General features: G+C 41.2%; 1 protein-coding gene across 1 annotated transcript; it reads right to left on the bottom strand.

Moving 5' to 3' along the window:
• Positions 1-23,888: 23,888 nt before the first annotated feature.
• AQP9 (aquaporin 9) lies at positions 23,889-68,154 on the bottom strand. Its single transcript, XM_058541687.1, has 6 exons — positions 67,714-68,154; positions 42,260-42,386; positions 37,797-37,934; positions 36,310-36,428; positions 30,627-30,844; positions 23,889-25,835 (listed from the first exon to the last, which is right to left on the bottom strand). Exons 1-6 carry the CDS (start codon positions 67,822-67,824, stop codon positions 25,661-25,663), a joined length of 888 nt encoding a protein of 295 aa, XP_058397670.1. The 5' UTR covers positions 67,825-68,154; the 3' UTR covers positions 23,889-25,660.
• Positions 68,155-72,089: the final 3,935 nt, after the last annotated feature.

The raw sequence follows: 72,089 nt of genomic DNA, 5'->3' as shown, positions 1-72,089 counted from the left end.
TCCCAGAAGGAGGGAGAGGTGCTTGGCTAATAAACAATAAATATTTATTGAGCACCTACTATATGCCAGACCACACGTTTAAAAGCAGGAGCCAGAACCAGAATTGTTCTAAGAACATAAGCTCTTTGGGAATTTTCAGAAGTCTTACAGGAAGATTCAGATTTCCACAGAGCATGGAATGGGGCTTCAAGCCAATCTTATCCAGATCACAAAGGGTTGAGAGATCTTAGCTGACATCTGGGTTACATTGTGTTTTAAATAAAACAAAAATAACTTATTATCTCTGATGGCAAGTAACTCTAAAGATAGAGACTTTTTGCCCCAGAAGTTTTCACTATTGGCATCAGTGTTCTTAATAGGCAAGTAAATTGATAAGGAACTGAAAAGCAATATGATATAGTGCCATGTAGTAGATTTATTGTCAGAAGAGTTGGTGTCTAGTTTTGATTCTATTCATAACTGGATGACTCTGGGTGTCTCAGGTTGGGTCCCCAGGAGGCAGATCCTGAGATGGAGATCAATGTGTAGGAGATTTACTAGGGCATGCCCTTAGGATCACCACTTGGGAAGCAGGAAGCAGAACTGGGGAGAGGGAGAAGCTGGGCTGGGGCTCAACAAAGGCTCAGCCTCCCCCGGGGGAACTCTTGAGCTGGAGTGACCCTTCAGAGTTGTCCTGAGTAAGGCAAGGGGACTGGACTTTATAGCCTCCACACGAGCCTGTCTTTGGATGCAGGCTCGTCTAAGAGAGGAGTGGAATCTTTGTTAAGGCAGCTTTTTCCAGCCCAAGACAATTCCAGTAGGGAGTGCCAGCAGCAGGCTTTCCACTGGTGGCATTCCTAGCAGCTGGGATTAGTTCTTTAGTTCTGAAGGGGAATCTGGGCACCACAGCCCAGCATCTGCTACATGGGGTAAGTCATTTCACCCCTCTGCGCCTCAGTTTCCACAACTATAAAGTGGAGAAGTTGGCTCACTTGATCTCTAAGTCTATTTTCAACTTTCAAATCTTCCATCATACTGTCAGGTACTTATTGCTTCTTGTTTCCTGAAGTCTCATTTCGTAAATATGCCTTTGAAAATACCTGGTGATACATAGAAAAGAATGAGGAAGATCTTTATGAATGGATTTGGAGTAATTTTTAGGATATAGTGTTAAGTGAAAGAAGCAAGGTACAAAAATGTATATAGTAGGATGTCCTTTGCCCAGAAAGAAGGATAAATGTGTGTGTGTTGCATAAAGAAACACAGGAAGGATAAACCTGAAATTAGTGAAACCAACAAGGTGGAGGGGTGGGGCTGGGGTGGAGGGAATGGATTTAGGAGCATGTGAATGATCTTATATACTTGGAAAATTAAATTAAAGGGGATATAAAGAAGGAAATTCTAAATTAGAATACAATAAAAAGACAAAGAAATCTAGCTGTATATCATATTGATAAAATAACTACACAGAGAAAAGAATTGATTCAAGTAAATTTTGATATTGGGACTCTGGCTGACCATCACTTAGTGGGATATATTCTAAGAACAAAAAGAATTCAATGGCATCTAAAGCTTGAATATGTTTATTGGTTATTATTAATGTTAGTATTATAATTTTGAAACTATATATAAATATTGTCGGAAAAAGCAAATAAGTAGATATAGTAATATTATTAGGAATCAAGACTTTATTATAAGAGAAAACAAATGAAAATAGAAAATAAAATAAGTTTTAAAAAACCATTTATATTAGATTTGAATATATGAATTCTTGAATATATATGTATTCCCTAGCTTTGTCCACTTGAAAAGACTTACAAGTAATGACACTTGGTTGCCATAGCCCACTTACTGCCCAGATTTTGATGAATATCATTCTCCATTAAAAAGAGGGATTCCTTGGAGAATGGCTGAATCCCGATCTGGGGAGGCAAATATGAAGCAAATCAGAAATACTTTATATTGCTAGACAGCAGGGAGGAACTCAAAAACCACTGTGTTCTTATAAAAAGGACAGAGGATCCATCTTAAAGGGGCTTCCTCTAGCCAAATTTGGGACCATTTGGACATCAAAAAGAATAAAGTAACTGATTATAATACATTAAATATAAAGGAAATTCATGAGACCATAGTAATATGAAGCAGGAGAAGGAAAGAGTGGGAGAGAGAGACAGAGACCACAGAGAGCGAGAGAGAGGGGATGGAGAGAAGAAGAGTCAGAGAGACAGAGAGGGAGAAGAAAAAGAGTAAAAGGAAAGCTCATCTTTACAGCAGAATGCTAGCTAATAAATGTAGAAGGAAGGATAAAAAGAGGCAATCTCTGTAAGCTCAAAATAATGATGGATTCAGGTAAGGATCTTTGACGGATGCTGAAACAGTTGGGTGACAGGTTTATTCATATGACATCAGAGTATTACCCCACAGATTGCTAATGACAAAGGAGAAAATGTACCTTCACTCTGGAGAGATCTGGCTATCACCACCTGAACCAAGGGATCAAACTTAACATCTCGAATCCTGGGACAGCTTGACATTATGTGGCTCCTGGTACAGCACAACATGAAGGACACAAAATTGTCTATGAAGTGTTCTTACCAGAGATGTTTAACCTGAATCTGATCAAGTCACCAGACCTCTTTCAGTGTATGGGAAATGTAGGGATAGAGGAACACCCTAAATTTCACCATGAGGAAACAGTCAGCTTTATCCAGAATGTGTGCAACACCCTACAAAATAACTGGACTCTCAAAAAGTCAATTTAAATAAATTTAAAAAAAGAGAGAGAGAGGAGCATGTTCAACATCTCAAAATGTTAAAGGCTAAATGGCTAAAAAAACAACAAGCAAGTGCAAGAATTTGGTACAATTGTAGAAATATGAATACAAACTGGATATTGGATTATATGGAATTATTGTCATCTTTTTAGATGTGTTTATGATATTGTGGTTAGATAGAAGAACGTCCTTATAATGGTGAAGTGTTTAGTGATGAAATGTCATGAATGTCTGCAACTTAATTTAAGTGATTTAACAAACTGGTAATAATAGATATATTTTTCCTCTGTATTTCATCTGTAGATGGATAGATAGAGAGAAACAGAGGCAGAAGAATAAAGCAAATGTGGCAAAATGTTGACAGTTGGTGAATCTGGGTGAAGGGTATATGGATGTTAGTTCAATTCTTTTATCTTTTCTATAGACGTGAATTTTTCAAAATAAAAAGTTGGGGGAAAATGCCTGACTATATGACGTAAGACCTGGTAGAGTCCTTGGATTGTTATCTTCTAAATCTTTCATTTTGTAAATTGTAAAATTACAACCCAAAGAGGTTAACGAGCTTGCCCAAGGCCACAGCGTCAGCAAACAAGAGAGCTTGGCTTCTGGTGCTATTTCCACTACTCTCTGCTGTGTCTCATGAAAATTAACCTCACTTTTTTGGCATGTAAAATTCTTTTTAATTTCTTCTAGTACCGCACTGGCTTTTCCAAATCAAAATGACTGGGGGAGGGCAGGGCACACAGGAGGCCTTGACATTGGTCTCCATGGTTTCTCCTGCTCATTAGACGGGAGCATCTGGATGACAGGACACCTGGGCACTCTCATAGCCCCTCTCACTCAATCCCCATCACAACTATCAGGGCTTCACTGTCTTCTTGTTTCATTAACTAGGTGCCCCTCCCACTGATCTGGCCACCACACGTTTCTTAATATTCTTGGGCTGATCTTTAAAAAGCTTCTTTGCGTTATTGAAACAAATCATAACATAACCAAGTCAACATAATCGTATCTTGGTCATGCTAATTGGAAACCTCAGTTTTAAACAAAAGGCTATACTCAGGGCAGTAACTTCCCCCTATCTCCAAGGGAGTAGACTGAAATACACCAACCTCTAAATAAAACCACCAGGCTGAATTTGCCCAGTAAATTAGACCACCAGGCTGTTTGCAAAGTAGTGAAACAATGAAAAATAAACATGTTTCCCAATCAGCCCTTCTTCACCCAAAGGAAGGGCAATAGAGGTGGAGATGCTCTATGGGAATCAAGCATAAACCACGAAGTGTAAGCCTGCCTAGGTAGAGAATGGAACAACTCAAGGATCTTGAAGAAGTTTGGATTGAAGTATTCTGTTAGTTAACCTTCTCTCTTTTTTTCATTTTCATTTAATATTGCATTTTCTCTGTCCTATTCTGATGTGCCTACAGTTTATTTTTCTTTGTTGACTGGAACAAAATGATTTTTATTTTTAATGTGTGTTGGAAGTTTGGTATAAAAAATTCTAGATGCTCAACCTCCCTCCCCCCACCTAGTTGTTGCTTACAATAAACCTCTTTTCAATGAATATCTAATGAAGGTAGCTGTTAAATAAAAATGAATGTTATATATAAAATTGTGAAATGTTATTTTATACCTTGTAAGGAAAAAATATATCAGCGTGGAATGTGTAATTTATAGTCAAGCTGGAAGACTGTGGCAACTTAAATGGCATCAGGCATGGAGTGGGCAGAAAATCTAAAGTCATCAAGGAAAGTTGGCGGATATTTTAGAGATTGCAAAATAATCCTGGGGGGTTCAATGTGTTTGTTAGAAACAACAATCCTGTGGGTTTACATTATTGGCACATTCCCTCCAAATGAGAGACATAATTTCTTCTCCTGAATTTGTTGGGTTGAGTTTCTCAATTCTAGTATGTTGTGTGTCTGCATATGGAGCTCTAAAATTAGGTTTAAAGGCAGGCGTAACAAGCTGGCCTGGATTTTATTTGGTCTGTATAGTATTTTTAAAAATCAGGAATTTGCACATAAAAACCCAAATTTCCAACTTCTCTTGACATATTAGAAGATCTGGCTATGCTGGGCTTGAATTTCCTCCTGTGCAAGGTTGATTGTCTCCCAAGGCCATGAACTCTGGTTTGCCACAATCCTTAGAAGTCCCTGTTGTCGTATATCCAGACAGCTCTATTTAAATGGCTGGCTCCTGGAAGCATCTGAGTTTGAGATCTACATTATCCAGTTTCAAATCATTTAGATAAAAATCATTTCTTTTGACAAAAATAGGTATTTATATCTATTAAGACACCTCATGCATTCAAGGCATAAAAATGCCTTACAAGGCATTTTACATTACATTATTTTGTTTACTCCTCCCAACAACCCTTTGAGATAAGTGTAATTATTGTAACCACTTCAAAGATATGAGTCTGAATCTTGGAGAGGCTGTGTAACTCCCCATGGTCACACAGTTAGTAAGGAGCAGAGTCTGGATTCAAACCCAAAGACTATGTTGTCAGATTAACTGAGGAAAAGAGAATGGTGGGGTTGCAGTTACCTACAGCTCATTTCCTTGAAGGCCAAGAAAGCAACATGGTAGCATAAAAAGGACCATGGGTCAAAGACCCAAGAATTAGTATTGAGAAGACAGGCTTGTTTTTCTGAGAGCTTTATTAGTTGGTAACCTTGGGAAATCCCCTTTTTTTTGCTTGGTCTCAGTTTCACAATCTATAAAATGAGGGTGAGGTGGGGTGAATGGAGATACTCTAAAGGCCCATGACCTTCTGTCTTGCTCTGTGTTTGGTACCTAATGTGATACAGGATTTGTTCCTTTTCTTTGGCTCCCTCTGCTGGGCATGGAGCAAGAGAACACATTTGCTGCCCACGCCATTTCAGATTTCATTCAATTATTTACTAAGGGCTTGTGCTGTACAAGGTCATGGTGGGCTCCTGGTTACCTGGGGAGGACTAGACTAGACTAGACTAGAATTGATTGTGAGTCATTTTCTGATCGCCACTGTTGTATACATGGAGATCATAGACTCAGAAAACATTATAACATAATAATCATGGAAATAATGAGAGCTAATATTTATTAAGCACAGACAACAGGCCAGGCGTTATCTTAAGTACTTTTTCTACTCTCATTTCCATTTTATCCTTAAAGTAATCCTATCAAAGTTGCTGTTTATTATCCTCACTTTACACTGGGAGGGAGGTTAGAAGCCAATCCCCTCCTTCTCCAGACGAAGAAATTGAGGCCCAGGGGCATTAAGTGATTTGCCCGAAGTCACACAGCAGCTGACTGTTGGCAGAGCTAAGACTAGAAGCTAGTCCAGAAATCTTTTTATTCCTTCATCCAGCTTCTCCAATTTAAAATCTGGCTGAGGAGACAGGACTAATAATTAACAGGAGGAGACATGTAATGAGAAGCTTAGATTTCGAGAGTTGAAAGGGGCCTTGGAGGCTTTAGTAAGACTTCCTGCTTAGACAGAAACTTCTCCACATAGCCCAGACAATTGAGTGCTTAGCAGTGGAGTTGAAATTTAGTTCTAATCCTAATTTTTTTCCCTGGAGCTATATGGGATATATCTAAGCCCTCTTCTGTACACAGTCCTCTGAGAATTTGAAAACAACTCTTGTGAACCTATAAAACATCATGTCCACACTAAAATCCTCGAATTTATTTGTCTTTCACGTTATACAAGAATTTTAGAATTAGATTCATTATAAACCTTGCTGTCCTCCTCTGATGGACTCCAAAGATGGCCTCCAATGAACGACACCTCCTGGTATTCATGTTCTTGTGTAGTCCCTTCCATCCTGAGTTTTGGTTGGTCTTTGACCTACATAGAATGGGCAGAAGTGACTGCCAGTTTTGGTCCTAAGCCTTAAGAAAGCCTGACAACTTGTATCTTTGTGCTCTTGGAAGCTAGCCACCATGTAAGAAGGTTAGCTACCCTACTGGAGAGGAAAGTCCCCGAGGGATGAGGTGTCACATGGAGAAGAACTGAGGTATCAGCTCTATGAGTGAAGAAGCCATCTTGGATGATCCTGCCTAGGGGGCCTTCAGAGTACTCCAGCCCTACCTGCCAACTGACTACAACTACAAGAGAGATTCCAAGTAAAACCAACAAAAGAACCACACAGCTGAGCCGAATCGACGCACAGAATCATGAGAGATAAGAATAAATTTTTTTTAAGCTGCTAAGTTTGAGTGGTTTGTGATACAGCAATAGATAATTCGAAACAACCCACTCAAAAAATATTCCCAGAAACAAAATTGGTATGTCTAATGCTGAGGATGAAAGGAATAATGTCTCTGTTTATCCTGACACTATTAACACTGTCCTGGATTTAATTTACACTTAGCAATTATACCATCTGCTTGAATGCGTAGCCAACTACCAATCCCTGGCATTTGTAATGGCTGGCTGTTTGGCTATGTCTCTCCATGGTCTTCCTAAATGGTGTTATAGACCTAAATAAAGGATTTTATATGTCTTTTTCTTGATAACTTTCATCTTGTCTGTTGTGACATGATTCCAGTTTGATGAGATTTTCAGAAAAAATTTTATTTATTTTTTTTGTGAGGAGGACCAGCCCTGAGCTAACATCCAATGTCAATCCTCCCCTTTTTTGCTGAGGACGACTGGCCATGGGCTAACATCTGTGCCCATCTTGCTCTACTTTATATGGGACGCCGCCACAGCATGGCTTAACAAGCGGTGTGTCAGTGCGTGCCCAGGATCCAAACCAGCAAACTCTGGGCCGCCGCAGCGGAGAGTGCGCACCTAACCGCTTGTGCCACCGGGCCGGCCCCTAGAAAAAATTTTAATTATGTCATCTAATATAATAATTATCCCTTGCGTCCTCTGCAATTTCACAAACATACCATACATTTTTTTTTATTTTAATTTTTTCTTTGCTGGGAAAGATTTGCCCTGAGCTAACGTTTGTTGCCGATCTTCCTCTCTCTCTTTTTTTTTCCTCCCCAAAGCCCCAGTACATGGCTGTATATTCTAGTTGTAAGTCCTTCCAGTTCTTCTACGTGAGGAGCCACCACAGCATGGCTACTGACATACGAGTGGTGTGGTTCCGTGCCCAGGAACTGAACCTGGGCTGCTGAAGTGGCGCACAACAAACTTTAATCACTAGGCCATCAGGGCTGGCTCCATACATTTTTTTTTTTAAATCATTGATCAAATGGTTCAATAGAACTGGGCAAATTAAGAGTCCCTTGGCAGGGCATGAAAGACCTCCTGATGAGTAGGTTTGTTCCACTGATTGAGCAACACTTTTAGGAAATGATCACTCCAGCTACAAGTCTGTTTAATCTGCTGTCCACCAAGCTGCTTTTCTTCCTTTGATTCACAATGACATTGCCGAGAATTTGTTTTGCTGAAGTCAAGGGATATTTGGTATTTATTGGTAAAATTTTCCAGTAAAGTGGTTTAAATTTAGTCTAACATGACTGGCTGTTAATCAACTCATGTAGGCTCCTAATGAACACCACTTGATTTCCTACACAATCATGAACAATTTGTTTTAGAATTTGAAGAGCACAAGCTTGGTTGTCAAACACACCTGGGTTGAAATCCTGTCTATTTTTGTTGTGAACTAAGGCAAGTTACTCAACTTCTCTGAGCCTCAGTTTCCTCACCTGTAAAATGAGGATAATAATACTTTCTTCTTGGTTTAGATGTGACGGTTAACATGAAATAATGTATGGGAAGCACTTAGCACCATGCCTGCCATGTAATAACTCTATATACATTGGGTTTCATTATTGTTACTGTATTATTATTGTAATGATAAGTTGTTACTCAATCTGTAGTTTCTAAAATTGACCTCTTTTTTTTTTTCACTTTTCTGAAAATTTGAATAACACATGCCTATCCCTGGTCTTATGGCACTGTGTTGAAGAATATAGCAAAAATAAAAATAGTACTGCTTTCTATCTGCCATCTGTTAACATTAACCATCTGCCCAAAGCTATGGGCCCATCTATTTTTTTGTTCTTTCTGCTCAAAACATTGATTAAAATGTGTCCCCCAACCCCATGCCCAACTCGTACCTTTTGTGGCCCTAGCATGTTTCTCATGGCTCAACTCGTTTGGTGCTCCAACCATCATCAGTCAGACCCCATTGGGGCCACTCTTCTGTTCCTGCCATATTTTGCATTGGTCTGTCATCACCAGGAGTGGGTTGGGCCAGACCTAGAGGTCATTAGCTTTGCTAGGATGGGGTAGAAAGCCAGTCAACATTAAAAAGTCATGGGATCTAGGGTGAGGGAGCAGGACTTGGAGAACAGGAGAGCATCCTAGTCATGGGGGAACTAGGGCACCAGGAAAGGAAATGAAATAGAACTATAGTAGCAAGGATCTGGGTACGAAGTCATAGAACCAGGCACAAGTTGGACATAGTGAGATACCAAAAGTACCAAATCCAGGGTCCCTTATATCCTCCCTCTGAAACTGGTGGTACCAGATCTTGGGTCTGAGTTGAATCTGTAAGCAGTATTAGGTGGCCCCAGTGGTAAGGGTTACGGTGGTGCCCCAGCAGAGAGCCAAGTGAGGTACTGAGATGTCGTCCAAGAGAATTTCCAAGATTCTTGACACTTGCTCCTCCCATCCATTTCCTCCAGCAGGTCCTGAATTAAATTCTGGAGAGCTTTTCTCTTGCTGATTTCCAAGTCTTTTGAGAGATGACCTTATTGTAAGGCCAGTCAGAAATCTATCAGCTGCCTTTCTCTCAGCAGGACGACAATATTTGACTGCAGCTGAGTGGGATCCAGGTCACCGGTGACTCTCTGAGTATTCAAAATGTCAATATAAAGGCTAGAACAGATCTGATAAGAACGGAGAGAGGCAGTGATGGGTTACACTTTACAGGGCAGTCATTTTTAATCCACTTTAATGACCCAAGGGAATGAAACTGGTTATAATTCTCTGGCTGTCTGTAGCATCAAGGTGCCCTTAAATGTCACTCAACAGTCATCTAAGACTTTTGCCATTTTTTACTCTTTTAAAAGTAAAAAATGTCAAAGTAAATTTCTTTGAAAGAGGCGGAGAAATAAACCCCACCACCATCCCGTCTTCTGGAGACAAGCTGTTAAACTTTTGGAGTGCGTCTAAGCTAGCTTCCTCCTGCTCTCCTCTTCTTCCCTCTTTCCCTCCCCCACCACTGCTTCCTTCTTGTCCTCCTCCTTCTCTTTCTTTCTTTGTACCTCAAGGCCAGAGAGTTGAGTTATTTATACTTCTCCGTCATGGCACACATCAATATTGGCATGTCCTTGGCTTGGCTTCTATTTTATTTTATTATTTTCCTCCTTCATCCTGAGTCTTTACTTTCAGTCCCCCCTCCTAGCACTGGTAGCTATTCTAAGAGGCTATCTTCTTGCATTTGCATGCATCATTGAAGATTATATTGTATTTATGTATTTTCAATTTACGTAAATGGTACTTGCTATTGGTCTTGTTCTGTTTCTTTTTATTTTTTTAACTCAACGCTGTTTCTATGATCTATTTATAGTGTGGGATGTCCATCTGGCTCATTGCTGTTAACTGCTGCATAGTGTGTGTATCCAACACACTTTATTTATGTATTTCCCTAGTGATGGGCTTTTAGGTTGTTTCTAACATCCTGCTGTCAAAAACAACACAATAAACATCCCCATGCATATGTCCCAATGGGTTTGATTATCAGACTCTAAAGACAGGAGTGAGATTGCTGAGTCACAGCGATAGACATATTTAGGATCACTAAGTGCTTCCAGATTTTTCTTCAAATGGTCATAACATTTTTTTTAATTGAGAAGTGATTCACATACCATAAAATTCACTCTTTTAAGGTGCATAATTCAATGGTTTTTAGATTATTAACAGAGTTGTGCATCTAATTCCAGAACATTTTCAGTACCTCCAAAAGAAACCTGGTAACTATTAACAGTCACTCTTCATCTCCTCTCCTCCCATCCCCTGTCATCTATGGGCTGAAAATCTGCTTTCTGTCTCTACAGATTTGCCTATTCTGGACATTTCGTATAAATGGAATCACACTATATGTGGCCTTCTGTGTCTGGTTTCTCTCACTTGGCAAACTGTTTTCAAAGTTCGTCCATGTTGTAGCATGTATCAGTACTTCATTCCTTTTTATTGCTGAATAATATTCCATTCCATGGAGATGCCATATTTTATTTATCCATCCATCAGATGATGGACATTTGGGCTGCTTTTTGGCTATTATGAATAATGCTGCCATGAACATTCATGTACAAGTTTTTGTGTGGACATACATTTTCAATTCTTTTGAGTATAGACCTAGAAATGGAACTGGAAGGTCATATGGTAACTTGGCTTAATTGCTGAGGACGTTTTCCAAAGAAGCTGCACCATTTTATATTCCCACCAGCAATACACGAAGGATCCAATTTCTGTACATCCTTACCAACACTTGTTATTTTCCATCTTTTTTCTTATAGCCATCCAAGTAGTTGGGAAGTAGTATCTATTGTGTTTTTGTTTTTTTGTCTTTTGGTTTTTTTTTGGTGAGGAAGATTGGCCCTGAGCTAACATCTGTCACCAATCTTCCTCTTTTTGCCTGAGGAAGATTGTCACTGAGCCAACATCTATGCCAATCTTCCTCCACTTTGTATGTGGGATGCTGCCACAGCATGGCCCGATGAGCGGTGTGCAGGTCCATGCCTGGGATCCAAACCTACAAACCCTGGGCTGCCAAAGCAGAGTGCATGAACCTAACTACTATACCACTGGGCTGACCTCTCATTTTGGTTTTGTTTGTTTGTTCGTTCGTTTGCTCAGAAAGATTCTCCCTGAGCTAAGATCTGTTGCCAATCTTCGTCTCTCTCTCTCTTTTTTTCCACCCCAAAGCCCCAGTACATAGTGGTATATTCTAGTTGTAGGTCCTTCTAGTTCTTCTATGTGAGCCACCGCCACAGCATGGCTACTGACAGACAAGTGGTGTGGTTCCGTGCCTGGGAACCAAACCTGGGCCGCTAAACAGAGTGTGCCAAACTTAACCACTAGGCCATCAGGGCTGGCTCTCATTGTGGTTTTGATTTGCATCTCCTAATGACTAATTACTTTGAGTACCTTTCTATGTGTTTACTGGCCATTTATATATTTTCATTGTAAGAATGTCTATTTAAATCCTTTGCCCATTTTTTTTGTGTGTGTGTGAGGAAGATTAGCCCTGAGCTAACATCTGCTGTCAATCCTCCTCTTTTTGCCAAGGAAGATTGGCCCTGGGCTAACATCCGTGCCCATCTTCCTCTACTTTTATATTTGGGATGCCTGCCCAGCATGGCTTGATAAGTGGTGCATAAGTCCGTGCCCAGGATCCGAAACTGTGAACCCCGGGCCGCCAAAGCAGAGAGTGCAAACTCAACCACTATGCCACCAGGCTGGCCCCCTTTGCCCATTTTTAAATTGGGTTATTTGTCCTTTTATTGTTGGGTTGTAATAGTTCTTTTATATTATAGATAAAAGTTCTTTATCAGATATATGATTGCAAATATTTTCACCCATTTTGTAGATTGTCTTTTCACTTTCTTGATCATGTCCTTTGAAGCACAAAAGTTAATTTTGATGAAGTCCAGTTTATCTATTTTTTCTTTTATAGATTATGCTTTTGGTGTAAACTATTGTCTAATCCAAGGTCATAAAGATTTATGCCTATGTTTTCGTTTAAAAGTTCTATAGTTTTAGCTCTTACATTTAGAATTTCTGATCCATTACGAACTAATTTTTGAATGTGTTGTAAGGTATGGATTCAAATTCATTCTTTTGCATGTGGATATCCAGTTGTTCCAGCACCATTTTGAAAAGACCCTTCTTTTCCCATTGAATTGTCTTGGCACTCTTGTTGAAAATCAATTGACCATAAATGTGAAGGTTTATTTCCGGACTCTCAATTCTATCCCATTGCCATATATCTATCCTTATCCACACTGTCTCGATTACTGCCGCTTTATACTAAGTTGTAAAATCAGGAAGTGCAAGTCCTCCAACTTTGTTCTTTTTCAAGATTTTTTGGGAGTGTTTGGGAGTGTTACCATCTGTATTAGTTTTCTGTGGCTTCTAACAAATTAGCACCAATCTAGTGGCTTAAAACTACAAAATTTTATTATCTTAGAGTTCTATAGGTGAGAAATCCCACACGGATTCACCAAAATCAAAGTGTTTGGTTGTGTTCCTCCCTGGATTCTCCAGGGGAAAAATCTATTTTCTTGTCTTTTCCAGCTTCTAGAGGCCACACTCATTCCTTGGCTCCTCCATCTTCAAAGCCAACGATGACAGGCCAAATCTTCTCATGCTGCTCTCTTGCACATTCTCTCTGCTGTAATGACACCTCCCACAATAATGTTTTGTAGGTTTCAGTGTATAAGGCTTGCACTTCTTTTGTTGAATGTATTAGTAAATTTTATTCTTTTTGATGCCATTGTAAATGGAATTGTTTTTGTAATTTCATTTTCAGATGGTTATTGATAGTGTGTAGAAATAAAAGTGATTTTTGTTTTTTGATCTTCTATTCTGCAAACTTGTTGAACACATTTATTACAGTCAATAGTATTTTTTTGTGAACTCCTTAAGATTTTCTACATATAAGATCATGTCACCTGGAAACAGAGGTAGCTTTACTTCTTCTTTTCCAATCTGGATGTCTCTTACTTCTTTTTCTTGCCTAATTGCCCTGGCTATGACCTCCAGTAGAACAGTCGATAGAAGTACCTGAGGGGACATTCTTGTCTTGTTCCTGATTTCAGTCTTTCACCATTGCGTATGATGTTGCTGTGCATTTTTTTGTAGACACCCTGTATCAGCTTAAAGATGTTTCTTTCTATTACTAATTTGCTGAGTGTTTTTATCATAAAAGTGTTTTGGATTTTTGTCAAATGATTTTTCTACTTCTATTAAGACGATCATGTGATTTTTTTCCTTTATTCTATTATGGTTTATTACATTGATTGTCTTTCATATATTGAACTAATCTCACCTTTCTGGGATAAATCCCAGTTGGTCATGGTATACAATTCTTTTTATATTTTGCTTGATTCAGTTTGCTAGTATTTTGTTGAGGATTTATGCATTTATATTCATAAGGGATTTTGGTCTGTAGCTTTCTTTTCTTGTAATATCTTTGTCTGATTTTGGTATCAGGGTAATACTGGCCTCATAGCATGAGTTGAGAAATATTCTCCTCTTTTTTATTTTTTAGAAGAGTTTGTGAAGAATCTGTATTAATCTTCTTCAAATGTGAGGTGGAATTCACCAGTGAAGCCATGTAGTCCTGGGTTTTCTTTGTGGGAAGTCTTTTGATTACCAATTCAATCTCCTTACTTGTTACAGATCTGTTCAGATTTTCTACTTCTTCTTGAGTCAGTTTCAATAGTTTATATGTTTCTAGGAATTTGTCTGTTTCTTCCAGGTTATGTAATCTGTTGGTATATAGTTTTCATAGTATTCCCTTATAATTATTTTTATTTTTGTATGTTCAGTAGTTATGGTCCCTCTCTCATTCCTGATATTAGTAATTTGAATCTTCTCACTTTTTTTAGTGGTCAGTGTAGCTAAAGATGTCAATTTTGTTGATCTTTTCAAAGAACCAACTTTTCATTTTGTTAACTTTATTGTTTTTCTATTCCCTATTTAATTAATTTTTACTCTAATCATTGTCTCTTTCCTTCTTCCTTGTTATTTCCATTAATTTATAATAATAGTTTATTATAATCATATATAAAGTTAAACTATATATGTATATATAACTATATATAAAGTTAGTTATTATAATAATAGTTACTTTTGATAAATACCCACTTAATTTCAATATTATATAAAAACTTAGCTCCTATACAGCTTTATTCCCTCCCCTCTCCTTTGTGCTATTATTGTCATACAAATTACATCTTTATACATCATAAGCCCATCAACAAAGCTTTGTAATTATTGCTTTATACAGTTATTTTTAAAAACAGACCATGGAAAAAAAATTTACCAACAAAAATGCACATATACTGCCTTCTATATTTACCTATGTAGCTACCTTTTCCAGTCTCTTTATTTCTTTATGTGGATTTGGTTACTGTCTAATGTCTTTTTGTTTCACCCTGAGAGATTTCCTTTAGCATTTCAAGTAGGACAGGTGTGCTAGTGACAAGCTCTCAGTTTTTGTTTATCAGGGAAAGTTTTGATTTCTCCTTCATTTTAAAGGATAGTTTTGCTGGATATAGAATTCTTGGTCGACAGCATTTTTCTTTTATTACTTTGAAGATGCTATCCCACTGCCTTCTGGCCTCTATGGATTCTAATGAGAAATCAGCTGTTAATATTTTTAAATATCTCTTGTATAATTTATACATAGTGAACTGCACAGATTTTAAATTTTATTCATTTATTTTCCCCCAAAGCCCCAGTAGATTGTTGTATGTCATAGCTGCACATCCTTCTAGTTGCTGTATGTGGGACGCGGCCTCAGCATGGCCGGAGATGTGGTGCGTCGGTGTGTGCCCAGGATCCAAACCTGGGCCGCCAGCAGCAGAGCGTGTGCACTTAACCGCTAAGCCATGGGGCCAGCCCTGCACAGATTTTTAAGTGTAAGGTTTGATGAGTTTTGACATATGTACACATCCATGTAATCTCTAATCCAATCACGATATACAAAACTTTCATTTCCCAGAAAGTTTCCTCTAGCTCTTTTATAATCAATACCCCTACCAAACTCTAAAGCAACCACTGCTGTGATTTCTTGTTCCTGTACTTGAACTCTGTAAAAATGAAATCATATATTATGTCCTCTTTTATTTCTGATTTCTTTTGCTCTGCATGCTTTTAGGATTTATCCATGTTGTGGCATGTACTAATAGCATATTATTTTTTATTGCTGAGTAATGTTTCACTGTAAGGATATATCACAAATTGTTTATCCATTTTCTTGTTGATGGACATTTGGGTTCTTTCCAGGTTAGGGCTATGATGAATGAAGATGGTATGAACACTCTTGTATAAGGAATTTTATGGACATATTTTTTGTTTTACTGGGTAAATAACCGAGAGTGGAATTTCAGGGTCATAGGATAATAGACATATGTTTAACTTTATAAGAAATACAAAGGGCCGGCCTGGTGGTGTAGCAGTTAAGTGCACGTGCTCTGCTTTGGCGGCCTGGGGTTCGCAGGTTCGGATCCCAGGTGCGCACCAATGTACCACTTGTCAAGCCATGCTGTGGCAGCATCCCATATAAAGTAGAGGAAGGTGGGCACGGATGTTAGCCCAGGGCCAATTTTCCTCAGAAAAAAAGAGGAGGATTGGCATTAGACATTAGCTCAGGGCTAATCTTCCTCACCAGAAAAAAAAAAAAAGGAAATACTTTTAAAAAGTAGTATCATTTTACACTTCTACCAGTTACGTGTGAGAGTTTCAGGTGCCATTATTTTCTGTTGTCAATCTGTTTTGGAGTTAGCCATTCTGGAGCCTGTAATGTGGTATATCATTGTGCTTTTAATTTGAACTTTCCTGATATGCTTATTGGCCATTCACATATATTCTTTACTGAAGTGTCTATTTAAGTCCTTAACTTATTTAGAAAATTGTTTTGCCTTTCTTATTGAGTTGAAGAATTACTTTATGTACTCTGGGTACAAATCTTTTGTTAGCAACAGTATTATAATATTTTTCCCAGTCTGTGGCTTGCCTATTCATTTTCTTAACGTCTTTTAATGGGTAGGAGTTTTAAATTTTGTGGAAATCCAATTGATCTATTTTTTATGGTTTTATGTTCTTATATAAGAAATCTTTGCCAACCCCAAAGTTATAAATATATTCTCCCATATTTTTCTCTAGAAGATTTATAGTTTTAATGCTTAAGCTTATGATCCATCATGATTAATTTTTGTATATTGTGTTACTATTAAGTAGGAGTCAAGGTTTCCTTTTCTTTTAGTTGTTCAATACCATTTGATGAAAACAGTTTCCTTTCTCCATAGAATTACATGGGCTTCCTTGTTGAAAATCAATTTACTGCATAAGTGTGGGTTAAAAGTCTGAATTCTCAGGGCCAGCCTCATGGTATAGTGGTTAATTTTGGCATGTTCCGCTTCAGTGGCCCGGGTTCACGGGTGCGCATCCTGGGCGTGCGTGGATCTACACACTCGTCAGCCACACTGTGGCAGCGACCAACATATAAAGCAGAGGAAGATTGGCACAGATGTTAGCTCAGGGCTAATCTTCCTCAGCAAAAATAGTCTGAATTCTCTATTCTGTTTCATTAATCTATTTGTTCCTCCTTATGCTAGTAGCACACTGTCCTGATTACCATGGCTTTATAGAAAGTCTTGAAATTAGATAGTATAAGTCCTCCAACTTTGTTCCTCTTTTTCAAGTTTGTTTTGGCTCTTCTAGTTCCTTTGTATTTGCATATACATTTTAGAATCAGCTTGCCAATTTCTATAAAAATGCATGCTGAAATTTTGATTGGAATTGCATTAAATCTGCGTTATTTGCATTTAATTGCATTAAATCATTTATTTTTGATAGATATTCAGATTAATATGGTAGCTCCATTAGGCAACTAAGTAATTTGGTTTATCTTTTATCAAAGCTAGACTCTGTCATTCACGAACTAAGCATGGCCCTGTGCAAGTTCTTTGTGCCTGAGTAAATAAAGAGAACTATCAAAGCTACGTCAGTCACATGAATTGGATTATTTAAGCGGCAGCAAGTTTACACACCTGGATATTTTTCTTCATTAAATTCTTTTATGTTAGCAAAGCAGGATATACAGCAGAATTTGTAAATAATAATAGAATTAGCTGACATGAAGAGGAAAGGAAACCCCCAAGCACTGTGTTAAACATTTCACACGCATTTTCTTAATATTTTCAACAACCCATAAAGAGCAAGTGCTAGTAGCATTCCCATTTTATGGATGCAGAGACTGAGGTTCACAGGGTCACATAGCTATTCAGCAGTAGATGAATTCAATCTGGCTGTCTCTGGAGCCTGATCTCTTGAGCACGAGCCACACAGCCTCCAACCTGTGACCACACAGCTTCCCTTCATGGTCTTGTCCCGAAGGTCAATGGTTCAGCAACAAAACATCTGTTCCCTGCCCTTGGCCCCAGGCTAAGAATAGGCCCTGATGGGCATTGCATGGTCCTACCTTCCCCTTGATCCATGGAGGTCTTTTGGCTATAACTATATCATCTATTAGATTAGAATCTTATTGTCAGAATATCACCAGACGAGATCAGCCAGCTGAAGGCCATCACAACCCCCTTTCGGTAGAGATGATTTCCTTTATGCAAAGGTGGAAAAGTATTGTGCCACTTTTTTATTAGCTTTTATTTCCAAAGGTTTGAAGTCTTTGGATAAAAAGTATAAATAAATAAATAGAAAGTATCAAAGAAACACTGCTACTACAGGTGATAGTAGCTTAGGAATTTTTAGGTTTTCACTTACCTTCCTCAGCCACAGTGTCTCGCACAGGGCTGCGTGGATGTTAAATATTCGGATTTCTTTTCACAGTGCATTTTAGCTTTTAAAGTGTAAGCATTTTGTGGAGTGTGCGTTTTTTGATGTAACAATAATTACTAAAGATCTTTTCCACAATTTCAAGAAAACCCGAGACTTCCTCCTTGCCTAAACATAATTTCACTCCTGGCAGATGGCTACTTTTAGTAAAAGAAGGCAAATGCAATTTCCTCTTGGTATAAAAATGAAAATATTTTTCAAAAATCTTACAGAAGACCCTGATGCAAAGATACCAAACGGAGATAAACGAGTGCTAGAAAACCCCAGTGTTCTTGGGAGCGATTAGATAGCAGAGGAAATTACCTGGTTCCCACCTTCACAGATTCTATGGTTGTTTACCAGACTTAAAGGACAGTCTCACTGGAAATGTGAACTGCGACTGTATATTTGATACAAATAAGAAATTATTGATAATTATTTTTATGTGTGATGATGGTATTTTGGTTTTTTAAAAGAATCCTTATCTTTTAGTTGCACATATTAAATATTCCTGAATACAATGATATCATGTCTGGGATTTGCTTCAAAAAATAATCTCCGAGGGGGCTGGCCCCATAGCATAGTGGTTAAGTTTGCCATGCCCTGCTTTGGACGCCCAGGTTCACGGGTTCAGACCCCAGGCACAGACCTACACCACTCGTCAGCCATGCTGTGGTGGTGACCCACATACAAAATCGAGGAAGACTGGCACAGATGTTAGCTCAGGGCTAATCTTCCTCAAGCAAAAAAAAAAAAAAAAAAGAGGAAGATTGGCAACAGATATCAGCTCAGGGAGAATCTTCCTCAGCAGAAAAAAAAAAAATCTCTGAGGGAGTAAAGAGAAGCAAAGAGGGGGTACAGATGAAATAGTATTGGCCATGTGTTGACAACTGCTGAAGGCAGGTGGAGAGTACATTGTACTATTGTACTCACATTATACTATTTTCGCTACTACTGTATATTTTACAAATCTTCCACAATAAAAAAAAAAACAAAAAAAACAAAGGCAATCCTACTGACCTCTGTTAAACATTGAAAAATAAAACTGAATCCTTAGGTACTTGAAGGATGGTTTCTAGAAGATACATGTAACCAAGAATTATTAAATTATGGAGAGTGAGAGAAGAGCTTGTAAGCAAATTCTGATGTCCTTACTCCACATTTTCAAACGACAGCGTATTATAATGACATTAATAATAATAACAACAGCAGCTGCTGCAGCAGCAACAGTTCATACTTATTGAACACAAACTATAAGCCTGCAACTGTTTAAGAGCTTTACATTGTTTGTCTCACTGTTATTACCCCCACTTGATAGATGAGGAAACTGAGGCTAGTAAGTGAAGTCTTGAGGAGCCAGGATTTGAACCCAGAGAGTCTGACTCTACAATCCATTCTTTCATTCGTTCAGCAAATATTTATTGAGCGACTACCATGTTCCAGGCACTGGAGTAGCAGTGGTGAATAAAAGAATGAAAAGTCCTGCCAGCGTGGGGCTTCTATTCCAGTGTGAGGAGACAGACAAAACCCAACGTGCTTAGTAAGTAATATGTGTATTTTAGAGACAGTGGAAGTACTGTAGAAAAAATAAAGCAGGGAAGAGGAGAGGGAGTGACAGGATTGTCAGAAAGACTTGACTAATATGGTGACATTTGAGCAGAGACCTGAAGGACGTGGGGTAGGGAATTTCAGGCAAGAGAAGCATCATATGCAAAGGCCCTGTGGCAGGAGCTTGCTTGGTGGGTTCAAGGATCAGGACAGAGGCCCCTGTGCCTGGAGCTGAGGACAGACAGGGAGAACAGTAGAGGCGTGGCCAGAGAGCACAGAGTATGTGATGCTTTGATGGCCATTTGCACTTTTAGTCTGACTGGGATGGGAGCCACTGCACTGGGGGGTTGAGCAGAAGAGGGACCTTTCCTAAGGTCACTCAGGCTACTGTGTTGATAACAGGCTGCAAGAGGTTCAGCAGAAAAGTAAGGAGCCCAGTTAGGAGGCTCTTCTAAGACCCAGGAGAGATCCTAGTGGCTTAGCTCAGGGCTGTGGGTGGGAAGAGGGCAGATCTGGAATATATTTTGAAGATGGAGCTGACAGAATTTTAATGAATAGCCTTGCTCTTAACCGTGGTGCCACTCTCAAAACATTTATTCACATTTATAATTGCTTCATTTAAAAATGAAGACTTTCTGTCAAATAAAACAAAGAACATTTTACGTGCAGGAGACCGTGAGCCTGAGGGAGGGCGTCAGTCTGGGAGGAGGCTCCGCGGTGGGAAGCGCGTGGGTGACCAATTTTTCCCCACGTTTACACGGGCTCCCTGCATCCCAGAAAACCCCTGAGTCCCGAGCGAACTGGGATGGTTGGTCACCCTACTCAGACACGTGATTTGCATTCCACCTCTGCCATCTTCGCCCTGGAACTTGGTGCAAATCATTTAGGCCTCTGAGCCTCAGTTTCCTCACCTCTAAAGGGGGACGATAATCTACTTGCTCAGCTAGTCTGAGAGTCTTACGAGATAGTGGGTGTGAACGTGCTTTGTAAACTATGAGCAAAAATTATGTGTTAATAATATATATACTACAGGGCCTCTGGAGCGTGTGATGCCCAGGCCCCAGGACCTCCCCGCTTCCTTCTCAGGAGGTCAGGAAGCCCCTTTCCTGCTGGGCGCTTGAGAAGGAGGGAGAAGGGCCAAGACGTGGACGATCCCCATGGCCCCAGGCCTGGCCTCTGGAGTATCCCTCACCACCTCCAGGACTCCCACGCTCTCCTCTGTCTCTACCCCTACTGCGGGGCTCAGCCTGCCTTTGGCCTCACTTGCTGAGGCCCCGCAGGCCGGGAGTTGAGGGCCCCGCGGGGGAAGAGGCTGCAGCGTGACCCGGCTCTGGGGCACCAGCGGGCGCGCCAGAGCACGGAAGCGGAAGGCAGCACCCCCTTAGTCATTTAGCACAGAGCCCACGGTGTTTTTAGTAGCCCACGAAAATGTTTTAATGTCTTCTAACACCGTATAAAAAACATATACTCTAGCTTGCCACTGGTGCAGTCATGAAACATAATTTATACATTTCTGTGAAGGAAGCGGCCCACAAAGGTAAAAGTGCTTCAAGTCCACGGAAGACTTAATGTAGCCCTGGAGAGAGAGAGAGAGTCAAAGCATGCTGGGGCAGCATCTCCATCCACACACAGTTCCATGGCTTCTCTCAGCCAATTAGTTCATTTATTTATGTTCCATTTATATGGAGACCTCCTTTTCCTTGGTCTAGAGACAGCGCCTTTTGAATAAGAGCTACTCCCTTTCCAGCCACAAGAAAAAGGTTGAGGGTGGTGGATCAGTCCATCTATCTACCCACCTTATCTATCTACCTCTCTACACATCTACCTACCTATCATGTGTCAGCTATCTACCTGTTTCTTTTTACAGAGACTTAGAGAGTCAACACAGGAAGCCTGACCAGGACTACCATTGCTTCTCTCCACACGCTGTGGTTAGTAAACATGTTATCTCAGAGAACTTAAATTCCCAGCTTGAGAATTGATATACAACATCTGTTTGGTGGCTTGGGTAATCCTGTTTAACCTGTCTAATTCATTTATTAAGAAGTCTCTGGAAAATTACCTGAGATTGAACTAACATGGCCTTTGGAAGTTTCTATGCTCGAAACTTTTATAAAAATGTTCATCAACAACTTGTCCCAAATCCTTTATCAGTGGTCTTCAAATTGTGTTCTGAAGGTCCTTCCAACACACACACACACACACACACACACACACACACGCACATACGAGTTTCTCTTCAGAGACCCCTCAGCAGCTGCACGGGGGGCGGTATAGGATGATATCACAGGCAGGATGAAGCTGCCTTCCTTCCCCATCCTTCCTCTATTTGTAGCAGCCCTAGTTTACTTGTGGGTGCCACGTAAGGTTTTATTTGAACAATAGGTTCTGTGGCTAAATAAAACTTGTAAACCATTCTCTACAACTGGAAGTTGTAAGTCTTTTTCCATGATGATATTTTCAAGCGCTGACGTACCTTTAAATAAGACGTATATGTAAGCAATTTAAAGAAAGTAATAATTCTTATCTTCAGGATCAAATTTTTATTTATTTTTTTTTGTGAGGAGATCAGCCCTATGCTAACATCTGCCAATCCTCCTCTTTTTTGCCAAGGAAGACTGGCCCTGGGCTAACATCCGTGCCCATCTTCCTCCACTTTATATGGGACACCGCCACAGCATGGCTTGCCAAGCGGTGCGTCGGTAGGTGTCCAGGATCCAAACCGGCGAACCCCAGGCCGCCGCAGTGGAGCGTGTGCACTTAACCACTTGCAGGTGTCCAGGATCCGAGCTGGCGAACCCCAGGCCGCCGCAGTGGAGTGCGCGCACTTAACCACTTGCGCCACGGGGCTGGCCCCAAGGATCAGATTTTTAAAGGTGACATTTTTACTCCATTTATCTTGTTCAACAGCTGAATAGTAACTCTGGCTGTTACTGGTTAGAAGAGTCCTACAACCTTTGACATGCTCCGAGATCTCAACTGGTTGGAGAATCAGAGAAATTCTAGTTTTGGCATTAAAATAAATGCTTCTATTAAGTTTTGGGATTGACAAAGAAGAGGAGAGAGGAGGGGTGTTGCAATTCTAGCTTCTAAAGGATCTATTTAACAAATAGATGACTTGGCTCTGTTTCATTGACCTCTAACACAGATCATTCAACCTCACAGACCTTCTCTTGGATAAGAACAGGACAGAGGCAAACCCACTTATAAACTGGGGGTGGGGAGGACTTGAGCGTGAGCACCTGGAACAAGAGGAATTTTTTCCATTTTAAAAAACCTTCCTGGGGTTGATTTCCATAAGTGTACATTTCCTCTTCCTAATCCTAGTTGTTAATCACCAAGTAATGTTTAATGAGCACCTGCATGGATCATAGATTCCACAATTCAACCTGAAAACTCAAATTTGGGGTTGCCTCTGCCTCTAATAATTATGAGTCACCCCCCCAGGGTCTGCTCCTGACTTGTTTGGGATCTCTGTTGCTGGCAGAACTTGAATCAGGGCAGTGGATTTCAATGTCTTCTGTTACTCCTCTCCTCACCTTTTCTCGAACCTAGGGTCTCTCAACCTCTGCACTATTGACACTTTGTGCTGAATAATTTTGTATTGCGGGGAACCTGTCTTGTGAGTGGTAGGATGTTTAGCGGCATCCCTGACTTCTATCCACTAGATGCCAGTAACACTCCTTCCCCAGTTGTGACAACCAAAAATGTCTCCAGACGTTGTCAAATGTCCCCTTGCAAGGGTGGTGCATGGGAGAAGGAAGGGAGCAAACTTGCCTCCTGTTGAGAACCACTGCTCTCTAACCCATGAAGATCCCCAAACTGAGAATCCTATCAGGAATTATCTGGCCACCAGAAGACATGGTTCTCAAAGAAACCTTAGACCCAAGTGATTTAACCAAGTCAGTGTTCTCAACCCTGGCTTCACATTAGAATCATCCAGATATTTACAAATCACTAACTGGGCATAAGTGTTTTATAAAAGCTCCCCAGGAGATCTCGGTTTGTAGACAGGCTAGACAACCTCTGAACTAAGTGTACTCAGCAGTCTTAGTATTCATAAAAACTAAAGCAAAACCCACCCAATTTTATTTCAAACAGGAAATATCCAGGTAGTTTCAGAGCAAGAAAACAATTCCATATGTTGGTAGAAAATAGAACATAGGCCACTGGAAACAGTTCATATTTGCTTTTTGTTGTTCTGTTATCGTCACAAAGCAGTTGGGAAATGGAACGCCTCGGGGATGCTGCGCTTTTTCACAGTTTGGCTGGAGGTGCATCACTCCATGTAGAGCAATTTTTCTGGTGTTTGTAACTCACAGAGATGCTTTTGACCAAAGTGTTATCCATTAGAGAACTTCACAGGCAAGAGCCTGACCAAGCGGAAAGTCCTCAAATGGAATGTTTGGGATTGGCAGGGGAGGAAGATCAAGACTTAGCAAGACCAAACGTGGGTTAGGAAGGGAGGCCATTGATAATATTTTCAGCAGTTGAAGAATATGATCAAATCACTACCTCTTTTCTTTGTTAATGCTTCAGTAACAGCGGGAGTAAAACCAGACAATGAAGGTCTTTATATCTTAGGATCCAGGAGAATTATGTCCAGAAGGTGTACATGTTCTGGCAGCTGCCAATCCCACTTCTTCTGGCCAGCCAGGAAGGGCTGGCCAAGATTCTCAGCCAGTTATTGATCTTCTGGAAGTTGTAGAATGCATTAGACGATGTTCAACTTTCCATGTGACCTTAGGCAACTCAGTTAACTTCCCTGAGATTTTGTTTCCTTATTTGAGAAATGGGCAGCATGGTATTTACTTCAGACAGTCACTATGAGGATTAAATTAGATAATATGTGTGAAAGTGCTTTGTGAATTATAAAGCCCAATAGGTATATTATCTTTCCAGGGACTTTCCATCCTGAAGATTATACTACACCAGGAGCCAATGGCTTTTAGTTCTGGCATCTAAGGCGTGTATAGAATAATGGATGAGTGTAGCCATGGACTTAACTTGTCAAATGTCTGTCCTCAAGTGGGCAATTAGGAAAATACATTTGAGCTAAAAATACAGAGTGATGTATATTTCATGACTGAGGTTATGATTGTATATTAGGTTATTATATACTAAAGACCAGGAAATTAATTGATGCTCTCTAAAATGCAAAGAGCAGGAGATTAGTCTGATAAATGGTTTCCATTAAAAAAATTCCATTTGGTTTCCCAAATTTATCTTGTCTCCTGAGGTTTCTGAGTGCCACAATGTCCTTCTCCTGAGCTGCATTCTACTGCTCTCTATATCCTTAGGTTTGTAGAACATCAAATTTATACAAAAACAGAGGCATAATATAACTAGAGAGTTAACCCATTGTCTCCCTAATTCATGGATATGTAACTGAAACCACTGTTTTGTCTTCCAGTTTAGTTTTGGTTGATACTCAGAATGTAATCTTTGTGAGTATTGAAAAAAAAAAAAGGCTTTTGGTGATACTATTTCATACAGGTGATGCAGCTGAGACCATCCAAATAAGTCCTTGGTCAAGGTTCCGAGTTATTAGTGCTTGCCTGGTGATAAGGATTCCCACCAAAAGATGAAATAAACAGGGCAGGAGAGAAGGTTGTTTCAGGGGACAGGCAGTCAGTGCTGTTCTAGGGGGAAGCTGGTAGAGAAGAGGTCAGTGTTTTCAGATCTTCACTCAGATGCTTTTCCAAATAGGTGTCCCACTTGGCTGGCAGAGAAAATTGGATAGATCCTCCCCAGTCTTGTGAAAACACAGACACCTGGATGCCACCTTCCTGAAGAGAACACCAGCTCAGCCCGTTGTAAACCCAGAACTGAGCATGCACTACATTATCACGTTAAGCTCGTATTTCTCTGGTTTGGCCTCAGATTGTTCTGCCTCGAAGTCTGTGTCAGGGTCCGGGTGGTGGATTTCAATGACAAGAATATAGATGAGGCCTCCAATGGCAGCACCAACCAGAGGGCCCACCACAGGAATCCACCAGAAGTTATTTCCAGCCCTGAAATCAAACAAGAAATTAGTGATATACCGCTTGGCTTTCCTTCTGGTATTACTGCTAATTATTCACTAACCAGCTTGTCTTTCTCATGCTCCTGGCTCCCTTTTAACTCAGCAAGAACTAAATATAAGGGCACTCACTGTAGCTTGGCAACCGTCATCCTAGATTTTCCAGTATACCTGATTTCAGCTGATCTATTCCATTGTCTTATTAGTACTTGTGAGAGAATATGTCCCATTTATTTTCCTTTCAGCCAATATAGTCCCTGAACCCCTGGTCAAAATTGAGGGCATCTAGGGAAAGTTCAGGTCAAATATTCAGGAATTGCCTTTCCCTCATCCTGAAATAATGAGTCCTGGGCATTATGAATGGAGAGGAGATGTGGAGAGACTCCTGGACATCATTATTCTATAAGGGCAATCATAAAATAAACAATGAGGAAATGTTTGTCAATGAATGAACGAATTAAAAAAACTCAAAGGTGGTTTTATGAATTACTAAATATAATTTAATTCAGTGCTTATTTTTTGAGGTTACAGATTAAAGTTACTCTATGATAAGGCTTTTGTGCCATGATTCTTTCTCTCTCCAGAAATCTTCAGTATCAATACATTATATTAAAGGCATAATTCCTGGAGAAAGCAGGTGCCCTTGTGAATTGTCACCAATCTTTTTCTGGAGACGGGAAATCCATTTAAATAACTCTATAGAAAGGACCATGAATGCTCAGAAGCAAGAAAAACTATACAGTATACTGTTTAAGGATATATAAATTTGAGATAAAATTTTAAAAGCAGGAGAATGATGAACAAAAAAATTTAGGATAACGCGGAGGAGGCAGAGGAATCCGAAGGAGCGCACAGATACGCGAGGATTTCACAGTGTTGTATCGGGGAAGGATGCCTGGCTGTTCTTTTTATCGTTATGCTTAATAACTACACATATGTTCCATGGGTCCTTTTGTTTGTATCAAATTTTGATTAGAAAGGATAATAAAGGAAATAAGCACAAAACAAGATGCCTGTCCTAGAATTCGTGAGACCTAGTTCTTATCTCAGCACTGTCTAGAAGGTCTTTGGGCAAGTGTGCCCATCCCTGAGCTTCGTGCTTCCATCTGCGCGGTGGTGCCTTCCACCTGGGTCATCCAAGCACTGCCTTAGATCAGAAATCTTAGATCGTAAATGTAGGCTCCGGGGAAGAGCGCTGAGATTGAGCACAGCAGCCACCAGATGTCACTCTTACTGCATGGGAGAGAGGTCGCTGCACACTGCTGTTCTCACAGCGCCCTTTCCCACGCCCCCAAATCCAGATGGACTTTTCGATGAGAGGTACATGGGCTTTAAAGAACTAGGAGCCTTCTCTTCAGGTAAATACATGAAGCAAGTATAAGCCGCGTTATTTGGTCCATAACTTCCTTTCCTCCGTCTCTGTGTTATGGCGAATCTCTCACTGTCATTTAACAGATTAGGATCCAAGATATGTCCTCCAGCACACGTCCTCCTTTCCTGGCTGGACTTTCTTCCTTTTATCAGAGCTGAATGCCTTGTGCCAGAGATGTGTCATAAATGGAGGAGCTCAGATATGGTTCCCTGCCTGGCTCAGTCTCACGTGTGCACAGGGTCATTTGCACGCTATAATTTTGAGGTTGCCAAGAAAATGTCTGTGTCCATTGCTTAAGGTACCATCATCAGAGATTCATTCCTTTGGATAAACTATTTAAAAAATTAACAACATCTCTGAGATCTTTCATCCATTCAGTCATTAACACCTTAATGTGAATTAGTGGAGAGAACTTGCATAGGAAACATTCTATATTGAAGGGAAAAGCAAGAGTCAGGCAGGGGCCATTGACTCTTGCCCTTGTCAGACCCTCTGGTACCCACTCCCCCAGTCATCCTCAATGCCTGCCATACAGGGGCAAGTGAGGATCCAAGAATAAGGTAGTCTTGGTTTTATCAGAGATCTTGGCTGTGGATCCAAGCTAGGGTAACTACTGAGATGCTTACCTTGGACAGCAAACACTGATAGGATGGGACACTCTAGGGACACTTTGGAGACCTATCACCCCTCAAAGGTTTTCTTGGGAACTTTCTGTGTGAAGATTACCAGCCAGCCTATCTCTTACCTAACTGGTTTCTGCCCCTTCTACTCTCTCCCTTTTAATCCATTTTATGCAATGATGTCAGGTTAATTTTCCTAAATTGAGGTTGTAAACATGTCAAATTTCTGCCCTAAATCCTTTGCTGTTCCCCATCACTTCTAGAACAGGGAGCATCAAAAACCCAAAATTTTCGTTCTGGGAGTCTAGGTCCTCTATGATCTGACAACAGTTGCCCTTTCCAAACTTCTTCATGCGCCCTTCCAGCTGGACTAGACCACTTGTTATTTTAACAATCGGTCTTCATATACAAGATCCTCTCTGCTTGAAATAACCTCTTTGTTCCCTGTTTAAGTATGTCAAAATGCTATAAAATGGCCCTACTTCCACCCCCATCATTCCTAAATTTGGAAACCTTCTCTCAATTTCTGGAGTTAATCAGTCAAATTTCTTTAATGGCACTTGACAGCTTCAACCTTGTGTAGAAGCCTGTGTTAACCCCTCTGAAATAGAACTTAAATAAAAGAGTGAAGGGCAGCAACTGGGTCTTATCATCTTTAGCACAGGGCCTTGAATGAGAGATCAGGTAGCTGTGTGGATGAATAAATGAATGCATGAAGGGAAAAGACTCTTGATGCTAAACAAGGGACATGGAGCTCAGAGTTTGGCATTAGGTTACCCCAGCATTCTCCCACAGACATGGTCTCCCACCATATACTTAACAAAGCAAAGAGAGAATAAGCAAGAACTCTACCTGTTTTAGAACCACCATGACTCTTAGAGCTTTGGGTGAACCACCAAGATGGGCTCAAAGGCAGACCAGATCACCTTGAGGCATCTTTGTTCTAGGGGTCTGTGTGAAGCTAACAGAGGTGACCTGGTGGCGGAGGCAGTGGTCTCCTAGAGTGAAGCTCAGGAAGATGGGATTAAAGGAAACTCATGGGCTAATTCTAGCCTCTGGGAAGAATGAGATCTTTCGGACATATGTTTTTGATTCTCCATTGGAAGACTACAAAGAATCCTTCGTAGTTGGTGACATTTTGTTCAATCTTTTCATGTTCTAGTGGTGATCATTCTGGAACAGAGCTCCCCAACCGTGCACTCTTAACATTTTTGGCCAAATAATTCTTTGTTGTGGGGATCTGTCCTGGGTACTGTAGGATGCTTAGCAGTATCCCTGACTTTTACCCACTAGATGCCAGTAACAACTTCTGCCTCCACCCTCCCCAGTTGTGACAACCAAAAATGCCTCCAGACAAATGTCCCTGGGGACAAAATTGCCTCTAGTTGAGAGACACTGCTCTAGAAAATTCATTGTATTGCTAGTTTCTTAAAGATAGGGAATGTTGCTTGATCTTCTTTGTATCCTCATCTCCTAGGACATGTCTGGCACATAGCACTTACCCATTCTTTGATTCAGTAACTTTTATTGGGACTTTCTGTGTGCCAAGCCCCATTCTACTCATGGTGGATACAACAGTGAAAAGCTGTCAAGGTCCCCATCCTCATGATGCTTACACTCTAGGGCTTTCAATGCTGTCTGTAATCTGAGTGGTGTCAGTTATTTTAATAGTTTGTTATTCTTACTGGTGAAAGCAATGCAAACTCTTCCTTAAATAAGTCATCACATGTGTCTGACTATACGTGCTGATCAGCATTTAGGGACACTCAAGTCTTTTGTTCTCACAGCAAACATTAAAATTTGCTCACATATGTTTTTCCTACTTCTCTTTCTCCACGTTAGAGCCCTGTGAGTTCCCTTCTGGGATGCAGGAATGGATGCAGTGAATGGATGGGACGGGCCACTGTGACTTTATGAGGAGAACATGGGAAGGAAATAATGGGCAAAGTTTGTCCTGGGAGCTTGGTACCAACTTGGTACCAACTTGGTACCAAGTTGGCATATTTCCTCAGCACATTCTGAGGTAGAAAGCATGGGGTCTTGCCATTTCCTGTGCACAGACTGTCTTTTATATCTGTTCTGCCAGGAATCTCTTACTCATACCTCAAGACCCAAGCCAGCTCTCACTTCTTTGGTGGTGCCTTCTCTGACTTCCCCAGGCAGAGCTAGACACTCCCGTGTCTGTGTTCCCTCAGCACTTTGTTTTAGGGGTTGCTAGATCACTTATTACATTGCTCAAGGCTAGTGTCTTAGCTGAGTTTGAAATTGCCTTACGTAGCACAGTGACTATAGTATAGACAATACTCAATGAAGATCTGTTGAATAGTGAATGAATGAATGAAGCATAACTAGCCTGGTTCACTAGAAAGAGCCCTGTAGTAGTATCAGATGTAAATTCCAGTCTTAACTTTGTCATAAAGTGAACCTGTAGACAAGTTATACAACTAAAATATTCACATAAAACCATATACCAACTGAGGAATTATTATTATTATATAGGACAGGCCTATCCCTTTTGAGTTTACCTAGAGCCTCTGTCTCTTTGTCTCTCTCTCTTTCACTGTCTTTCTGTATCTGTGTCTGTCTCTCTATTTCTTCATCTTTCCCTCTCTCGTACACACCCCCTGCCCTAAATCACCAATCACCAGTGAAAAGTTTCACGCTGATGACCAGAGTATGCACTTCACCTCCATCCTCCCACCTGAACTCTCCTGGATCTCCAAGTCAAAGCACAGCTCTCCCTGATAAGGCGCAGAATGAATCTTTCTCTCCTCCCACCGTTGTTACTTACGTGAAGACCTCAAACCCCCATCCTGCCAAAGCAGTGAAAAATCTGGGACCCAGGTCTCGAGCCGGGTTCATGGCACAGCCACTGTTCAGTCCCAAAGAGGAAGCAATGACGACAATCAGGAGGCCGATGACAATGGGCTCTAGGCCTTTGGGGACTCGCATGTTTCTGGAGTCAAAAATGGCGAAGATGATCATGAGGAGGAACATGGTGGCCACTACCTGGGGAGGGAGAAAATGTGCAAGGGGTTAGCTGATAGTCTGCCCACTTGCCCACCTCAGAATTCACTCCTTCTCGTTAAAACAAACCTAGTAATAACTAACATACACTGGGTGAGGACACTGTGCCAGGCACTCTTCTTATCACAGCAATCCTAGACGTGGTGCTAATAGCACCCTCCTTTACAGATTAGTTACCTACCCAAGGCCACACACACAGTCAGTGGCAGGCAGGTATGGACCCAGAGGGTTCAGCTCTGGAGACTGGTAGCTTGACTATGCTGTCCTGCTAGCTACTACCCAGTTAAACAGAAAGGCAAGCTGCAGGCTGGAGAAATGAATCAAAGGGCTCATTCAAATTGGCGAGAAAAGCAATGTCAGACATCAACAGATAAACAGCCAAAGGAAACAAACTGAAAATTCATAAAAGAAAAATAGAATTAAGAAACAAATAATTGAGAAAAACTGATTTGTAATGAAAAAATGCAAACAATACCAAAGTTAGGGAAATGATACCAGTTCTCTCAGGCTTTTCTAGCAGAACTAAACACATACCACACTTCCGAAAGGAAATTCAGCAGTAATTTATCAATATGCATTAAAAAAAAAAAACACATAAAGTAATTTATTCAATTTGACCCAGCTGGATATTTGAGAACCATTCCATCGAAATAATCTAAAATATGGAAAAATCATAAAACAAACGTGTTCACTTATGAATTATTTATAGTCCTGAAGATCTGGAAGCCACTTAAGTACACATCAATAGAGAAATGGCTAACTAAATTATGGAGTGCCCATTTTATAGGCTATTATATGGCATTAAAACAATAAAAAAGCTATGGGGTCACATTTAAAAGTGCTTATGATATTAAGTGAAAAATTATATGTGCATTATATTTTACATGTAAGCACACACGTAAAAGAAAAAGTGTAAGAGAATATACACATAATGATAACAGGTATTCTGAAGTGGTGGGTTATAGCTGGTGTTTTCCCCACTCTCTATTTTCTAAACATTCCAAACTATTATTTTACTTTAACAGCTAAATGACAGCTACTATTCACTGAAAACTGACTATGTACCAGGTTCTTCACAGGATTTTTCTCATTAGGACTTCATAACAATTTGTGAGATAAGTCGCATTATTATTGTAGGTTTACAGGTGAGGAAATCTGAGTAGAAAGAGGTTAAGAAACTTGCCCAAGGGCACACAGCCCATAAGCAGAAGAGTCAGAATGAGAACCAGGCAACTTCATCATTTCATCTGCTTTCCAAAATGATAAGACAGAAAGAATTTGTATTCAAAGAGAGGTGTTCTCCCAAGACCTCTTTTCTCTGAAAAGCCTTTCCCCACCCTCCCAGGCAGAGTAGAAGCTTCCTTCTCTGGGCTTCCATTGCATTCTGACTTGGCTTCTATCACAGCCCTTAGCACCCTGTAAGACAGTGATCTGTTTACTTGTCAGATTAAGCACCAGCCCTGAACTCCTTGAAGAAGGAACAGCATGGAGTTTACCTGGCTCAGCAGATGCCAATAAATATTTACCAGCTGAAACAATGATTGTTTATTAATTACATTATGGAATATGCTTGGACAATATTTAGAGCTAAACAATTTAGTGATCTTGAGATAAGGTGACCCAGAAATATGGCTGTGGTGGTCAAGAGTTCTGTTGGGTGTCCACTGACTGATAATTGCCACTTTCCAAGACTCCCCTGAAAGCCTAAAGAATACAGAGCCTTCAGGAATTGCTAATGGTTGGAGCACCAGGGTTTTCTAACATTTATTTTCTCTACTTAGCTACGTATAATAACTGGCTTAAAACCATGGTCTTTAGAGAAACAGCAACCCACTTTGAGATAAGCACACAGTGAGGAGAGCTGAGGAGATGATATGTGGATGAACATCAGGCAAGACATGCTAACCCTCAGTGAGGTTGAACCTTCACTGACCAGAAGACCGAGCAATTTCCTTGTGACTGAGACACCTGGTGAAACATCCTGAGAATAGGAATTGGGAGAACATGTAAAATTCTACAAGATTCCATTAGAAGAACAAAGTTGGGAGGAAGGGAGAAAGAGAAGGAGGGAGAAAGGGCTGACCAAAGGTAGAAAAATGACTATTTGTTGACTGACTACTATGCGCTGGGGATTTTATTGCCATGGTGTATTACTCAGGTATTATTGATGCCATTTATCAGAAGACTGAACTGAGGTTTCAGAAGATTCTGAGTAACTTGTGCAAGGGCAAATGCATGGGAAGAGTCAGGGCTGGGACCAGGCTCCTGGAACACGGCAGAATTCTAAGGCAGGCTCGTGCCATTCTCTTGCCCTTGGAGTGACCCTGTGTCAGGGATGTCCTGGGGCCTGCTAATTATCTGGAGGGGAAAGAAGGAGAAGAGCATTGCTCCAGGACTTAGTGGAGAAGGGCTGTCTCTGGCAGAAAGTATATGGGGCTGGAGTCTTCACTTGCTCCTCACATTCTCAGAACAGCCTGAGAGTATAGGGAGGTGACTGTGGGTCCAAATCACAAGGAACAAAGTCATAGTCCTTTTCTCCAAGGTTTGAGAGAGAAAGTCACATTCTTTCTCTCTTACCTCCAACGGAAAGGACTTGAGTTCACGTGAGAAATCACTAAGGGTCCTTCAACAGCCCTTGACTCCAATCCTATCTTCTTCATTATAATATAAATTGGGCCTGAATCTAATGGAAAATAGGATCCCTGAGAAACCTGTAACTCTTACCCAACCCCAAAGTCCATTCTGAGGCACCCCCTGGGGCCCTTATTGACTCAGAAAATATGCAGCTAATTGCTCTAATCAATGTGTGCATGTAAGGGTTGACAGTTACCACCCTCCCTGTCCTTCCTGACCTGCCTAGGAGAACAGACTCCCGGCACTTTGAAGCTAGACTGTATCACCTGGTCAATCTCTCTCTCTCTCTCTCTCTCTCTCTCTCTCTCTCTCAGTAGAGACCGATGCCCAGGTAAGGAACCCCACCATCTTGCCTTCAGTGATGTCTTTCCCCCTCCTCCTAACCTTCCCTCCTCACATCTTTTTTTTGCGTTGCTGTCCCAAGTTTATGAAACAACTACCCTCCTGCCCCATTCCTTCAAAGGGCACCAGTTTTTCCAAGTTTCCCACTGGCTAATCTAGTCTCCAAGTTGGAAAAACACCTTAAAGGTGACGTATCCCACACTGTCTTCTATCTGGTGTTAGAATCTCCTCGAGAATCCCCCCATTCCCACTTTCTACCCCTAGAGGTTACCCAGACAAGCCTCCAAACCTCTAGTGACTGTTGTCCTGGGGAAACAGGGTCTATATTTAGCCCAGCCCCAATTGCTAGAAAAGTCTTTCTTTTATTGAATATAAATTTATCTCACCATAATTTCATTTATTTATGGACTCATCATTTAATAAATATTTATTGAGTATTTATTATGTACCAAGCATTGTACTTCCACCAAATCTCCATGGGGGGCACATACACCAAGTTTTTGCACTTGACAGCCCTTCAAATCTTTGAAAGCTACTATCGTATCCCATCCCATCCATCCCCCCAACTCCCTTACACACACACCTTCTCCTGAGCAAACATCCCCATTCTCCACTCATTGCTGGGTGACATCATTACCTTTTTGGTTCCTCTCCTTTGGTTGCATGCTCCCTAGAAGTGTGACATTTGGAAATGAGTTTAATACTCCCAGGATAGAGTAGAGGAAGACCCTCAACTACTTCATTTGAATACTGTGCTCTATTTTTGCAGATTATGATAACATTCCTTTTTCTAGCAGCTACATCTCTCTGTATCTTTTCCACTGAAACTTTTTCTATCATCCCATCTTTGTTCCAAATTACTAATGTGGCCCTTAGAGTTCACTTTCTTGTCTAATTATATTCAGTTTTGCATTGTTCCTCTTGTTCTTATATGATCATTTTGTTCTTCAACTAGATTCTAAATCCTGGGCAGATTCTATTTACAATGCATTTTCTTCATATTATTCATTTTATCCTTACAAGTAATCTGATAAGTCCTAATATTATCCCCATTTCACAAATGAAAAACCTGAGACGCTAAAAGTCCAGTAATTTACTGAAGTTACACAGGGAGTTGTGGGCAGGACTCTTATTTTAATTCAGGCACTCAGACTCTAAATCTTGGATCTTTACAACTCACATTTACTTCTCCCTCAAGCTCCAGACACAGGGCTGAGCACATAAAGAGTGCTCTATGAAAACTTGTTGCCTGTTTGGTTTATTGATCAAAAATCTGAAGACATAGTTTCTTCATCCATCTGTTAAATGGAGATAAGCAGAGTTGGCAAACTGGAAGATCCATTTTATACACATGCCCACTCTAACCTGCCCCACTGTATAAGTCCTAATCACAAGAGAAGATCTTAGAGTTGCTAGAGAAGATGACTGTCCTTCCTCCCTCCCTCCCTCCCTCCCTTCCTGCCTTCCTTCTTTTGCCTTAACCAAGCAGCCTTCCTGGGATACAGTAAGGGAGGAAGAGTCTGTTGGGTTGACAATGTTGATCCTTCCACAAACTGACCAGAATCATTGTGCTATTGGCTACACTACAAATGCTTAGATACAGTTTGTTTAAACGTCAGTAAAGCAGAGACGCTTCTGTCTACCTTGAGAGTTTGGATAAACCTGTGCACATGGGGAGACACAGAGAACCCATGATACTCCAGCCTCAATGATCACACTCCACAGTCCTTGAACTGAGATCAAAACGTCTTTTCTGGTGGCCTCCACATTTAGGTAATGTGCACAAAAGACACAATAATAGTGAAGCAAACCTCATTTGCCCCTACAGCAGTTGAAATATCCACTCTTTTCTAGACCTCAACTGATGTAAAACAAGTATTAAAAAAGAGACAACAGGCCCAAAATGGGGTCACTTGTGCTAAGCCCAAGACTTCATACCTAACCTAAATGTAGTTTTAGCCTTTCCCAGGAATGTGAACCTCACCAGTCAGTCTGGAATTATCTGGTCAGCACTAGTGAGGTAATCTGCCTGATAGACCCCTGTCGCCCTCAAAGGAAGGTGACCTTGCCTATGACAATTCACTCTTCACTAGTAACTTCCTTGTTCCACCTCCTTCTGCCTATAAAGCCTTCCATTTTGTACAGCTCTTTGGACCTCTTTTATATTTGCTAGCTAGGATTCTGCCCAATTCATGAATCGTTGAATAAAGCCAATAAGATCTTTAAAATTTACTCACTTGAATTTTTTTTTTAACACAAGTGTATGTATTAAAGAGGAAGCAGAAAACTTTCTTAATGGTGTCAATTTCAGCAAAGGCAATATTTGTCAAGAAAGCTTGGGTTATGCCTAGCGACCTCTGACTTTGGAAACACAGCCTTTCCTTTCTGAAAGGCCTGCAATGCCCCTTTGCATTCCCCTCTTAGATTATGTCTTTTCACCAAAGTTAGATCTGTGTTGAATGTACACTTACTTGATCTGCAAATGCATTCGCCAGAGACAAATATGGAGCTGGATATGTTGCAAAAATGTGTGCTGTTGCATTTTCTCCCACGATGAGCAGTTTTCCACCAGCAAAGGACATAAGTCCATCTATGGAAGACAGAGCTCTGGCATGTTAGTGTACTCTGGGAAGGAATGAGGGACTCGTGTGCCAGGTCTTGCGCTAAAGAACCACAGTCAAATACTCAGGTTCAGTGTGGCAGATCCATATCATTTGCCTCTCTTCGCTTCATAGTATGGTAGTTTTAGAAATGCCCAGAGAAATCCCAGGATGGTGGGTCAAAGGTAGAAAGCCCTGGCTGCCCTTGATGGTTCACTCTAAACTTGAGCCAAATCCTTAGCCAGTGAGTCCTGGGAACCAATCTTCTTTGGGGGGTATTCTTGGAATTTTTGAGATTGACTGAAAGCCAAAGTGGAGCTTGGACTTACTTTAGGCAGAATTCCCAGAGGGTTCTCAGTAACCCCTAACACCAGTCCAGAATTTGAGCATGTCATGGTACAGTGCAGATGACCTTAGGGCAAGGAAGACAGCAGTCCCCCACACAGCCAGTGCTGACCCCAAGTCTCTCTTGCCACAGCAGCTGGCTTTCTGAGTCTCTGGTCTGGTCTTGAATTCCCCTGTAGTCTTCTTAGGCTCTAATTCTCAGAAAGACACTGTGGGAAGAGGCCTCTTTCCGTAATGTATTTCTTTAAGGCTTGGTTCATAAATTCTAGCTCCTAAGGCCTTCAGTTTGAGAAGTCATTGTGTATTGAGACTTACCTTGGGTTAGCCAGAAGGAACTACCTTAACAGTTGATTTCATGGAACGCCAATATTTTCAGTTTGAAGGGCCTTGGAAGTCATCTAGTTCAATTCCCTCATTTTCCAGAGGAGGAAACCAATAAAGTCAGATGACTTATTTAAATCACACAGCTACTTATTTAGTTCACACAGAACCAAAGTCTGGGTCTTTGATTGTCGGGACAGTGTTTTGCCCCCAGGACTGTTGCAGAACAGAAGCCCTGGCTGTTGGGCAGAAGGGGGAAGAGGTTCCCCACATAGCCCGTTTCTCTGCTGGGCCTCTTCCTTCGAAGACTATGTTCCACATTCCTTCTCTAAATACTTACTCGTCATAGCCTTTGCCACCAGTCAAAGCCTCCTCTCTCAGCCAAATAAGAGAAAGCCACTGGCCTATTGCTTATTTTGTATATGTTCACACTGTAGTGCTGGTTTGGCCTAAAGATAGACTTCCTTTAAGTTCTGCTACCCATTTAAGTTGTGACCATTTTCATTAAGAGGTTTCATGAACTTACCCTAAGGATAATGTTGGCCCTATTATTTAGAAACTAGAACTCTTAGAACTGTCTATGAATTGTAGAATTCTTTTCTTGCCTTATCTCACCTCTTCCTACCAAGTAATTCTGACTTTCAAATTATGCCCAGCTCTCCCTAACCTCCGGACTCAGGGGCCCTACTCACCATAGTAAATGCCAAAGAGAGTTGCTGCCCCTGCAAAAGCTCCCAAGAACTGGGCTCCCACATAAAAAGGAAATTTGTACCATTTCATCCTTCCAAAGAGACACATTGCAAAAGTCACAGCCGGGTTTATGTGGCCACCTGCAAGGAAGAAAAGATGATTAGTAATGTCAGAGGGCAGGCCAGGGAGAATTATTATGAAGGAAACCTTACGTAGATACCTCAGCAGAACTCAGTCTTCTAGGTAGAGAACTGTACGTGAGGAGACAGAGGCTTGTATGTGGGTGTGTTTGAGTGGGCAGGAAGGGAGGGCTAATAATCTTCATGGCATCATTAGACATTGTTTAGGAAGTTTAGTCTTCTGAAAAGGGAGTCAGACATAGAAAGAAACTTGTACTCAAGTGGTTCATTTTCTTACTCTCTTTCTTTCTTTATCTATCTGTCTGTCTGTCTGTCTATCTATCTATCTATCTATCTCTCTATCTATCTCTCTAATCTATCTATCTATCATCTATCTACTGGGTTTTATCGATCTATAAAGCAATAACCCCAAAGAGATTGATGTAAATTGTTAATTTCAATATATTTTTTTAAAAGTCACTAGCAGTTCCTTAGTCCATGTCCAGAGGACATAAAAACAATCTTAGGACTGAAAAGAGACGCCTCTTTAAGGGGGAATGATCCTTGGTAGGTGGGCTGTGCCTCTCACTGGGGTAAGCAGCTCAGTTTATTTTGAGGTGATCACAGTGTCTGAGTGGATTCTCCACAATTCCTCTGCATAAACAGTGTATTTTTCTCACATCCAGAAATGTAGCAACACTTCCATCACCACAACCTCATCTATGGCTAGAGAAATCAGCCTCTTTGATTCTTATGTAGCCACAAGATCAGATAGAGGGTTTGCTCTGTGGTAGGTCACTAACATCCCCAGCTGGCTTGGCTAGTAACAACAATATGGATTGAACACTTGGCAGACGCTATCACTGGGGTATTACATGCACTTAATCCTTGTAAGAACCCAGCGAGATGAGTTCTACTCCAGTTAACTGGTGAGGAAACTGAGGCACAGAAGAAAGCTATGCTTTTCTTGAGTCTCTAAGCCATAGTGGGCTTGCAGCTGCGAGGTTCTGGCTGCTGGCAAAACCACAAGAATCCTTTCTTCCCCTGCTCCTGCCACTCAGGGGCTTATATGAGCGAGAAAATTCCAATATATCAAAGTATAAATGACTTCCTGAAGCCTTACACACAGGTCAACTGTTTTGTTTTACTTTTGAATCCAAGAGAGCCACAATTCTGGTGACTAGCAGGAGTGTGGCTTACAAGGAAAGCTGGAAACAGGGGTTAGGAGAAGGGAGCATACACGGTGGTGGAAAGTTCCTGAAGTCAACCCTGTTCCTATGCACCCAAAGGATGGTTGGAGAGCAGCCACAACCTAGCCAGTCCAGAGGGACTCATTGTGAAAGGACAAGGGGACATAAGAAATCACCTCCTCAGAGATACCTCCCCTCATGCAAGTTCACCAATCGAAGAGTTATTTGTTTAGCAAGCTCCTGTTCCGAAATAAAACTTCCTGTAGATAGGTTTATGCTTTTGAGCCCCTCATAAGCACCCTGAGGCAGGAACTATTAATCACCTTGGACTTCACCTGTTGCAAGGCCCTTCATAGGTGTTCAAGATTTGAAAGTTGAAGAAATAAGTAGTCAGAGGCCTTTATTCAGAGAGCTCAGACTACAAAGATCTACAGAGAGAGAAAGTTGTTTGGGCGACACAGAGGGTGTGTCTGTGAGGGTGCTTTGCAAAGCAATGAGGAAAATTTCTCCTTGCAGAGATGAATGGTTGCCCTGGCTTAGTGGAAGGAAAAAGCAGAGCAGTGTAGTGGAAAGAACATGAGTGCTGGAGTCAGAGGGGTGCACTTGGCCCTTGTCTCAGCCCAGCCAAGGTTGTTGTGAAGATCAGCTTATTTACATAAAGAGCCCGGGGGTGCAACCAGAGTCAAGGAGGCCTGAGATGAAAGCCTTATGTGAGCAGGGTGAACATTTTCAAGGTTCTCTTCTGGACAAGTCCCCTCCTCCCCACTACCTACAGACGATTCTGTGATAGAGATAACCTTAGTATTTTATTTGTCATTAAGCAAAGCTATTTTGCTTTTCCAGGGAATTTGTATTACTTATGAAATGCTACATCAAAAGCAACCACCATAGTCTAGGTATGAGTATGCAGTGTAAACACTTCGTGGGGGACGCCACACAATTAGGGCACTGTGGGTTCTGATTGGCGGGTTGGATTGCCAGCCCACTGGCGTGTTCGCAAGGGAGCCAGGTGCAGTAACTTCCCTGCAGTCAGGGCATGTTTTATAGCTCAAAACCACAAGTCAGCTGACCTCACCAGTCTGTGACCACAAAATGGGATCCCATTTATGTTTATGCCCGATATACGTTAGTTGTTTCTGGAATCCTCAAAGAGGGCCTCACATGTGCCCACAAACCAGTATCCTAGCTGCAGCCACCATGAGAAAGTCACCTCCCACCCACAGTCTTTCTCTCCTATTCCTGTGGCTGCTGAAGCCAATACTGACGTTGGTGTGGATGTCATTGGTGGGCCATTGTGTTGTCTTGGCCTGTTCTCAAAGCCACCAGTCCTCAGGGAACCTGAACAGCACTAGATTCCAAACAGAGATGGGGAGATAAACTCTCTTTCCAACCCAATGCTAACTTTTATCAACCAAGCTCAGACACCGTTCTACTTGTGTTTTGGGGTCTCACCCTCTTGTAAACAATCTGGTCAGCTCCTGACCCTTACCCAGAAACAAGCTCTAGTGAAAACAGTCCTGTCAGTTCTGTCCCTCACCCCTCTGAGCACAGGGGCTTAACCCCAGTCCAGGGCCAGATGGGAAGGCTCCACCTCCTCCCTCTAGCTATGTTGGTAGGATCTGGGAACGATTTATCTTAAGCAAATATTTGACAATGTTCAATTTAGGGTGTTATGCAAGCGAAATACTCCAAAACCACATCTCCAGCTAAAATAATAGCTGAGAATATGCCCACATTTATAGTGCATGGTTTGTGGAAATCACACTTCTGTAAATGTAGTGGGAGCATGTAGTGGGTGGCAGCGGAGCATCCCGCATGCTTGCTCTAAGCCAGGACTGTGTTCTGCGTCTGGTGTCAGGTCCGCACTGTAATTAGGCCTTGGTACAGTCCAGCAGTCCCCTGGTTATTCTGATGCCCTAGGAAGGGAGTACGGTGCTGGGGTCACAGCAAAGGCTTGACAAGAGTGTGAACAGATACACTGCTCTTGCCAAACAAATCACATACTATACAGTCATCTGTAACCCGGACTGCCCCAGGATCTGAGTCCGACTGTGATATGGAAAAGGTGCCAGCCAGCAAATGACTGTTCCAGGTGCCCAGCCCAAAGAGGCTCCCAGGGAGTCTGAGCAATCATTCTTCAGGGCTCCGATGACAGCATTTGTCACCAGGCCAGCCAGCTTAACTGCAGGGTCCTCCGGCAGGACTCTTCTGCCCAAAGGCCCTGCCTGGAATGCCCTTCTCATAATAGACCATTCGAAATATTGTGTAATATTGGGGACATGAGCTTTGCAGTCACATAGATCTGGGTCAAATCTTTGCTCTGCCTCTTTGGTAAAGAGGGACTTTTTGTCCCGATGACAGCTGTGGGACTTCCAGCAATTTATTTAATCCCACGTAGCTCCAGTTTTCTCTGTAAAATGGAGACAATAATACCCGCCTCTGAGTGCTGCTGTAGAGGAGAGACGAGATGAAGTATGTGCAGCACCAGCAGTGTCCAGCATCACCAAGAGTCTTGCCTTAGACTTTCAAGCACCCAGACCAGGTTGCTGAAAGATTCCGAGTGCCTTTGGGAACTGGATCATTTCCACATCAACTTCTTCCTAAGTTTCCAGACTGCATTAAATATCATCATTTCATTTTGCTTCTCAGAACCTTGAGAATGGCTTCTCATCAACCCACCTCAGGGCAGAAATAGACCAAGACCTTTCGGATCAGACCTGCACTTCCGTGAAAGGACTAGCCATTTTGCAATGACCTAGACTCTCTCTGATGGCTGCGGATCGAGGTCCAGGGACTCACCTCTGTTGCAGTGATCTTCACTGGGCTATTCACAGAGTATCTGGGAAACAGTTTCCCAACATGGGGTAGAACAAGTAAAAGATCATTTTGACAGATGAAGAATATGATGCAGTGGTCAGATTTAGGAATCAGCCAGTTCTGAGTTCTAACCCCCATCTCTGTCTCTTGCTAAATGTTGCCTTTGCCCAAGTCACTAACTATTTGCTGGCCATTTTAATATATCATCTATAAAAACAGAAGCAAATACATATTCCTGCAGGAGTGATATCTGAATAAACTAAAGACTGGAGAGCAGCCAGCACTATTCTAGCACACTGCAATGAGTTAATAGTCCCCATTATTATTTCTATTGCTTACCAGAGACACCTCCGGTCACATAAATGGCCATTACAACTGCTGATGCAAATCCAACATTGACAGTGACAATTCCTCCAAAATGTCCTCGACTGAGGATAGCTTGGGCAACAGAGCCACATCCAAGGACCTAGAATGAGAAGAAACTCAACAAGTAAGTGGCACTGGCCACTGTTAAAGATAATGGATAGTCACAATAACAAGAAATATTTTTTAAGCAAAGTCCGTGGATTGGGCTCTCTCAGGCTTCATACCAATCAAATTATAATGATCCACCTGCATACAGATAGCAAAATGGCGGTCCCGAAACTGCATCTGGCTTACGGGTGAGTTTTGCTGGGCCTGCACAGTGTTAAAATTTTGCCTACATTTATAATTTCGGTCTTGTCACATAATGATCCAGGTTTCTGGCTTTTATTTTAAATTAAACTTTTTATTTTGAGATAATTGTAGATTCACATGAGGTTGTGAGAAGTGACGCAGAAAGATCCCATGTACCTTTTACCCGTTGGTTCCTTTTCATCAGTCAGAACATCTAGCAACCCACAGGAAAATAACTTCCTGGAGCAAAGTAGCAGGTGGCTGCTCCCCTTTAAACAGAGCATGTGCTCTCCCAAATGGCTCACTTTGCTTCGCTTCACTCATTTAGGTCTCCCTTCTGGCCCCTGTGGCATTTGGGTTTGAGATCCCTGCTCTAGAGGCTCCAGTATACACTAGATGAGACTCACAAACAATCACACACACATCCTACAAGTGGAAGGGCCATTTGTACCATATGCAGGGCCATTAGAAAGAGTGTGATGTGCAAGAAAACAAAGGAAACTGTGTGGGGGTAGAATTGGCAATCAAGCCCTCCTCATCCCCATGTCTTTTCTCCCTGGTGAGACTGTAGTTTCCTGGAGAGCAGAGGCTGCCAAATTTACTGCTTCTTGCATTTCCTATGGCACCAAGCACAATGCACAGCTGCACAGCTGTACAATGAAGGTGAAGTATGAGAGTGAGCCTTCGACAATATTCAGCTGGTGTAGGATGTTTTGGAGAATAGAATCAGTGTTCAGAAAGGTTTGGAATAAATATATTATGTTCTGTCCACTCAACAGAATACTATGCAGTCATAAAATAGAATGAGGAAGGTCTGTGTGTACCAAAGTAGAAAGATCCCCAAGGTATATTATTAAATTTAAAAAAGATGCAGAGCAGTGTTACAGTACACTGCCAATTGTATTAAAAATACATTATATATATTTCTTTTTATATGCATGGGCTATCTCCATGAATGCACAAGCAGTCGAAAGTGGAGTTGGACCCTGTAGGAGGAAACTTGATGGCCAGTACAGGTACTGAAAGAAAACTTTTCAGTGTGCGTGTGTGTGTGTGTGTGTGTGTGTGTGTGTATTTTTTTTTTTTAACCAAGTATCTTAGTTCATTTGGGCTGCTATAACAAAATACCACAGACTGGGTAGCCTATAAACAACAGAGATTTATTTCTCACAGTTCTGGAGGCTGGAAGTCCAAGTTCAGGGTGCCAGCCTGGTCAGGTGAGGGCCCTCTTCCGGGTTGCAGATTGCTCTCTGTGTCCCTACATGGTGGAAGGGGTGAGCTAGCTCTCTGGGATGTCTTTTATGAGGGCACTGATCTCATTCATGAGGGTTCTGCCCTCACGACCTAATCACCTCCCACGGGGCCTACTTCCTAATACCATCACCGTGAGCATTAGGTTTTTAACAAATGAATTTTGGGGGAGACACAAACATTCAGACGATAGCATCATGTATTTCCTAATTGTTAAAAAATGGGTCCCATATATTCACTGAACAACCAATTGAAAACATTTAATTACGATCCATTAAAGAGCCATCTGGTGAAGGAAGGTTATTGGGAAAGACGGAACTGTTGCAGACAAGTTTGGTAGGAAAATAACAAGGCAACAAATGACCATCAGCCATGGTCATGCTGTGGTTTACAGACCTCGTGCGGTCCTGGAGGAGTAAGTTCTGGACTGTAAAATTGTTAGGTCATTACTCTTTGTGTGTCCAACTGGCCGAACTTTTTCTAGAATACAGAGTCCTGTTTGGGTTTCATTGCAACAGACCAACCAACTCGAGGGAGAGCTCAGCACCAAGTAATGAATATTATTTAAGGGTGTATGAGGAAAGATTTCAGAAAGAAGTATATTTAAGAAAAAAGAAATTAAGAATGTGAACGCTTCTTTTCAGGAAGGAAGTCACCAGCTATTGTGTCTCTTCACAAAGGGATGAAAGGGAAGTCTGAAACTGAAATACGAGCGCTTGCACATAAACAATTTCCTGGTAGTGATGAATTAATTCTAAAGAGCTCTCCCAGGGCGCATTTGTGAGGTCTTCCAGAGACATATAATTTACAAACAAGGGATATTTAATATATATAGAATGATTTTGGTTTACTCCTTCCTGAAGACAGAGAAATTACCTAGATGATCTTTTAAGATCCCCTCCAGTCCCCAGTTCTAAGCTATATTGACTTGTCTTAGTTCTAACTGCTAGACAGCAGGGAGAAGTAGGCAGGCTTGACATCTCGAGGGAAGCACTCCACATCACACGCACACGGCTCTCTTGACTCTAATCACAGCCTTGGCTCCAGACCCTACACTGAGCACTAAATAAAGCTGCAGCAGGAACATGTTCCCTTCTCCCTTTTCAAAAAAATCCCCTGGGTCCATTGCATAGCCTACCAACTTCACCTAGACTTGACATTTTTTTTTCTAGAATCCCTACCCATTATAATAACTGTCAGAATTAAAACCACATTGGTATCTTTCTTTCTTTTTTTAATTTAGAGCCAAATAAATGCCCTGGGCACAAGCTAACCGGCATCTTGATAGCATCTTCTGAAAAAAAGAAAAAAATATTACTGAGATGACCTGATTTAGACAACCAGGAGGTTAGAAGAAATGCATCCAGACACAAGCCAGTCCTGAGCTATTACTGCTTTCTGAATAAGCATCTTCTCTCTTTTATGGTTTGATGTGCATGATGCACTTGTGCTAGTCCAGAGGGGTCACAAAAACTTTAAATGGCCTGAGTGGACCCAGGGAGGCCTCTGTCCTGTAAAATTTCACTATGATTAATACTCTCCTCTTCCACCCTAGATGCTGAATTTGCTTTTTTGTTCTTTTCTCGGGAAGGTAATCGATGCTGTGCACTGCAGGAAAGGAAGGACTTCCTTCCTTTGTGAGGACTTCCGTTACCCTCAGCAGAAATCGCTACTCAGAAGATTTCAGCCCAGATTTACATCATTGCTTCTTAATTTTTAAGTACATTTATTATAGCCTGAAAAGCAATGAGGAAGACAGGTAAACTGCCTACTAGTATCTTCCCTCGCCTGACTCCTTCCACCCACATTCACAGCACCAGGGAAGCAGATCTTAGATATTCGAAAGTATCATGGTCTGATTGCTAGGAAATTGGTCCTCCACTCTAGTTTCCTTCTTCTGTGTTCCCAGTGTAAGTTTTTTCCTTAAAAGATGAGAGAACTGTTCTTTATGGTATTACTGATAAAATTTCCAATATGATTCCGTGCTCTAACCTTTAAGAACCACTAACTGTTCCTCTTCTTAGACACAGAAAGAGCCTAATATCATATGCATCCTGTCTCAATTTTCCTGGTGTCCCGTTCTAGAAAGCTTTTTGGGACTCATCACCCTTTCATATTCTTCTCACCAAATCTACCCTCTCTTCTCTGAAATTCAACTGTACTGTCTATAGTATACAATTAGTACTTAGTTGTTTTCCAAGATCCTGATCTTAATTTTCTTACCTAGAAAACAATCTCTAAAATTCCTTCCCATACTAACAGCCAATAATATGCTGATCTATTCTGTTTTATTCTGTTCCCTTGGGTGTTGTGTTTCTCACATCCACCACCCTCTCCTCCTCTGCAGGCCGTCTACAGACCTTCAAGGTCTCTTCCACCTTCTTGTCAGGATCCAGCACCTGCTCAATCTAGGCTGCTTTCTCCAGCAGTTAGTAAAATCACAAAACCGTGTAGGGGAGGGAGGGTACTACAAAGCCATGGACCTAGTCTTCGCTGTGCCCCCAAAGCTCTTCATTCTTCTCTCATTCATATTCTCCCAACAGTGTCACCAAGCCTTCTCTTCTCTCATCAGCTGAAGGCACCCAACCCCTTTCTGCAAATAATGCCACCTTCTCCTTGTCTTGGCACCTATAAGTGGGCTTGAAGATAAATGGCAATTCAGAATATCACATAAGCATTGTGTTCCAGTTACTCAGTGCTACGTAACTACCCCCAAAGTTAGTAGCTTAAAATGATAACATTTATTTTGCTTGTGAATATGCAATTTGGGCAAGGTTTGGCAGGGTATCTTATCTCTGCTCCATTTGGTGTCAAATGTGATGGTTCAAAAAGTTGGAGGATTGCAATTATCTGAAGGCTCACACATTCACATGTATAGTGGTTGATGCTGGCTGTCAGCCAATGCCTTAGCTGGGGAGTTAGCCAACACAAATGGCCTTTCGGTGGGGCTTAGCTTCTTCACAACATGGTTGCTGAGTTCCAAGGGTGAGTACCATATAGGCTCCAGAACCATCATTCTTAAACCCTGCAGCACACTACCTCTCAGCATAGCACTATGTTGGTTCTAAACTCAATAGCACACAAACTACAACATCCTAAATAGGTGTTAACCTGGCCCACGTTGATTACCTTTAGGGATAGGGAGCTCATTACCACATCAGGCAGCTTGTTCTATACATTTTTGGTGTTCTAGTGATTGGGAAAGCCTTCCTTATAGGAAGTTGGAGTCTTCTTTCCTGTAACTTTTGCCGTTAGCTCCTGGCCCACTCTTGGGACCATGGAGAAGCTTCTTTCACATACCAAGCATTCCAATGAGTGGAGGGAGCATAATGTCCTCCCTGAGTTCTTTTCTCCTAGATATCTGTCCCCTCATCTTTGATCCCCGGGGCTTCTCAGATTCTCATCGAGTCTCACCTGGATAAGCTCTAGGTTGTCAGCATCCCTCTTAAAACACAGACCCCAGAAATGGACACAATCCTCCCATACTTATGCATCATATTATGACGTGGTAATTAATCACTTACCTTCTGCTCGTTGCTTCTATTGCCATCTAGTGGGGCACTTAGCCACAGGATGTAATTGAACTGTTCCTGTATCTATGCCTACTTTCCCCAATTTTATAAGAAGATACTCAAGATCAAGTATTAAACTCCTTTGTCTCTGTAATAGCATGTAGTATATTGAAGGCAATTAAATAACCAGATCCCAGGTGTTATTTCCAGGTATGACAGTTGGTGTCTGTGTAAATGAACATGTTACTTTTCAGTCTCAGCTTGTTCATCTATTGAAGGGAATAATAATACCTGCCAGTCTGTTGAGTAAAGGTTCAGATGGGGGAACATTAATGAAGGCACTATTTCAACAACAAAGAGCAATAATAACTGCAGCTATTATTGCTTTTAGTATAAACTCGAAAGGAAAACCCCAATTCAGAGTGAATAAGTTAAGACAAACGGATTCATGATCTTAACCACTAACTCACTGTCTGGCAATAAAAACAGGAGAGAAAACACATCTATGACAGATTTTTGAAATAGTTACTGTTTCATTCCTAGTCATGTGATCAAAATCCACAGGGAGTGGGAAGCTGCAAGACCCACAAGTTGTTTTGTCTTTCTCCAAAGACGAGTCATTTCATAGTTGGTGAGGTTTATTGCTTTTGGTAGGAAAGCAACACTAGAAAAGAGGAGAGAGTACATACTGTTGTTGTTATCAGGTTCCATGCATGGCAGAAGCAGGAGAAAGAATTTCAATGGAAAAGAAAAAGACACTTGAAAGGCAGAATTCCTACAAAAGATTGATTGCTGAGTGAGGTACCCCCATATCCTTCCCAATCACCCAGGCCAAACATTCTGGAATCATTTGGTATTCCTTCCCCTTCTCTCCCTTGGCCACCCATAGCCAATCACACCCAAATCTTGCTTAGCCTTCTTCTGCAGCCTCCAACCAGTATCCCATCTCCAGTGTCTCCCCCTCCAGTGTCTCCCATGCCAGGTGAAGCACAACTTATACACTGCCCCTCCATTGCTCAGGAAGTGCCAGCACAAACTCCTCAATCTGGTACGGAGGGCTCTCCAGTGCCTTGCCTCATGATCTCCTGCCACTTTTGCCCAGTATTCTTCAGCATAAATCTTCTGCGTCAGCCAGGCTGGCATCCTAATCACTTTGAGTCTTCTGAGCTCATTACACTCATTCCCACCTCTACACACCAGCTCACGCTATATCCTTTCCCTGCACCTTCTCCAACCAAACCCAATCTATTCTTAACGCTGAGCTAAAATCCTACCTTTCCCGTAGGGCTTTCTCTGATGACTTAAGCCCTCAGAGGCCTCCTCTGCTTCTTCTATCATGTCTTTACCATGTCATTTCATTATATTCCACCTTGCCTTGTGCCACCCCACCAAGACCATAATGTCCACCAGAGCAACTCATGCTTCTTTATATTCCATGCTCAAACAATAGATGATGGAAGATATTAAAATATCTAAACACAAGTAGGAAACAAATCCTGTGTAAATGCATTTTCAAGAGAAAGAGATCGTTTGGGAGTAGGATGTGAAAAGCAGGAGGTGTAATTTCTAAGAAGTATCAGCTGGGACTGCTGGGAAGTTCCCAGTTGAGCCATGACCCTTATGATGGGCTAATTACTGGACACAATAATAACAATACAAACTCAATAATAAAACCTAATGTGATGAAGTGATTATTGTGAACTGAAATGCTGAGGATGGGGAGAAAGAATAACAAACCCACAGATTTTATTTCATTTGACCCCTCTCAAATCTCTTGCACATCCTTTAAAGTGTAAACCAAGATATTCCTAGCACAGTACGTGGTACATAACAGACACTCAGTAAATATTTGTTCAGTGAATATGTAAAAACTGAGCCCTTTCAGAAAAGCAGTAGTTAATGAAGGTTAGGAATTCCTTAGTACAATGTTTGCAAATGCATGCAATCTACAGCCAAGGATCACCAGGGAACGTTGCAATTATTGCAAGGGGTCTGTAATTTTTTGTGCACATCAATTTTGTCCAGAGAAGAGAAAAATAACATGTCTTGTATCTACCTTTTTTGGTTCAGTATTTTCAGAATTAATGGACACTAAAAGAACAGTCTCTATCCTATGGAGTTCTCGAAACTTTCTGAAGTTGAGAGGAGCTCCCTGGGAAACGCTGTCATGGACTTTGGAATAAAGACTGTGTGAGATGTGTACTGTCTTTACTCATCTGTTGCAGGTAGTGAGAATAAAGGAATACAAATACCAGCTCCTGTCTATTTGGTGTGAGCTTTGCGCCAGGTTCCACGCTAAGTGTCTTACCTGTATTGCCTCATCATTATCCCATTATTAACTTATGATCACTCTGGGAGGGAAGTATTATTATCTCCATTTCATGATGAGGAAATGAGGCTGAGAAAGCCCATGCAATTTGCCTAATGTTACATAATAAAAACAAAGGAGACAGAACCAGGATTTGATTTCAGATCTGTCTTGTCAGAGGCCTGTGCTCTTAACTATTGCACACTGGGTGGAGCAAGAGGTCATTGGAAGCAACCAATGCCCCCAAGAATTCATGGAAATTCTCAGGGAGAACACCGGGGTTCCACAGGATGTGGGACGGGGCACCCGTTTTCCTATCTGCATGTTGAAAGTAAAGGGATGTCTCAGAATGTTGAAGGACTTGGAGACCCCAGGCAGCAGCCATCTGTTACAAATCTACCCATACAATGGCCTCGCTGTAAACCACGTACATCAGTCCGAGGAGAAAGGACTGAGGATGAAGCTCATTTGGGAGCCTCCTTGCATGCCCTGGTCTTTGTGCCAGGACAAGTGGCTTTTCTGGTGACAACAAATGTAGTCACTCTGGTTCAGAAAAATACCCAATACTTGTGCTTTTTCACCAAAGCTTCCCACGACCTAGAGAAAAATCCTTTTCAGCCCCATTTCCCTTCCTTTCTCGGAGATCAACAAGATACATAGGTGATTAAGTACAGCTTTTTCAATTTATGCAAAACCTATTTTATTGGTTTCTATTTGCTTTATTTCTAGCTCTCCTTACATTGACAACTTCCACCAGATGACCAAGGGCTCACCAGGGGAAAACCAGACCTGAAGGCAGAATTAAACCCTTTCCTCTCCTGTTCTGTCTTGCTATCTCCTTTCCTCATGGTGTCTCCCAATCTTGTGGTCATCAGCAGAAGGCACACTCATTCCCCTAACACTGATCAAACCTGCCTAACACTGGGCATGAGTGCGCTGAGACAATGGTTGGGCAGGCCTTTTCCACACTGATGAACCACACCCATGAGCCACACAGATTTCTTGTGTCACTGGCCAGCATTTGGGGGACTTATTAGCATTCATAGCTATTCTCATCACCAAGACCCTGGAAGTCAAACAATTCCCTCACCCCTGCCTGTGTCCTTAGTACCTTTGGTTGAATCAGAGTCAAAGAAGAAACCCCAGTGGCCATTCTAAAATCCCCCAATACCTCCAAAGCTCACTGGCTAGTATTTATTGTTGTTCTTTTAAAAACTTTCATAGGAAGACTAATATCCTCTTTTAATCCAGGAGTGCCAGTTTGGGGCACGTTTGCTGTGCATCACGTGGGCAGCAACAATGCGACCCAAGACCATGAGTCATGTTGACTGTTTTTCTTGTACGTTGCTGCAGGTCGGCTTGGAAATAGGTAAGGAACGTATTTTAAACAAAAAATATCCTCCAGTAAACAACCTGTCATTCAATGATGCAAATGTTCATAAGACATAATTCAACATTAAAAGAGGATATCTTGGCAATACTTGTATTTTAAACAAACTGATTTGTATATACGTGTGTGTGTGTGTGTGTCAGATATGTATCACACAGACACACACACACAAATATATATACATGCTATAAATACCCTCATTTAGTCTTCATAATAACCTGAGGGGGAGGAAAAGTCTGCTGTTTTATCTAAAGTTACCTTGGGATAAAGAAATTAAGTAACTTACCTGAGGACATACAGCTGGTGAAAAGCTCTTTTTGAACCTAAAATTAATGTTTGTGTCTAAAGTTTGTGTTCCTTCACTTACACTAAACTGCCCTCAACTGTGCTGCAGCCAAGTAAGCAATTTGTCCAGATTTGTGCTTTAGAAGTCATTCAAAAAGTCAAATTATAGGAAACTAAGATCCCCAAATCTACAAGTACCTCTAAATGGGATTTGGCATTCACTCAGCCATTCCCTCCTTCCTTCCTTCATTCCTCCATGTGTATGTACATTTGAAAGTTCTAAGTGTCTGGTGGTAGCAGGAGTGCAAACAGTCAGACCCAGGTCCTCTGAGACCTCACGGATCAGTAGGAGAGGGAAGATGGCTAATAGCTGGTAAGAATCACAAGAAAAATAGGGAGGAAGAGATGAACTGCCATTTAATGTTATAAGCTTGTTTTTAATGAATGGCTTAAGCATTTATGCCTAGAGAAAGTATACATGGAGATGCAGTTTTGTAATTCAGCCTTACTAACTAAATGATGGCCATTTTGATATTTAAGTCTCCCCAAATTCTTGGAATCATTTGATAAATATCCAAAATTATTGAATCACCTGATATAATATATTAAATCTGAGATGTATTAATATAATCACATGAGTGTATAACAGATTGGCCTAATGAGGAACCAGATTAAGATGATTTGAGATCAAGATTCTCTTCTGATATTGCCTGAAATAAAAATGGTTTTCACACTATTGCCTCAACCAGTTTAACCAGGTGGTAGGATGGGAAAAGAAAGAACCACAATCTTGCACACAGGAATTTGACTTCCAATAGCCAGGCCTCCGGTAAACAGATGATGTTGAACAGAAGGCGTAGACCCTCACGATCTCTCCATTTACCCTTTACTGGTGAGAAAATTTTGTCTTTGTAGAATGTGGTTAAGGACACCTTCAGAGCAGAGTCACAAACTGGTAGTCCATGGCTGAGGATGGCCTATGAGTAGGATTGACCCATAGATGTCTTGTTTGACTCACATGGTAATTTTTTTTCAATTTTGGAAAATGTTGCCAGTATTTAAAAATGGAAAAATTACACATAGAACTCTGTATTTCTGACCATTCTTGAAAAATTGGAAAATCTGATAAAGGCTTAGCCCATTCCTGCTCAGTCGTAGTGGAGAGGGTCTGGATAGGAGATGCCCCTAAGATAGGGCATACACTGTCCACTTCCCCCCAACCCCACCAGGTCCGCTTCGCTTATATGTAACATGCCTGGTTGCAATAGGCTTTGGGGATATTCACTCCCCTCTTAAGAGAAACCCATTTAGCTTTTGGTGCCAGTGACTTCCTGGCCCCACAATACCATGGTTATAAGATACTTGGGCTGAGATGCAGCACAGCCTCCCAGTTCCTGGAGGAAGGATCTGTGGCTACCTTCAAATGAAGGTCTGGCCACAGGCAAAACTTTACCTAAGGTGGTGGAGATAGAGAGACCAAAAAACACAGTCCCCATCCTTGAGAAGGACTTTGGGGCTTGCCAGAGGTCCCCTTCCTCTGGTAAACATTTTGCTTTTTGTAATTGGAGAGGAAGGAGAACAAACGCCAATCTGTCAGTACAGCTTTCTCTGCAAACCGTGGCCCTCCAGGCCATGCTGTAGGTATGTGTTACCCGAAGTCCACATCCTACTCCACCTGTCTACATATACCTATTTAGTTTATGTGACCATATCCACTGGAACATGTAATGATAATAGTAACAACAGCAATAACAACTAATATTTATTGAGTCCTTTTCATGAACTAAGCACGTTTCACACATTAGCCCATTAATCCTCATAACGACCCCGTGAGTTAGGTTCTCTTATTGTCTCCGTTTTACAAATAGGGAAATGAAGCTTAAAGAGGTTAAGAGGTCAAGAGAATTTCTCACATTCACATGGGTAGTAAGTGATGGGGCTCGGGTCTGACTGCACATAATTTTGACAGCTGGAGGGGTGAACAAGCAAACATTTATAGCATGTACTCCGTGGGCCAGGCACTCTCACGTATATTGCATCCATTATTCCTCCCAATACTGAATCCCCATTTAAAAAGTGGAAGACTGGACAACTTGACAAAATTCATACAGCTAACAAGTGGCAGAATCCGAATCTGGAGCCAGGTTTTCTGTTTCCCAGCTCTGTATTTCTCCTCTGACAACTGCTGCTGTCTCGGTGGGTCTACTTGTTCCCTTTATTAGGACAGAATGCATATTCATGCATGGCTTTCCAGTCAGTTAGTTTTCCAATTGAAAATAAAACTTTCTCAGTCATAACAAAGATAGTCACAAAGAACCAAGACTGAAACCTGGACGTTCTGGTTAAAAATAAAGTATGTGGTGACATACAGCCTGAGGGAAAATCAGGAGGACGTCAATTACCCCTCGAGAACCAGTTGTACTTGAAAAGAGATGATATTAGGCCAGGCTCATAAAAAGAAGAATCTGAGATTTGAGAACCAGGTGAATGGGCAAATGGCCAACCAAGAGACTACTAAGACCCGACTTGGACCTCAGAAATGAAAGGTGGTTTTTGCTGTTGGTTAGTGAAATACCAGCGGCATAGCTTTCAGCATCACAGCAACACGCAGCTGCCACAGGATGACAATCAACAGATGGGTGGTGTGGTTCCCTGACTGGGAAATGAACCCAGACCATGGTGGTGAGAGCACCAAATCTTAACCACCACACCACTAGGGCTAGCAGTTAGAAAACTGTTTAAACTCCATTATTTCTGCTAGGCTGAAAAAGAACAATGCTGTCCTTTTCTGACCTATGCCAGACATTCACATCCCTCAACTCATCCCAAATAATGCTAACTTGGACAAGAATCTGATCATAATCCCAGGGCCAGGGTAAGAAACTAAGCATTTACTTATTAAGGTGTGTGTATGCATATGAAGATAACCATGGGTCTGAGTGTGCTGGGTGTGGATGGGGGTTGCTGAGGACAGTTCTCTCTTAGTCAAGTGGCCAAACAATGTCAAGTATACCTCGAGTCACTCTCAATCTGGAAGATCCCTGAAGATGGAGATGTTCTGGGGGCTGGTTTGTTTCTTAGATTCATTCCAGGGCCTGCAATTCCCTAAGTATGTTCCATAGATCATCAGTTCCATAAGATGCTCCTCAAAAAAAAGGGATTTGTGGTCAAGTAAGTCTGAGGCCAGCTATACATTCCAGTCTCCTCTTAGAAAATCACAGTGAACGTTAAAGGCTCTGATAATTCCTGCAGTTGAGAAAACTACTTATCTTGATTTAAACCAGTGTTTCTTAAGCATATTTGGGAAGGATAGCATATTTTCTTTCACTTAATTCTTATTTGCATTTCATGGAACTAGTGTTCTTCAGAACACATTTTGAGCCACTCTCTAAAACACTTGGAAGAGACAAATTCCACTCAGTGAGCTCTTTTATGGAGAGAAGGAAGGTGAAGAAAATATACACGAACCTGTAAAATTTTTTAAAATACAAAGAATATACAGCAAAATATAATAAAATCATCTCTTTATCACTCTAGCTTTCATATTTTATTCTCCACAGATAACTAGTATCAATACTTTCTGGTATATTCTGTCAAAAATACATGATGTGTGTGTGTGTGTGTGTGTGTGTGTGTGTGTTTATGCAAATAGGAGTATCTTATACATACCATCTTCAGCCTGCTTTTTCAATTTAACAGTTTAGAGAGTCTATCCATATCAGCATATAAAGATTGGCTTCATTATCTTTAACAGCTACACAAGAGTCCATTGCATGGATACACCCCAATTTCTTTAACCATTCACCTATTGATAGAAGCATAGGTTTCTGGGAGGTTTCCTCCTAAGAAAGTCTAAACTTTCAAACAGAGACTAAGGTATGTGGGCTGATTCTAGGCTGAGAGGGACTAGGCCCTCAAGTCCTTTTCGGTCTTGACTGGCCATCCCAGGCCTGTGTCCTAGCATGATCAGCCAATCTATCAAGATGGATAAGGGAGCAGCACATTTCATTGGCATATTTTCTCTGAAAGCATTTGCAGTCCTACCTCAGACATGAAATAAGGTGCTCACTAGATGTAGAGAGTAGCCTTCACTGCTGCGCTGTGTAGCATTTTGATCAGTTCTATTGGTTATCTCACTTTTCTGAGGCTTCTCTTCCTCACACTCCTTCACTTTATGCCATATCTTCATCATAAGGCTGATGAGTAAAGAAGAGCCAACTTCTGTTCTCATTACTATGTTCCCCTTTCTGGTCAATTAATGAGAACATGTTGCAATGGACTTTGTCACTAAAGAAAAACTAACCAAACCCACTTCTGGAAAGTAGAAAACAAAAAACTTCCCCTTTGAAAATCAATGACAATAGCTAGTTTTCTGGGTCAAAACGAAAACTCAGGGATCAAAAGCACAGTTCTCTTGGGCACAATCAAGTTTGGCTTTAGGAGTCTGCAGCCCTTAGATCAGCGACCCAGAACAGACTTTTCTCTCCAGGTTCTTTGGAACTCTGAAATTTCCCACACTAGTCTGGCCCTTCATATCTACAGCCGATGAGAGGAAGCCTGCAGGAAAGCCTTCCTTCAGCTGATACTGACTCAGGGTCTAAGGACTTGAAGAGAACAAGCCTCATCTGAAGAAAGTATGGGATTTCCTAGTGATTTACGATCACACAACCCATGTGGGAGAAAGAGAGCAGAGAGTCATTCTTTTGGGAGAGAGGTCTTCAACCTAGCACATGCATTCATCAATCTTTTCTTTTCAGTTTTCCACTTCACAATAATCAGTTCTGGTTGTTGATATACCTGGGCAACCTAGCAGAAGCAAATGCAAACCTGTTTTGAAGAACAAATCCAAGGTTCAGGCCATATGGAATTCTCACACTGAAAAATAAATCTTCCAGAAGAGCTTATGCTACAAATTTACAAAATACTAAAGGAAATGTTCCTTTGTGAATGAGAGTGGGTAGATAAAATAAGCAGGATGATTAGCTCTCCCAAAACTTGAGATGACAGAATAATCATAAAATATCATAAATATATTAGACTTCAGTGAGTTAAAGAGATAAAAGAAATAAACACATAAGAAGAGAAAAGAAAAGCAATTAGGAAAAAGAACCTAATAGAACTTCTAGAAATGAAAACATGTTAATGAAACTAAAAACATAATGAATTTGTTAAACAGAAGATTAGATACAACTAAGTAGGGAATTACTGAATTGGAAGATAGATTTGAGACAGCTACACAAAATTCAGCATGGAGAGATTAAGAGATAGAAATATGAAAGAATGGTTAAGAGACATAAGGAAAAAAGTGAGAGGGTCAAGTGTATATACAAATATAATATAACAGGAGTTCTAAAAGGAGAAAATAGAGAGACTGGGGGAGAGGAAAGGCAATAAAGCTGAAAGAATTTCCCAGAACTGATGAAAATTACAAATCTTTATATTAAAGATGAACAATGAATCCTGAGCACTACAAATAAAATAAGTTCACCCCTAGTCATAATATAGTGAAGTTTCAGGGGAAAAAAAGAGAGAAACTCTTAATAGTAACCAGAGAAACACAGATTATTAAGGACAAAAATTAGAACAACAGACTTGTCAACAGCAACAATAGAGAGGTTGAGACGGCACCTGCAAAATGCCAAGCAAAAACAATCAATCTAAAATTTATCAGCCAATTTATCATTGAACCTTGAGGGTGAAATAAAGGCATATTTAGGCAAAGACTGAGAAAATTTATCCCTCACATACTCTTCCTGAAAAATTTTCTAAAGAACTTACTGCACAAAGGAGATTGCACCTAAAAGAAAGTAGCAGATGTATGCAGTAATGAATAGCAAATAGATTGGTACATAACAGTAAATTTAAATAAGTGTTTACTATTAAAAACACTTAGAATAATAATGAAGGTAGAATTTAACTATTACATAATAATGACATGTAAGATGGAGTGGCTGATTACAATTAGGATATTTTAAAGTTTTTGTGTTGTTCAGAAGGAAAGAGATGCTGATTCACTTTAAACTTTTTAACTCAACAATACATTTTTCTTTTTTTTTTCTTTTTTTTTTATGAGAGATCAGCCCTGAGCTAACATCCGTGCTAATCCTCCTCTTTTAGCTGAGGAAGATTGGCTCTGAGCTAACATCTATTGCCAATCCTCCTCCTTTTTTTTAGCTTCCCCAAAGTCCCAGTAGATAGTTGTATGTCATCGTTGCACATCCTTCTAGTTGCTGTATGTGGGACGCGGCCTCAGCATGGCCAGAGAAGCGGTGCGTCGGTGCGCACCCAGGATCCGAACCCCGGCCGCCAGTAGCAGAGCCGCGCACTTAACCGCTAAGCCACCGGGCCAGCCCAACAATACATTTTTTAAAAGATGTAAGGGTAAACACTCAAGGAATAGAAAGAGCTAGTAGAGGAGAAATAAAGAAAACTAATGGACTCAATGGCAGGATATGAGAAAGGTCGAAGGAGAAACAACTGAGTGGACAACAAAGAAACCACATGAAAGATTAAAAAGAGGATGGGGCCGTCCCAGTGGCGTAGCGGTTAAGTTCACTCCCTCCGCTTCGGCAGCCTGGGGTTCTCAGGTTCGGATACTGGGCACAGACCTACACACCGCTCATCAAGCCATGCTGTGGCGGCATCCCATATAAAGTAGAGGCAGATGGGCACTGATGTTAGCCCAGGGCCAATCTTCCTCAGCAAAACAAGGAGGATTGGCAACAGATGTTAGCTCAAGGCTAATCTTCCTCAAAGAAAAAGAAAATTAAAAAGAGGACATCACCTAATGTACAGTAGAGATTTTAAAAACCATCAGCAAATACTATGAAAAATCCTTTCAAAATTATTGCTTTCACTGTTAATTCGAAAGTATTAACCGTTTTGAAACACTAAATTTGAAAACATAAATAGAGTACAGTTCCCAGAAAGAAATATAAAAATTGCCAAGATGGAATTAACAAGAGAAAATCTAAATTAGACCTGTAACTTTTAGAGAAATCTTCTCTGGCACACACCTTTCTTTCTCCACACCCTTTTTCAGGACACGTGCTAAGTAATCTTCAAGAAACAGATAATCCTCATTTTATACCAAGTGTCCCAGAAAATATAAAAAGAGAGAAAGAACTCCAATTCATCTCAGGGGGCTAATATGAACTGGTAATAAAACTAGACAAGGACAACATAATAACAAGAAATTATAGCCCAAATCCTTAATAAAACATTGCAAACTAAATGCTGCATGACTAGGTGGGGATTAATCTCAGGAATGTAAGGATGATTTAATGACACAAATATTTTTCAATGTAATTTTCTTCATCAACAGATAAAAAGGGAAACTCATATGCTTATCTCAATAGATGTAGAAAAGGTATTTTTTAAAAACTCAACAATAATTGTTAGTGAAAGTTTTAGTAAATGAGGAATAGACAGACATTTCCTTACTCAAATCAAGAGTGTCTACCAAAAACCTACAAGAATTATCACATTTAATGGTAAAACATTAGAAGCAGATTCTTTAAAGTAGGGAATAAAACAAGAGTGCCACAATTATAGCTTCTAATAATATAGTACAAGAAGTTTTAACCATGATAATAACACAATAAGAAGAAACTAAATAAGTTTCAGAAAGAAAGAAAATAAAAACTCTATATTCTCAGGAAAAAAATATCTTCTGTGTCATCACAGTCCAATAGATCATTTTGCAGTGAAAGAAAAGTTCTATATCTGTGTTGTCCAATATGGTAGCCTGTAGTCATATATGCATCTTGAGGGCTTTAAATAGGACTAGTAAGACTGAGGAACTAAAGTTTTAATTTATTTAAGTTTAATTTTAACTTAAGTAGCCACATATGGTTGTGGCTATCAGATTTGACAGCCCTAATCTACACAGAATATCCAAGATAAGCTGTAAATTCATTTGAATTAATAAGTGAATTACCAAGTTTGCTGAATACAAGATCAGCAAACAAAAATCAATGTCGTTCCTAAACCCTAATTAGAAAACATAATTTTAAAAAGGTACCATTCACAATAGTAATAATAACCTAAGGTACCTAGAAATATATCAAACAAAGATATATATGACTAACACAAAGTAAATTATAAAACTTTAAAAAGAAATATAAAAGCAGATCTACAAATGAATAACTAATCACAAATAAGAGTCAATGTTTTAAAGATATCAGTTCTATTCAGAATAACATATAAACTCAATGCAGTTCCGGTCAAAACCCCTACAGGGTATTTATGGAACTCAATAAACTGATCCTAAAATTCATGTGGAAGAATAAAAGCCTAAAAATAGCCAAGACAATATTGAAAAAATAATAAGGCAGGAAAATGCCAGATAATAAAAATTATTTGGAAAGTGATTATAACAAAAATATGTGACATTTGTGCAGGTTTGGAGAGAGAGATCAATGGAACTGAATAAAGTCTAAATATCAACTATATATATATATATGAACTGGTGTATGATAGAGATGTCATCACAATCAGTAGAGAGAGGATAAACTGGTCAAAAATGGTACTGGAACAACTGGCTATCCTTCCAGATATAGATAAAAGACACCTACTCTACATTATATGCCAGAATTAACTCTAATGACTTAAAGACCTAAATATGAAAAGCAAAATATTAAACTGTAATAAGAAAACACAAAATATCTTTACTGTCTGGATTTTAAATAAATACCAATGTCCTGTAACCAAAGAAAAAGTAAACAAAAAAACCCCACAAAACAAAAAAACCACAAAATGTGTAGAGGATATGAACAGGCAATTTACAGAAGAGGAAATCTAGTTTCAGTAAACATGAAAAGATGATCAACTACACCGGGAATTCATTAACACTACTAGTGAAATTCTATTTCCTATATGTCAAGTGGACAAAAATATAAAAGTTGGATAATATCAAGGGTCAGTGAGTACGTGGAAAACGGGAACTCATATGTTACTGCTGGTGTTATTAATTTGAAGCCGCTTTGGAGAGCAATTTTCCGATACATACAAAGTTGAAGATACACATGCGCCAGGGCCACCAAACCCACTTCTAAGTATATACTCAGGAGAAGCTCTGGAACATGTGTACAAGGAGACAAGCACAAAGATGTTCATTGCAGCAGTGTTGGTAATTACGAAAAACTGCAAACAACATAATGGTTTATGTGGGGAATGGATATATAAACCTGCCATACCACACAACAGTTAAAATGAATTATCTACGTCTACATGTTCCCAAATAGATAAATCTCAAAAAGAGTCTTTGGGGGAAAATCTCAAATTGTAGAAGGTATGCAAGTTATGAAGCCATGTTTGTAAATTTTTAAAACGTGCTAAACAGTGACATATATTGTTATGGGGAACAGTGTAAAAGTTCAAAAGCATACACAAGAATGATAACTCCAGCAAGATGAAGACAAACCAGAGATTTGATTGTAATCTCAGCTCCACCATACACTTGCCTGTGGGCAAGTTGCTTAATCATACTAACCCTTAATTTCCTCATCTGTAAAACAGGAACAATTCTCTTATCTCATGAGATTTTCAAGGATTAATGAGTGTCTGGGTATAGGATATTCTCAGTAAATGTTAACCTCCTTCACTGTCTTTTGTCCCCATCATTGTCTTTGGCAGGAGAGAACCACAAGTCTTTAACTTCCTGCTTCAGTCCCCTTTACATCTCGCTGAAGATATAGGGCAAGAATCCACACGGAACCCTCCATGTTTAGCTCCTCCACTCATTCAGATTTAAAATCTTGGACTTTCTTACAGCGACAGAACACCCAAGTACAGAAGTGCAGATCCATGAAAGGCTGAGTACAGGACATAAATCTTAAGTAAATAACAAGAAACAGATGGGATTGATGGTGGGCATTCTCTCTGATGTCCTGCTGCGGTAGAAAGAGCATTTGACAGAATTCTGTGAGCATGTGGGTCTCTGTTCCTTCATCTGAGAGACATAGGGACCAGACAACAGAGACCACTTCATTCCGAAGCCAGTGTGTGAAGACCTAAGGATGGCAGACCCCTCCAAGGCTCCAGCAGACAAGCCATTCGTGGCCAGAATCAGCCAGGGCACTGCTCACAGCAGAGGCTTCTGGCCTATCATCTTTCAGCAAACTGACAGCTGTGGTCCTCTGGGACCCTCGTCCTAAACATCCCAGGCTTGGAGTGGGGCACGTCTGTGCAAAGCAATAAACTCAAACCAAGCAGAGAAGAAACAGCTAGAGGGCTGGGGACTGTTGAGCCAGAAAGCAAGAGAGAGGAATTATGGGATCTCTTGAGGCCCACTTCCTTGTGGGTCCTCTGCTCTGCCTCTGAGCCACAGGGTGGTCTCAAGGAGAACCCATAAATTAGAAGTACCCGGGGAAAAAGTGCAATGAATGATCAATGTGCTGCCCCACCTCAGAACCCCAGCGTTACAAGAGCCTTGAATGTACTTGGAGGTGGCAAAGAGGTCCAAAAACTCTATGCTAGTAGATCTTCTATAAAATTTCCCTGCCATCATCATGTCTGTTCTATATAATCATCTTTTGACACCTCTAATGTCTAATGTATTTTAGGCTATAAAATTAGTAAAGTTCTCTTGAGCTTTCATGTGAAAGGAGTTAATTCTCACCAAATGATGGTGTATCAGGTGTGACTGGAGTCAAGATATCAAGCCCAGCTGTTGCATTCACGGGCTGGGTGACCTTGGGTGAACCTCTTAATTATGTTACACCTGTTTCCCCATCTGGCGAAATGGAGTTGATCCCTTCTCTCTCTCTCTCTCGCCTAGGAAAGATGTAAAGATAAACAGGAATCTACATGAAGGAACACCCTATGCCTTTTGGAGGAAAAGCACAGGGGAACCTGAGGGTCAGCGGGTGCGTATGGCAGGGCAACTGAGCTTCTGAGGATTCAGAGGACACGTGATTGCATCAGCTTCCTCATCAATAAGAAGGGCCAATGACAGCTGTCCCACCCCTATCTCAGAATTGTCCTCCCATTCCTGGGAATTCTAAATAATGTAGTAGACCAAAATTGTCCTGAATCAGCAGACATATTTCATGAACTGGCTTATTTTAAGAACTTTCCTATTTCACTCTAATTGCTGACCATGTATTCTTTTGTTTCAAAGTTCTCTAATATGGAATAGATCTACTCCAAGATCTGAGCACACTGTAATAATAATTTTAAAGCCCTGGAATTTCAATAGTCAGCATATCTGACAACCCACCCAGAATGAAATGATGCACCCGGTGACTCTGACAAGGAGGGAAGTTTGGGCATGAAGCCACGGAGGGAGGCAGGAGCACAGGAAACCCTGCGAGGTCTGAAGTTTCTCACGTAGCATCAGTCTCGCTTCCTCCCTCCCTCCTGCACTGCCCACCCTCCCATGCCCTCCATGTTCTGTGTCTCAGGCCTGTACCCTTTCCGTTTCCGTTTAGGGCACAGGTTGAGGGTATTACTTTTAAAAGAAGTATTTGCATTTTTTCATTCTTAGAGATGCCAAAAGGTAGATCTGTAGCATACAAGTTTGACAGGGTGAGAAAAGAAGTTAAGGTCCTCCCTAATACACAGGTAGATGCTACCCACTCATAAGTCCAGCTCTGGAAGGATGCCCTTACACCACAGGAGGAAATATGGCTGCTTGCCGGGCTGTTCACCTCAGCATCTTCAGTAGGATGAGCTCTGTATCAAAGAATCCTGAAACGTTTGAAGAGAGAAGAGGGTACACAGAATAGTGGGGAGAGAACATAGGTACTACAAGAAATGACTAGAGATCCTGGGAAGTTCAGCCCAAAAAAGAGATTCTAATTCAACACACGTTTATGGGGTCCCATTTACGTAAGTGCAGAGTTTCGTGGCAAATGCGGGGCAAAGGTGTCTGCAAGATGCCCAGGAGGAGACAAAGCAGCTGTTTTCAAATACTACAAAGGACTCTCAAGTAGAAGAGAGGAAGGGGTGGGAAAGGGGAAAGGGAGCTAGCATTTATTTATTTATTTATTTTTTTTTTTTTGAGGAAGATCAGCCCTGAGCTAACATCTGTGCTAATCCTCCTCTTTTTGCTGAGGAAGACCGGCTCTGAGCCAACACCTATTGCCAATCCTCCTCCTTTTTTTCCCCCCCAAAGCCCCAGTAGGTAGTTGTATGTCGTAGCTGCACATCCTGCTAGTTGCTGTATGTGGGATGCGGCCTCAGCATGGCCGGAGAAGCGGTGCGTTGGTGTGCGCCCGGGATTTGAACCCGGGCCGCCAGTAGCGGAACGCGCGCACTTAACCGCTAAGCCTTGGGCCCGGCCCCCCGGGAGCTAGCATTTAATGAGCGTTTCCTATTTTAGGAACTTGACGTGTAGTGTGTATTTAATGTGCATTGAAATCCCCAGACCGTGGGCCCACAAGCAGGGGGCTGAGCAGTCCTCTGTCCTCTATCTTCACCTTACACCTGTCCACCCACGTTGAGCAGTATTTTCTGCTTCGGAGAAAGTAAAGACATTGACTTCAGGGTACAACTAGTGGTCTGGTCTCATCAGGTGCCCACCAGTTAAACTCGCATGCCCACAAGTAAGTGAAGGCTAATGCATGGCTCCAATCTATGGAAATGTTGAAGCAGAGGGAGTCTGATTTCCTCTCTATCAAGGACACTGGTCAAGGGATTCCAGCAATAGGTGGGAAGCGTAGGCTCTAGAATTAGAAAGAATCCCAGTTGTATGCTTTCCTGGTTTTGGCAGTTACTTCATTGCTTTGAGCCCTCATTTCTCCAACTGTTTGTGGGTCATAATAAAACCTTCCTAATGCAGCTATTGTAAGGATGAAACAAACACATATAAAGAAGCTAACATATGATAGGTACTTGATACATGCTCCCTACCTTTGAGGCTCAAGGTTTCTAAACCTCTTCTCTGTGATAAACAAGATGCATTGCAAACCTCCTCCCTGAAGCTAGCAAAGGCAAAAAGGCCTACCACCCCCCTGTCTAAAATGCCAAATTAAAGCTGGCTCTTTGTATTATGGCTTAATTATTGCTGTTTTTAGTTGCAGTTTACAAAGTATTTTTCATGGACCTTCTCTTCCCTTAATGCTACCCGTAGGCCTTATCAGTCATTTATACCACGGTGTGAATGAGTTTGATGTACTTCCTCTAAGAGCCATTTTTGAGAGAAGGGAGAAAAATGGCACCAGATTCCCAGGGTCTGGGGGAAGACCAACTTCACAAATTTGAAGGACTGATGAGTCCTACATATCTTCTGCCGTCTCTTTAATGCCCCCTTTTCCCCACGCCTTAACAACATGCAAAGCTTTTTACAAGAGAAAGCAAGGCCAAATGCACACTTTCTAATAAAGCAGAAACAATTGCTTTGGATAAACTTTGAGCAAAAGCATGTATATTTATTGGTTTAAACACTATTGTGTTCGTGCAGAAACTTCTTGTTTACACATCCCCAAAAAAACCTCAGCAAACCTGAAGATTATAATCACAATTATAGATTTCATCAGGGTTCGCTTTAGAAAAATAAAGGTACAGTATAGATAGAAATCAAACCTTTCAGGAAATGCTTGGCTTTAGGAGAAGGTATAAAGTTTAATTTTTCCAAGTACAATATTAAGATATTACTTCTTTGGCCCCCACCTTGAATACTAGGGCGACACACGCTACTAGCTGCATGAGTAAAAAGAACAGTGAATGGCTGAGAGCAACTTCCACTTACTCACCCCAGACGGGATGGGATTATGAAACAAGTTCTTGTTAAGAAATAAAGAGTTTTAACTTTTTCCGTTGCAAAATGGATTCACTTCCTCCTCTGTGTTTTCTGCAGAGCACTAAGAATTGTGACCAAATTTGCTTCACTTCTCTGGACCTTAAGTCACCCTGGGGCTCAAGTCAGTCTGTGGTGACAACCACCCTCCTCTTTGGGACCAGACTGTCAAGTAAGAGAAACCCGAGGATTTCTGTGGGCGGTTATCCAGCAAGCAGCGACTGGAATCAGAAGAATCATGGGTTTTTATTCTCTCTTTTCCTTAGAGCTCCCCCTAACTAAGTCCCGTGGGTGAAGACAAAGAGTGCAAGAAATTGTCCATAACTCCTTGAAAATACTGGAATGAATCAGGTCAAAAGAGGCTCTCAAAGACCAGAAAACTTATGACTCTCACTCATTGTACACTAGTTCAATTATTTGAGCTCATATTCATTTCTCAATCTTGGCTTATTCTCCTAAATTGATATGTATTTATCCAAAGCAAAGGGCTTTTTAAAATTTATTTATTTATTTTTGTGAGGAAGATCAGCCCTGAGCTAACATCCGTGCTAATCCTCCTCTTTTTGCCCAGGAGACCAGCTCTGAGCCAATCCTCTTTTTTCCCCAAAGCCCCAGTAGATAGTTGTATGTCATAGCTGCACATCCTTCTAGTTGCTGTATGTGGGACGCGGCCTCAGCGTGGCTGGATAAGCTGTACGTCGGTGTGCGCCCGGGATCCAAACCCGGGCCGCCAGCAGCAGAGCGGGCGCACTTAACCGCTAAGCCACGGGGCCAGCCCAGGGCTTTTTTTTTTTTTTTTTTTTTTACTTGTGAGGAAGATCAGCCCTGAGCTAACATCCGTGCAAATCCTCCTCTTTTTGCTGAGGAAGACCGGCTCTGAGCTAACATCTATTGCCAATCCTCCTCCTTTTTTTTTTTTTTTTCCCCAAAGCCCCAGTAGATAGCTATATGTCACAGTTGCACAACCTTCTAGTTGCTGTATGTGGGATGCGGCCTCAGCATGGTCGGAGAAGCGGTGAGTCGGTGCGCGCCTGGGATCCGAACCCCGGGCCGCCAGTAGCAGAGCGCGCGCACTTAACCGCTAAGCCACGGGGCCGGCCCGGGCTTTTTTTTAATTGAGGTATAATTGACATATAACATTATATTAGTGTCAGGTGTACAACATAATGATTTGATATTTGTGTATATTGTGAAATGATCACCACAGTAAGTCTAGTTAACATCCAAACATACGTAGTTATAAAATTTTTTTTTCTTGTGATGAGAGCTTTTAGATCTACTTTTTAGCAACTTTTAAATATGCATTACAGTATTATTAATTGTAGTCACCATGCTGTGTATTACCAAAGAACTTTTAATGTACAAAGTTTATGGGCAATTCTCTATAAACCTAAGAAAAACGAAATTATTTATACCTGGAGTAGGGAATCTTTGAGCAATTTTTTTTTTAAAGCAAGTTAAGGGCCGGCCCTGTGGCTTAGTGATTAAGTGCGCGCGCTCCGCTACTGGCTTCCCAGGTTTGGATCCCCGGCGCGCACGAACAAATCGCTTGTCGGGTCATGCTGAGGCGGCGTCCCACATACAGCAACTAGAAGGATGTGCAGCTATGACATACAACCATCTACTGGGGCTTTGGGGAGAAAAAGAGAAAAAAAAAAAAGGAGGAAGATTGGCAATAGATGTTAGCTTAGGGCAAGTCTTCCTCAGCAAAAAGAAGAGGACTGGCATGAATGTTAGCTCAGGGCTGATCTTTCTCACAAAAAAAATAAATAAATAAAGCAAGTTAAAATCAGTAGTTGCTACATATGGGAATAATTGAACATTTAATTTTCTGTACACAAACGGTCTTGCTCCAGCTAAGAATTCAGGATCCAGAGAATTCTGGAACAGCAGGATGAAAGCCTAGATCCCATGCCACTTAAGTAAACTTTCCAGTCTTTTATTAATAGCTGAGCAAATCTCTGGACAAAATCCTTGAGAGGTGCTTAGAATCAGTCCTTCCTTTATATATAGAAGGTTCTCAAAACTGTCTAATTAAAGATCTTCAGAAATTACCTCGAGTTAAATAGAGGGGAAAAAATGATACAAAACCAAAGCTGGACTCTTGCACAGTACACTATTTCTACCTAGTGCAATTTCTAATGTATTAAAAGTCAAGTGATCTGACAGCACAATCTTTGCAAAGCATTTGTAATAACGAGCTGTTTCTTGCCATCCATATTTATTGACTTTCAATACTTATTTCAAGTGACTGAGTCACCTCTGTGTTTGTGGGAAAAAAGCAGGGTATAAATCAATTAATCAAGAAGAAAAATTCAAATCAATTAATCAATGAGAAAAATTTCTAACGGCTGACTTGAATCACAAACCCATCTCAGAGTCTGAGTAAATCTCTGAAACGAAGAAAGTACTTCACTCCCCTTCGGCTACCCCCATCAACTCTTGTGGATAAATGAAATGAGTAAATGGAAGCCTAATATTGCGGCCACTGAGTAGCTAAACAGCCTGGAAGTAACTTGGTGTTTCTTGGAAGAGATGAATCTAATGATGAACTTAAAGAAAACAAACCAAAACAAAGCTCTCCACTCACAGCTAGATAGATAGGGAGGCATTATTGGGTACGAAATCAGGAAATTAGGAAATACTTACAATCATTATAAACGTGCCCAAGAACTCAGAGAGCGTTTCTTTAGCTAAGCTGCTCTTCAAGACCAATCTCTGCTTGAAGCTTTTCCCCTGTTGTCCCTTCTCAGGCTGCATCTCGGGGCTTCTTCAAGGACCACTCTTCCCACCAATATCTGCTGCTTCTGGTCCCTACCTCACTGGCAAGTGAAGACAGAAGTTTTGACAGCTGCACGCAGATTCCTGGAGATGGCTGGTAAGGTGCTCTGACTGTGCAAATGCTGTCCCGATTAGAGCCTGTGACTTAATCCTCTTCCGGTGAAATTGTCATTCCCTGTTCACTGCTGTTTATCTGAATTATGGAGTTAGAACCTGAAATCCCCAAAACTGTCCTTTTTGTGCCTAGTGGATTAATCATTACCTTTATTCTCAAGGTATTTTTTCTCTGTTGGGTTTTTTTTTTTTCAAGAGATGAGAAAAGAAATGTTGTGCTGGTTGTGTTGCCAAACCACAGCGATGGGCTCCAGTCCAGAAGAGATTTACGTGTTACACAATTGCAGGCTTCTGATTTTTTTTTTCCCCTATTCGGAAGTGGGCGGTTGGGGTGTAGTTTGGAACTGTCAAACAAGGTGTATATACACTGAGTGTAAATATTCTTTACTGAAGGAGCTTTTCATGCAAATTGGAAAACATGAAGAGAATATAGATGTGCTGCTCTGCAAAATTAATCACTCTTGTTTTCCTCCAATATCATTTCAGTGATTTGACGATGCCTTCCTGAGGGTGGTAAGAACCACAGTGCACATTCCAGAGATAGAGAAATTAACATACAGAGAGACCATTGCAAGTTTCACATTGGAATTCTGTAGGACAGAATGGGATCTCCTCCTCAGTTACTGAAGCTGGGCTTCATCTACTGAGAATAGTTTGGGATCCAAGAATCAGAAAGATGGGGAAAGCAACTTGTTGACTTTCTTCTGAAAAAGGATTCCAGTTTGAAAACCAAGTTACTCCCCTTCATTTATCATGAAATATTTAGGCAAAATACACAGAAAATAAACAATAGCAGCTTGAAAGTCTATACCACTTAGAGATCCTTGAGCCAGAAATAGATCAGTCTGAGTCTATGCCACCCCAATTAAACAAGAAAGGAGGTAAATACACCTAAACAAGGCTCCTAGTTATGCCATTTAAGATGAATTAACATCCTCGCAGGCAACAAACTGGGTTCAGGACTAGCTTCTTATCATGTCAAATAGTCAAGCCTTGTTTTTCAAAACTAGTTTGTCTAAGAAATAGAATCCAGCAGTTGTTTTTGAATACCTTTTCAGGAGGCGGGCAGTCATTTCTAGGTGAGGAGGCAGGCAGGAAGGGAGGGAGGAGAGGTCTGGAGAAACAGCTGTTGAGAGTCCATGGGCGAGAGGAGATACCTGATCTGTAGGTGAAATACAGAGTTTAAGGCTAAAGAAGTTGTCACTTGCTTGAGGACACATCATTGCAGAGCCAAGACAAGAATGCAGTATTTTGGCTTTAATGCCTGGTTAAGTTATCATGGATACCATTGTCTTGAAGAGTTACTTATGACCACATGATTCCCAAGTCCCAGTGGGTGGACCAGAGAAACAGGACTTTATTGCTGTGACTACAATAAATACCACACAAGGGTGTTCTTTGGGCTCTTCATTCACTCATCTAACAAATATTTATGGCATACTCATTATGTGCCAAACACTGCACTTAGCAAAAGCACAGAGTGTTCTTGTCCTTCCTAGAGCTTAGAGTCTCATAAGAGAGATAGACATGAGTGAAACAATCATGCACACAAACATGAAATCACAATTGAGATGCATGCTTTAAAGACGGGGGACATATTTCTATGAGTGAATATAACAGGGGGATTTCACCTTGTCAGAGAGATCTCTGATGGTTTCTCCAAGGAAATCATGCCTGCACTGAGATCAGAGGAAGTGTAGGGTTAACTACATGAAGTGGGGAAGGAGGTGCATGGAGAAATGCCTTGGGGGTGGGTGTGGGAAGAGTATGATGCTTACTCAAGAATGAAAGAAGCCCACTGTGGCTGCCTCCCAGAGAGAGTGAAGGAGCACAGCATAAAATGATACCGGAGCCGTGGAGGGATCAGATCGTATTGAACCTGTGAATCGTGTTTAGGATTAAAAGCAATCATAAGTCACTGAGGTGGTTTAAGCAAGAACAAGACACCATCAGATTTGAGTTTTAAAAAGATCATCCTGGCTGTGAGGTAGAGAGGGGATTGGAGGGGGCCTAAAGTGGGCATAGATAGACCCATTGGGGGATATTACTGAATTCCGGGACTGGTGGTGGCTTTGACAATGAGAGAAATGGAAGAATTCAAGAGCTCTTTGTGTCTTAAAATTGGAAGGACCTAGTGGACTGCATATGTAGGATGAGGAACAGGGAATCATCAAGGTTGATTGCTGGGTTCCTGGCATATTGGGGAAGGAGATGCTAAGCACTGGGAGAGGAAAGTCTGGAAGAGGACCAGAGTCACAGTGGACATCATGAATTCTGCCAGTGCAGGTTGAGCCTCAGGGGCTCTCTGGTGCTTCTGAGAGATGTCAGGTAGGAAATGATATGGGTCTGGATTCAGAGGAAAGGTCCATGTGCTCAAAGAGGTGATAATTGAAGCCACGAATAAAGATGAGGTTACCTAGGGGGAGAGTTTGAAGAGAGCAGAGGCTGAGCTTTTGGTACTGACTATTTCCTGCTCTGGTAGAGGTGAAGGAAATCTTTATTATTTCTTTTATTCTACCTTCAGATGACAGTCACACTTTTCACCTCCATCGCCATGAATAACTTGTCATCAAACATAACTCACTGACACTCCCCAGCCAGCCACCAAAAAAAATATTCAAAAGCACCCAGAGAAGGTAAGCAATGAATAACATCTCTTCTCCATCTGGGAAGAGATCTTTGCAAAGCACCCTTGTGTCAATGTTCCAATTGGTAGTATGGGGCTTCTTAGTTTCTTTCATTCATTCATCCAGAAAAACATTTTATTGGGTATTTACTACATATTGGACACAGCATTAAGCAGTAGGAATTCAAAAATGAGGAAGAAAGATCTCTACTGTTAAGAAATAATATAATCTATGTGAGAAAGACCTCCAAGTGAATACATCATGTAGTAAAATAGAGGTAGATGCAAAGTACTGAGCCAAAATTCCAGCTATCCCCACATGGACATCTGAGAGGTCACTGCACATTGCCAACATATTGACTCATCCTGCCACCAACAGTTCTAAAATTGTGCTCCCCTTGATGCAGTGCCATGCTGAATCTCCAGAGCTAGCCTACCCAGCTCTTAGAGTTCCCCTTACTCTGTCTCTCCCTGACCCTAACATTCTCTTCTTCTTTATGTCGTTTTGCCTTGAGTAACCATCTTTGTTTCCACTCATGGGAATCAACAAGTCTGGTGTTCATAAAGGTAACCGTCTCACACTGTGATCTCACTTCCCCAGCCTCTTCTACTTTGGCCAACTTTATGTCCACCCTAGTTCAGAAGCCCCTTTGATGGCCATTGTTGAGACTGTGTCACCATCTCCACTTTCAAAGTCCTTTCCACCAAGGCACATCTCACTGACTAAAATTTCAAATTCTCCCATTTCATCCCATCTCTGACTTTCACAAATTTGCTTTACAACTTCCTCATAAATTCCAGTTCCCCAACTCCTCCCTTTCCACCGAGTTCTTGCCTTGTGATTACGCAGGTTGATGATGCACTTATCAGCTTCTCAGGTTCCATTGACCCAGTGACTTTCTTCTACACTCACATTACCAAAGCCCAACTCTGGGTATACCTAGCCATCTATTTTTCTCAAATATTCTCTTCCCAAACTGTTGAATGATGCCTGAGAAATTGTAAATGTATTGATTGATCCTATTTCAGATCATCATGATCTAGCGTCAGTAGTGGCCCCATATCTTTAGTTAATCTTTTATTTCAAAAGTTCAAAGTTTCCAGATTTTATTGTGCATTAGGATCACCCACCTTCAGAGACTATGATTTGGTAGATCTGGGATGGATCCCAGGAATCTCACAAGCATATCTGATAATTCAGATACCATGCCCTATTTCATTCTATGCAGCAGCAGTATAGCGCTTCTATGCCCCTCCAGCTCCTAGTCACAACTCTTCTACTCAGCTGATGATCTTTTGTCCCAATCCATTGGTAAAACAAATGGGTTCATTGGCTATAATACCTTTTGCCTCTCCTCCTCAAAAAGTTGCCCTAACTTTATTTATGTTGTTCTCCTTTCCTTTCCTTACTGTTCTAGTCCCTCTGGGATCCTGGCTGATTAATGTTCTCCTCACCCTCTCAATCTCTTCCCCCCGCTTGGCTTCTTTCCCAGGGCTTACGAAC

This window comes from Diceros bicornis, chromosome 5, assembly GCF_020826845.1.
Source record: "Diceros bicornis minor isolate mBicDic1 chromosome 5, mDicBic1.mat.cur, whole genome shotgun sequence".
NCBI classification, from domain to species: Eukaryota; Metazoa; Chordata; class Mammalia; order Perissodactyla; family Rhinocerotidae; genus Diceros; species Diceros bicornis.
The sequence above is the reverse complement of the archived record's forward strand: the minus strand, read 5'-3'. Positions and strand labels throughout refer to the sequence as shown.

Bases quoted from the DNA above. Each gene is read 5' to 3' on its own strand.
- AQP9 (XM_058541687.1), bottom strand. From the start codon at position 67,824: ATGCAGCCTGAGAAGGGACAACAGGGGAAAAGCTTCAAGCAGAGATTG. The intron at 37,935-42,259 runs GTAAGCAATAGA...TCTTCCTTGCAG, and splicing joins TGTGACCGGAGGTGTCTCTG to GTGGCCACATAAACCCGGCT. The intron at 25,836-30,626 runs GTAAGTAACAAC...GTTTGATTTCAG, and splicing joins TGGGGGTTTGAGGTCTTCAC to GGCTGGAAATAACTTCTGGT.